The sequence below is a fragment of the Meleagris gallopavo genome, chromosome 1, assembly GCF_000146605.3.
Source record: "Meleagris gallopavo isolate NT-WF06-2002-E0010 breed Aviagen turkey brand Nicholas breeding stock chromosome 1, Turkey_5.1, whole genome shotgun sequence".
Taxonomy (NCBI): Eukaryota; Metazoa; Chordata; class Aves; order Galliformes; family Phasianidae; genus Meleagris; species Meleagris gallopavo.
In genome coordinates, this window is record NC_015011.2 from 168,973,529 (window position 1) to 169,032,942 (window position 59,414).

Consider the following 59,414-nt stretch of genomic DNA (forward strand, 5'->3'; position numbering starts at 1 on the left):
TTTTTGGTACGAATACATATCTATTACAGGTACCTCCATTTCCCTGACTAATGTAATGTGTTGAGAGCTGGAACTGCAGGGAAAGCTTGTGCCTGGAGGATGTAACAAGCCTTGCTCCAGATCCATTTTTCACTCGTCACTCAGCACTCATCAAATGCCCCTGGTCCCTGGCTGTGGAAGGTATTTATGCCCACCTGGCTTTCAAAGAACATGGCCTTCCTTTTGGGGATGCAATAACAGAGTGTGGAGGGTCAGCTGGTAGGAATACCTGGGTTAAGCTGGATCACCTAAACTGTCAGGTAAGACCAACAGGACTTCTGTGATTTCATGAAAGCTGAGCCATGTGCTGCTGAGAGCTACTGAGTTGAAAGCAATACTAGAGTTCCTTTTAGATTATCAGCTGAGCAATTCAAAAGCAAGCTGTGCCTCAGTGTTTTGATCAGAAATCCTAAACCAGAGCAGTGTTTTCAAAGTCCAACCATCTTAGCATGGAGAATTTCATGTCATACATCTATCATTTATTTTTCAACAGCTTGATTTTGTTGCTTTAGTTATTGTGATTTCTAAGATACAGTCAGTGCGCGGTATGGGAACAGGTAAAAATGCTGAAGATTATGGAATTTAAACAAATCCTGACAGCACTAATAAACCATTCCAAGGCAAGCCAAAGTTTATCATCATCAGTTAATCAATTAGACCTTGTTCCAGTCAGAAATGCAATATTACTTTTAATCATTAAGACACCAACGGAATGTTAAAAACCCACGGCAATATGCCCTATACCACAATGCAGAGAAGGATGAAATGGCAGCACCAAACCCAAGCCAGTTTTATAGCTTCCGTATTAAAAAAAATAGCACGAGCCCTTCCATATTTGAATATTAATAATCAATAAACACCAACTTCCCATTTATTTGCTATTTCAGACAAATACAGATATATCTATCTCCTGGGTACTGTTTCTTTTGCAAGTGCAAAACGCTTAGTTTCCAAACAGAGCTGGTAACTACTTCAAACCTGGACTCTTTTTTTGATAGTGTGAAGACATAATCTGCAATTACATTTAAATGGCTGCTGTCTGAGCAGCTGTGAGTATCAACTGTGCTGGAGGGAAATATTCCCAAGCCAGCATGGAATCCTTTGTGGCTAAATCTCACAAATAGTTCAGTAAACACATTTCAAGAGTAATTTCCTCAGAGATGAACATACAGATGAAAACATTATATTACAAGCGTGGCCAAGCTGGAATTGTGAGGCACAGACTTCTCTGAACTCATCTGTCTGAGTTGTGATGCTTTAAAAGATTGCCAAGTAACAGGATACTTTCTCCTGGAACCATGGAATCGTATAACATCCTGTGCTGGAAGGGATCCATGGGGGATCATTAAGCCCAACTCGTAGCTCCGTACAGGACCATCAACAATTCAAACCTTATTTCGTTTGTGTGCAGAGCTGTGACCGTGCCCACCGCCCTCTGGTGCAGACCCTTTCCCTCACCCCCAGCTGCCCTCCTCTGACGCAGCTCCATGCCGTTCCCTCGGGCCCTGTCGCTGTCACACAGAGCAGAGCTCAGCGCTGCCCCTCCGCTCCCTGTGAGGAGCTGCAGCCGCCATCAGGCCTCCCCTCAGCCTGCTCTGCTCCGGGCTGAGCACACCAGGGGCCTCAGCCTCTCCTCACACACCTTGCCCTCCTGACCCTTCTCCATCTTTGTAGCCCCCAGTAGTGACTGGCTGATGTAACTCCATTTACTATACCACTCTGAGCTCAACCCATCAGCCAGTTGCTCACCCACATTATGTTTTTGTCTAGCTGTATGCTGGACATTTTGTCAAGGATACTGTACAAAACAGCATTGAGAGCTCTACAGAAATCCCAAAAGATTAAATTAACTGGCTTCCTGAGATCAACTGGTTGGGTTGTCATAAAGTGAGATTAAGTTTGTTAAACAGGACTCCCACTGGACACCCCAGGTAGCAGGGTGGCTTAGTTCGCTACTTATTTATTTCTATCAGCTACAATAAAAAGAGAACAGCTAAAACTCAGAAAACTTTCCTACTGTTGCTTTTGGTGCACTTTCCTCTTTGAGGATCTTTTTCCGCTGCTGAACTGGTGAACTGCAGCTCTGATCCATTTTTGGGATATTAAGTCAGATTTTCTTTTCCATTTTGGAGACCCAAAACATACCTTCAAGAGACAATGTAAATGCACCCAAAGCAGAACAGGCAGTAACAAGAGCTTTGAAAGTCAGCACAGGATGAATGACCTGCACTAATCTGCCTTTCACGCAACTGGCAATTAGCCCTTTCCTGCTCCAGCAGCCCTTTCACCTGAAATGAATATAATCATTACAGAAGGAGAAAAATAATATGACTTTCTCATTCTAATCTACAAGTACAATTTCTAAAGTAACCACATATGCAGAGAGAAAACCTTATCTAGCCATTACTAGGTATCCTCAGACTGCTTTGCCCCAGTTTCCTTTAATAGCACATAAGCTAGATATACTCTCTTCTAATACTAATTAATCACTACACAAAGGAAATGACTAAATAAATGCTAGGTGACGAACTGCAAACACTTTTAGAAAAGAGTAAAGACAGAGAGGCAGTTTTGTAAGTTGGAGCACCTGGGATTTCTGCTAATTGGATTTTCAGCCAAGTGTGGACAAGCCTCATTCAGTTACAAAAATGACAGTGAGGGCCATCAGCATTGTGGTTTCGTCTCTTTAATGTGTCTGTTGAAGAAGTATGAATGCATTCTCTGTTTTGGAATACACTTTTTCTCGCTTTGCATTGCAAAATACAAACACCTAAACATAAGAAAGATCACTGAAAGCATATGTAACTTGGATGATTAAACATAAACAGAGGAATAGGAGGAACATTTCTGTCAGAATACATCATCTTCAATGAACCTGGCAGAACTCTATGAAGTCATAAAGTTACTAAGCAACAGATTTACTTGATTTTACCTAAGACTGCTGGTAAAGCCACCCATGGGAGAATATTAACGGTAGTCTGCAACTGTATCAGGAAATGCAAGAGTTTTTAAAAAAGAGAAAAAAAGCAAAAAAGAAGAGTAAAGAGTTTTTTGGTTTTTTTTGTGCCAAGCTGAACACGTAGAGGTGCCCTCAATATCTGTGCAGCTCAACAATTTCAGTTATAATATAGAGGAGGAAGCAATATGCAAGGTGGCGAATTTGCTGAGGGTACAGAAATATTTAGGTTACAGAAAATGTCTGAAAATGGAGAGGAATTCCAGGAGGATTTAATCAAAGTGGATGATTAGGGAACACGATAGTAGATAAATTTTAATGAAGCTAGGCACGAGGCACAGCTTAGTAGGTAAAACTGTTCATTTCAACTATTTATACTGACTGACTTGCCAGAACATATAGAGGAAATATACTAGCAATGATGGAAGTATTCTCTATCTGCTTTTCATAGTATGATAAGGAAAGGTCAATGAAGAAATTGTTTTTCTGTGTCTTTTTTATTTTTCTCCCCATCCCAGTGTGTACTGTCAAATTGTTTAGTTTCTATAATTGTTGTGAAACATGGTAGTTCAGCTTTTGATGAGGAGAGCAGAGAAGAATAAAACTCTGGAGAATGTTAAAAAATAATTAAGATATCTCTTTTTCCAGCTGAATTGCTCTCTGTCATCTTAGAAAGTTTCTGGAGAATGGGAAAGGTTCCTGAAAACTGGAGGATAGCCAATGTCACACCACTCTTCAAAAAGGGCCAGAAGGATGATCCAGGCAACTAAAAGCCACCTGGAAATGTGATGAAACAGTTTGTTCTAGATGTCATCTCCAAGCAATTAGAAGAGGGTATCAGGAGTTGTCAGCGTGGATTCAGTATGGGGAAATCACACTTGAATAACCTGGTAGCCTTCTATGATGTCATCGCTGGCTTGGGTACATGAGGAGCAAACAGTGGATGTTGTGTACTTAGACTTCTGCAAGTCGTTTGACACCATTTCCCACAAATTTATTGTAATGTAGCTTAGAAAGTGTGGGATAGGTGAGTGCACAGCGAGGTGGATTGATAACTGGCAGACTGACAGAGCTCAAGGAGTTGTGATTAGTGGCACAGAGTCTAGTTGGAGGCCTGTAGCTAACAGTGTTCCCAGGGGTATGCTATCAAATATTAACTATTTCCATTAATCAGGGCTTGGGAACATTAGAAAAGGAAAAGAAAGCAGATTAAATAAGGAATCACAGAGACCTGCATAGACGAAAGTGCAACTATGATAAAGCTACTGTGTCATACAGTCTAAAATCTGACCTGGTACTGCATTATACTCAAACTATGGAATCTTAATGTAAAATCCTGTATTCTTTCGCAGACAGAGCTTCAAATGATCTTCAGTGGTGAGAGATTAACCTGAGAATTCTGTTTCATTGATTTTCTTGTGCTTTAGGGTCTGCACCTTATAGAAGCTCTGTGGACTGGGAAGTTGCATTCAGTAAAATAATGTTTTTATACTGCAAAGGCATAAATGAGAAACATTATGATCTGCATTCTTTGTGCCTAGAAAGCATAGTAACTCCTCAGTAGAAAAACCTGTACCTGAAGGCATTCATATAGAAAAGCCTAAATAAAGAGGCTACGTATAACTGCACTACAGCCAACGAAATTTTGAAGAAAATATATGGGAGGAAAATAGTAAAACTTTTAAACATGTCTGTTTCTTAATACATATTACATTACTTACATTTCCTCTGCTGAAATTTCTTGCTGTCTTTGCAAACATTTTCAACCACTGATGGAAGTAAAGACACAGTATGAAATACAACAAATAGCAGAATCTTGAGGATTTCATGCATAAAAAATCCATCCCAGGGAGCAGCAGTAATCATTATTTTAGTCCCTTATTTACAGTTTCCTTACTTAAAAAATACCATGCTGCTATCTGGCACCTCTGAACTCTGTGTTACCATTTTCATTCTTGTTAAATATGCAACTAGGAAGTAATCTGCTTAGCAACCAGCACAAACATATTGCACACGGAGAGAAGAAAGGTTACTTGACAAGCAAACTTGGCTAGAAGCCAGCTGAGACCCAAAGGCACCAAAGCAAAATGCCTGCGCTTTTTGAATAAACTATATTTGAGTATATTTACTTGAATAAGAGGAACAGCGGAGAGAGTCTAAGTCACTAGTAACTTCCAAGCACACCCATGCTGGTGAGCCCTTGTCTGTGGATGCTGTTATTCTGTAAATTGACAGAATAAACTAGAAATAGTTGATTCTTCATGCAGATTTTCCATCTTGCAGCTTGTGCATGGGGGGAATTCTGTGAGATAGACAAAACATCTCCCCAGCAAGCAGCTGCCTGGAGCCAAGCATGCCCTTTAGCCTAATGGAGCATGCTGTTAAGCAAGGAGCTATGGTTCTTTGCAGGTTTTCTCACTAGATCCAGGGCCAAGATCTCTGAAGAAATGATCATTTTCTAGTGCCCATTTTCCAGGGAAGAAGGAAGGAGGCAGCAGAAGAAAACCCATAGAACCTTTCACTGCAGTAGGATGAGCTGAGGTGAGAACCTCTTCTAACCACTCCTCAGGGCAGTTTCTGACAACAGTCTCAAGATTTTATTTGCACTATGTCTGCAGAACAAGAGCCAAGTGTGGAACCACTTTGAGTCATAAATCCATGAAAAATTTCCAGACAATGGACAAGATACACACTCATTCTCCAAAACAGAGCTAGAAATTTAAATAGGTTGGAATACTTCATGTTCAAAAATCACTGGTAATGACACAGCATACTTGGAATGGAAGAGATCTTGGATTCCGTTCTATCGAAAGGTCAAGACGTAATGAACCTAACAAGGGAGAAACATCCAGGAATCCACTGAGATAGACTTTGAGTGGATCAATGGCATGTGAGGCAGACCATGTGCCCTGCTAGAATAAAAGCATACACTGTAAAGTACAAATGACTCATGAAGACCTGGGTAAGTGGGATAAACTGGGTGCAGAAGTGCGGGATGCTGCTACTACAGGCAACTCTCTGGGGAGAGATTGCAGCCCAGTATCATCATCTGTACACGGAAAAAGAAGAGGGCAAAAAATAACAGATGGCAGAATTGCAATCCAGCTTCTGCATATTGCAAAAGAGAAAATGCTGTATTCCAGGAACATTTCATATTCACAGAAACAATTTTTCCATCAATCTGCACTTGATTACAGTGACTGCTTTCACAGTAAGAATAGTGAATTTGGAAGAGTACACTCATCATTCATGATGACAAAAATATAGTTACCATATCCAGACAGTGGCGGAGTGGCATGCATCCAGATCTAAAGCAATCAATGACCATAGCTCATCTCATAGCTCAAGATAAGAAATGGCTTCAGAACAGAGACCACTACCAGGAAAGATTTTCACATATTAACACATATGGAAACAGACACACAGATTTTTTTGCAGACAATTCCTTTTTCAGATGATCCTCACCAAAATGTCACAGTCACCAGTTACCAATGGTTAACTCAATCTGTTGTATCAAAGAGCAGAACTCAGAAATAGGGCAGATTCATGTGGCTCCCCTGGATCTGATGTACATGAACTCACAGTAGATCCACATGATCCTGCCACAGAGTCTGGCAGCTGAGACCTCAAACTTAGCTTCTTCCTTGTGCTTCACCCAAGCACTCTACTTCACTGTGTGTTCAATACAACACATCTCAGTTGTGATAGGAATCTTTCTTTTGGCAGAAAACCAACAACCCTGCAAAATCTCAAGTGCGACAATGACAGCATACATTTATCTGCAGATGGAAGAGGGAATTATTATTGTTATCGTTACTAAACTATCCCATAGCAAAGTCCATCGTGTCCAAACAAGTTTCTTCTCAACCAGGTCTTTTCAGAAAATATTTAGATAGCCCTGGGCAGGTGGCTGAGTGTGCTGTAATTTCTATTTTCATGTTATTGGTGAAACACATTGCTTTAATGCCTCTGACAAGGTGCATGAGCAGAACTCTGTCCCTGGCACTTAGGGGCAGAGCTCCAAGGCACTTGTGGGTTCATGGCCCTGATTTTTGTTTATGGTACTTTTAAGGACACAGCTTGGTGCTACAGATGTGCTGTATATATTTCTGTTGGTTTGGAGGCCAAGATGCAACATGGGGTTTCCGAATGCTCCTTGTGCTGGAACAAGCTGCCCAAAGCTCAGGGTCTGTCCTTGCTCTTGTTCTGACCACATTATGATTGACTTCAAAAGTATATGGAGAGACCTGTCTCCTTTCCATAATTAATTATACCTGAGCTGGCCCAGTTAACCATGAGCACCTTGCTCTAACTGTGGTTTCAGAGTCAGATCTGGTAAAAAGCTATAGACTATCTGTATGTACATATTCTCACTGATCCAGCATTTTTTTCCCCATAAACCACAATTCTCCTTCCTATAGTGCAGATTATTTGCAAACTAGATTAAAGGGATCGTTCGCTGCCAAAGCCTACTTATATGCGATGAAAAAGGTGTGCTTGCCCTTGACAAAAGAAATATATTTAATGTTCGATTGCAGGGCAGTGATGTGGCAAGAGGATGATGGGATGTATCTTCTGAGGAGGAAGTATGTGGGTGCAATATATCTGGGGCTTCTATACCCTTCTATACAGCTGCACCCTCTATCCTATGACAAACATAGGTCATGTGGGCTTTCCAAGGCCTGCCTGCAGTGCCAAGAACCAGTATTTGTTTGATACGGCCACCAGCACTGGATGCCTGCAAAAAAGCATATGTGTTTTTTCGCATTAACTGTCAGAGGTCCCATATGGAATACAAAGAATGAATGCTTAATGTGAACAGTCTCTCCTAAAAGAAACCACTTTAGAGGCAGTACATTAAAATATTGACAGTTGTTGATAAATATATACATATTGATGTTGATAAATACTGTACATATTTTTGCCAGTACCATAATTTTTAACAGCTTAATATAGTGGTTTCTACAATGACCAAGACTGGTGCATTTATCCCAGTAAATATATCTCTATTGCTTCAGAAGAGATAACTGCTAAGCATTATATCATTTTGTATACAATCATCACTTCCTCCCTCTGTGAAACAGAAAGAATTTGTAGGTAAGAGTTATACAACTGGGTTATACAAGGAGGTCCTAGCTAGTGTTACATGATAAAGCATTTAGAGACTGTAACAATTCTGAAAAGCTGTTTAAATCATATTAAAACCATCACTGTACCTCAAAGGAAGCAAAAATATTTGCTTTGTTCGTAACTATTGAGAAGATTTACATTTGAAGAAACAATTGTTTGAGTACAAAACCTCCAGGCTGCTTTTCGCCACAGCATCTATTATCAGTGAAACATTCAGTTACTCTGACACATTTCAAAGAACTTTTAAGGGTTGAGCCGACATACCAGTTTGGCAGTTTGCAAGGCAGGGAAGTTGGGTCACACCTCTGCAAAATGAATGCCACGTGCAACACGGGGCCATGCACCCACCATGGAGAATACTGCTTCACTGCATCACAAGCAATGCAAGTCTTGAGTGCATTTACAGGGTTCAAAAGTTATTTGGTTGAATAAAATTGAGAGTAGCCCTTGAGAGCAGCCCTGAGTAGAAGGACTTGGGGGTCCTGGTGGAAAAGAAGCTAGACATGAGCCAGCAGTGTGTGCTTGCAGCCTGGAAGGCCAACTGTGTTCTGGGCTGCATTAAAAAAAGGGGTGGCCAGCAGGGAGAAGGAGGTGATTGTCCCCCTCTACTCGGCTCTTGTGAGGCCCCATCTGCAGTACTGCATCCAGGCCTTGGGCTCCCAGGCAGGAAGGACATGGAGCTGTTGGAGCGAATCCAGAGGAGGGCACTAAGATGATCAGAGGGCTGGAGCACCTCTCCTATGAGGAAAGGTTGAGGGAACTGGGCTTGTTTAGCTTGGAGAAGAGAAGGCTCCAGGGAGACCTCATTGTGGCCTTCCACTACTTGAAGGGAGCATATAAAGGAAGGGGAAGGGCTGTTTACAAGGGCGGATAGTGATTGGACAAGGGGGAATGGTTTTAAACTGAGACAGGGGAGGTTTAGGTTAGATATTAGGAGGAAGTTTTTCACACAGAGGATGGTGACGCACTGGAACAGGTTGCCCAAGGAGGTTGTGGATGCCCCATCCCTGGAGGCATTCAAGGCCAGGCTGGATGTGGCTCTGGGCAGCCTGGTCTGGTGGTTGGTGACCCTGCACATGGCAGGAGGTTGAAACTAGATCTTTTTGGAAAGGAAAGATGGTCCTTTTCAACTCAGGCAGTTCTATTAACAACTGGGTCATCATATCTCCAATGTCTGGATCCTTAAATCACAGTAAGTGCATGTTTAAGAGATTCAGTTGCACTCTCTGAGGATCTGGAAGGATTTCCAATGCTGAAATATTTGTCAGGTCAAATACATACATCAGTCATTTTCAGTTAACCACATGTAAAATCTTTTACCTTGTGCAGCTTCAACTACAGGCAAAAATGAGGCAGTCTAACAAATGTATTTAGGACAATGGAAAAAAAAATCCTTTTTGCTGCATGGAAATGGGACCAAAGGCTTTATTCAGGATCCTTTGAAGAAATGCCTCCTGTGTTTTTTAATCAGCAGTGTGCTGGTTCAAGTGCTGCATGTTCACAAAGCTGTATCCGTATGCCCTTCCTTGCACTGGGGTCCCCCTGGCATTGGATAGGTTAAGCAATTGTCGGTATTAAATTAGCACACTGATTTCCAGTAGTAAGAAAATTCCTGGGTTTTAAGCTGTAAGCTATTCCAGCAGAACTGAGGAGAAAACAAACAAATGAACTTGGGGAGAAAAAAAAAGACAAAAATAACGTAAATATGTCCAAACAATTGCAATATGATGTATAGATCAACTGAATAATTATTAGTATATTTTTAAATCATATGGATAAGTCTGTGCTTACTCAGTGTAGCTGAGCTGAGCTGACTGTTTCAGTGCAGACCATAAAACTAAGGAAAAGGCCCAACACTTTAATGTACCCACTACTGCCGAACAGTTAAGGAGAAAAATAATTGCTGCAATTGCAGTTCACGCTAGGCAACTTCTCCAACAGCTTCATTTTAGAGCTATTTGTATTTTCACTTGATTGGTCTGTTAAAGTGAGCTTGGTTGGAACAAGAATGTGCCAGCTCTTTTTTTTTTTTAAGTGCTCTGGTTTTCTTCACTAATCCATCAATAAAAGACACAAACAAATTTACTCCGAACAAAGCTTAAAGAGATCCTGGATGCTCACCTCCATCTATAGAAAGTTTTGAAGGCGAAAGAGGAGAGGATAAAACACACTTAGAAGTGTCATTTCCTCAGTCTTCGAGAGAGCAGAGCCTGTGGAGTTCAAATGAGTTAAAGCTGTTCCAAGAGCAGCCAGCATATAAATACAGGAGGCAGTACTACATCTCACCTTTCTTGGTAAGAAAAAGGAACTTTCTGGGGGCAGCACAGATGTTTTAGTGATGATAGGTAGTGCATTTCATTAGTAAAATATACATAACTAGCTTATTTTTGGAGAAACACACTCAGAGCACAAAAAGTCCAAAGATGAGGAACAGAAAATCATCAGAGGTCTCTGAAAGTATGGTCTAGGGTAAAACCTGAAGCACTTGGATTGGTTCAATTCTGTGGAAGGGAACTGAGATGAGACATGACAACAGTCTTCAAATATGTATTAGGCAGATAGAAACAGTAACTCTGCATCCTTTGTACACAGTGCCAGAGAAACTGCTCTTAACTCTTAACTCCTGCTAGAGGAACATAGACATCGACAACAGTTTTCAAAAAATGAGAAGAGAAATAGGTTTTACAAACAAGCTCAGGATCCTCCATCATTTAAACATGTTACAAACAAGAAAAAATCTGCACCAAATCATTTAAGCAAAGCTGCTCATACTTTGCAACAAGGGCATCTCGTGGTCCTGCCCTATTTTTAAAGACCTTACGTCTCTGATCTCTCTGAAAAAGCTTTGTGAAATGTTTTATACATTCATTTTAATTTCCTAGTTGAAAAAGGTAACTGTTACCAAATATGGTCCCTTCTGACTGTACAGACTCACACTTGTGCACCAGTATTTCATACACATTTCTACTTCTGTTTCATGGTCCATAAGAAAGCGCCTTCGATGTCTGACTTCTCTCTTTGCTGTTCTTAGTTTAGCTTGCTCTAATTGCAGTTCACATGACACACTTCTCTCTTTTCCCTACACAACGTTAACAGGGAGGCAACTCAGCTGCCAGTTTTTATAACAGTCACCCATAGGACTCATAGAGCTCCAACAAACTGCCTCATAAATTTGAATACTTTTATATGGTAAGTGCCAAAGTCAACTTTACAGAGATAAAGGACTATATGTATTTCACTGCTGAGATGCTTCCATGCAAGTTCTCCTCAGTTCAGGAAGCCTGGAGGGGACAAGACTGCATTTCACAGAGGCACAAATGTTCCTAAAACTTTCCCCAAGGACACAGAGCTTCCTTCCACTGGGGATGAGAGGAAATGGATAAATACGATGCTTGTGTTGAAACACTTCAAACATTGTTCTGCTGTGTTCATGCCTCCCCCAGTATGGTTTAGGTAAACCATCTCTTCTAGAGGACCATTCCCACAGCTGATGGTTGGTTTGCCTCCAGGAAACACCCCTGCAGGTCTCTGGGAACAACCGCACTGGGACAAAGGGCTGGAGGCACGAGGGCTCCCAGTGTCTCATGTATATCTTCTTCCACTATGCTCTGAGATGGCTTGCATGAGAAACATGGCACATTCACACGTTGTTCACTTTTCCTTTCAACAAAGCAGCATGATAATAACATTTGCCTGTCACCCAGCAATTTTCTGAAAGGAAGCCAGCAGATGTATACAATATTCACCAAAACTTTTCAACAGGAACTGCTTTATAAGTCTCAACATGTTAATCTGCACATACTGCCAATAAACTAACCCAAGATTGCCTACTGAACATAAAGAGTTCTGTATCTAGCCACATTATGTGGCAGCAAAGATGGAATCTGTCACCATACTTCATCACTCCAACTAACAACATAGTGCAAGGCAACTTCCACAGAATCAATGGTGCTGGCACTAAGAACACTATGGGGAGATGCTCTCCATATTTCAGATAATCAGTGTTCTATATGTATCTGTAACAAAAGTTACTTCAAGTAGCTAGCAATCTACTGTGTAATGTTTTTGTAGAATTGTAGAATAATCCAGAGTTGGAAGTGGCCCACAAGGACCCCTGGAGTGGAATGGGTGCTGAGGCCACCCCAGATGAGCCATCCCTGCCCATCTCTCAGCACTCCCATGTTGCGATTAAACTTCTAATACCCTTTTATCCACTTTTTTGAATCACTATATGAAAAACCACTTAATCACCAGCACAATACTGCAAAGATAGAAGCAGAGCATAATACTGAAACCCACTGGCTCTCAACACATGAACAATAAGTTCTATAAGATGATTTGTTACTGCATCTTTGCTAAAATGTTGCCATCCTTAATAGTTTGAAATACAATAAACAGAATTTAGCTTGCTGAGAAACAGAAGTCCAGCGTCAATTGTGACATGTTTATCTCTCCCCAGCCCAAGTCTGCAAGCTAAGGCTAAAGAAAAGTTGAATTTTAATAAGTTTATTCTAAACATAACAAAAATACTGCAAATAAAATATCACTCAATAGTCAGGAATACACACTACATAATGCAAAACATAAAATACACTAAGTGCTGTACCATCCAAGCTGTCAGGATTTTATTTGACTCTGCTGTACTTCTGCATCTTAGCATTTATTCTCGAGGCACATTTGTATTAGTATTATCAGGTCTAACACCAGGCCAAGGGCATTGACTGAGAAAAAGGAGACTATTTGGTCACAGCCTCATCCTGCTCACACCTCTGAGCACTGCAGCTGCATGAGATGAGACACCAGCAGACAGCAGCACCCTGTGTGCTCCTCACTCTACATCAGGCAGAGGAAGCATGTCTGTGGCATCAGCAGCTTGTTAGCCACAGGCAAAATTTATGCACACTCAATCTGTGGGGCTAATTTGATCAGGCACATTATCTGCTGCAATCAGTTTGCTCAGCCCCAGCTACGAACATGAGCATCCAGCCTTGCTCCAAGGTAAGTCTGGACATGGCTGTGAGCAATAGGAGGACTTTCCCATGGAGGCAGATGCGGCAAAAAGGTTCAGAAGGCCGCGTCTGGAGACAGCCTTGATGTCTTTACAATTCATCTGGGGAAAAATGTCTCAAACTCCAGTGGAGCTTCCTTCCCCTAGAAATGTCCCTCCAAAACACCCTTACAATGCAGTAAACATTCCAGTAAGCAGGCAGTAGTTTCCAGGCACTGTTATCAAAGTTAATCACATACACATTCCATTTGTTAATTACAAACTGCAGATGAGCAGGGTAAAGCTTTGCTTCTGCTGCAGTGAAGACAAATGTTGTCACAACTCTACTTTAGCTCCAGTCTTCCTAACCAGATGCACCACCAGGAACGTGCACAGCAGCTGATGAGCAGGACACCAACAGGACAGTCCCTTGTCTAATAGCATGAGGCAAAGCAGCAGAACAGAGTAACCAAGATGTTGAAGGAGGGAACATGGTGTATTTTAGGAGACCAATTAATCCAAATATACGACCGTGTAGTAAGGTCATAGAATCATAGAATCATAGAATCATAGAATCATAGAGTGGCCTGGGTTGAAAAAGACCTCAAAGATCATCTAGCTTCAACTTCCCTGCCATGTGCAGGGTCACCAACCACCAGACCAGGCTGCCCAGAGCCACATCCAGCCTGGGCTTGAATGCCTCCAGGAATGGGACATCCCCAACCCCATATAATGCAAGGTAGTTGTGTTACTTCCACGATCAGACACCTCCACAACATATATACTCCATATGGGAAAGCACAGAGCTAATGATGAACAGGGCACAGGGCTCTGAATTGGTCTTAACAGATTTGTTCAGGGTGTATGTAGATTCTGGAGAATATACTAGGGTCACTACTGTTAACAGAAAGGAAAAGAGGATGATGGAGAGGTTCTCTGCAGACATGTATCAGTCCAAGTGAAGGCAATGCCAGTCATTCTTCTGATAAAGAAATATATTTCATCTATTGTCCAAATTAGAAGTGTATAAACACAGACGAGGGGTATTTACATAATTACTGCATGGCTCCTGTATCATAAAGCTGTTGGAGGAAGCTTTGCCCTCCCCCAGGCCAAGAACCTGTGACATTCTGCCCTCACTCCTGCCAGGGCTGGGCACGAGCATGGCACTTTGCTTCCTCTAGGCCACACAGAGCCCACAGCTCAGAGCAGGAGCTGACTGGTGACAGCTGGCAGGACACCAGTTAGGAATGGTTTCCCAGCCATTTTAACCAATCTAAAAGAAAATAAAAAGGACATGATTACAAATCTGAGAACACTCTGACCGTAGGCCTCATGAAAACGCCTGTCTGTTTTAAGACGTATCAATCTTTGATGTTTTTGTCGAGGTTTAATGGTTTTTTTAACACGATAGCTGGCATGCCCTGAAGTGGGGAATAGCAAATTAATCCCAGCTGCAAATTGTTCAGCCTGACAGTCAATAGTTTGATCCTCCAGCTGTGACTGATAGCAAGCTTACATGACTTAGCAAGCTGCTTTGGGACTTTGCTCAATTAATCTGATTTTTTTATCTGCATCTATTTTTAATTCATACAACATGTAGAGCACAGTTCAGGAACGCAGACCATCCCCAGCGCTTCCCGCCACCACTGCTGAGCTCCAGCATCCCTCCTCCACAGGGTCACTTGTAAAACATAGAACTCAACATGTTTCTGAGAGCAGATTAACAAAGGAGTGGAACTGACCCATGCGCCTGAGAGTTTCTTAGCATCAGCTATCCTTTATTTTATTTTATTTTTCACATTCTCTCATGCATCTTACGTGCAAGTTTAAGCTTTTTCAAACTACATATTACACGCGTTCAGAACTTACCAGCTCTTGCTGCCTTTGGATGGCATACAGAGACTATGATGTTACCTCTCATTCTTCCTACTTTCCCACACAGCTTGACAGTGCACAGGCCTGTTCTGTATCTAAAATTACGAGCTGTGACAAGTGATAAATACCCTAATTCTAAAAAGCTATTGTGTACCTCTGAGACAATTAAAATTCCTTAGATACCTAGCTGCAGTACATAATACGTTTAGTCAACATTAGAACATGTCAAAGAAGGAATGTTTTATCCCAGCACCTATCTAAAAATAGGCCCTCAGTTTAAATAAATGATTGCAATAAATGTTCACTGGGAAATCCCCTTTCCTCAGATTACAAAAGTAATATTAGTTCACTAGATCACCTCATGTTCTGCAGCAAGAACTGAGCTGAAGCTTATAAAAAAGTGCCAAATAAATTACATATTCTTTTTAAGAAGTAAATACTGGTTAAAAAACACTAATTCCTTGGTTTACTGTATTGCTTCTCTTTTTTTTCAGAGAGATGACTACCAATTCTTTGCCAATTAGAAACGATTTTCTGTCTTTGTTGCTAGTTTAATTACAGAGTACCACAAAGATTGTCTTTGAGAAGGCTGCTGTAAAAAAGAAAACAAAAAGAGAAGACCAACACCACATTGAGCTGGAGAAAGGCCCGCAGCATGCAAGAACTATCTGGCCTGGGCTCATTCGAGGCTGCGCAGAGAAGCTGTGGGTGCCCCATCCCCGGCGGTGTTTTAAAGCTAGGTTGGATGGGGCTGTGCTGCCACTTTTCAGTCTCATGTCTAAGGGTCTGAACGTTTGCTAGCCACTGGTGGCTAACGTTTTCTGATAACTGCCACCCAGGAGTAAAACTCTGGGCAATTGCTTCCATTTTATTCAGCTTCACGTTCTTTGTTGGAGGGTGACAGTTTACTGTCTTCTTTTCTGCCAGTGCTGATTTTACTGATGTCAGACCTCAGTCAACTTTCTTCTAGCATTTATCTTAACTTAGGAAGTCCTAAATGGAAAACCTGTGGTCTTGCACCTGTAGCAATGTCTGTAGCTGTTTCCAGCCTCATGTACTCTTACACAGGCCTCTAGGGATTGCCACGAAGCAAGCCAGAAGGGAATGCTATTTAAGCTGGAATTTTTAAGTTCTTGGATCACAACTTAACTGACTTGTGGCAATAGTGAAAGCTGCAAAAGATGCTACTTCTTTTTATTGCAGGTATTTTCAAGAGCACCTGTAAGGCTTACATCAATGACCTCGATTTTAATCTGTTTGGACTAGATTAGTGTGATGGAAAAAGTGACATGGGTGAGACTCCAGCCCAACATCTAGATGGGAAAAGGTCTTGGTCTATAAATAGCACTGTGTTCTCCTGGCTGTAACACTTCTCTCGCTACTAAATTAGAATTCACAAGTATTCTGCAGGACTCATAATGGGATCAAAGATTAGAAACTTCTTTGAAGTTTGTCTTCCTTTGCTCCACTATTAATGCATACCTGTGCTAATCCATCATGGTTCTCCTAAGCTAATCAGTTACTCTTGATCCCCAAAAGGGACAAGTGTACACACCTTTTTTCACATCCTTATTTATTTGTACTCGTTATCCATACTTCATTTTGCAAGGGCATAATATTATGTTAATTGATTTTTCATACACTGTGAAGAGGCCAGCTCTGTCTTCTGAAACCATTTGGGTTAAATGTGATTAGCTGGTAATATTTGCAGTATTTTTCACTTTTGTCCTGTTTACTGAAAGTCAGGCACACCGTGGACTGAACTGATGATTTCATAATATTTCACTTTGGACAACAGCTATTCAAATATGAATGCAGTGAGACCACCTCAGCACCACTTGTTTGATTTGACCCTTCTTGAAAGAGACCAAAGACTCACTCAACCTCAGGGTTTTTTGCTCCTTGTTTAGGAAAATAAAGATGGGTGATGGAACAGTCTCACTGATACTAAGGAAAAATCATACACAGAATCATAGTATCATAGAGGGGCTGAAAAGGACCACAATGATCATCGAGTTCCAACCCCCCTGCTATGTGCAGGGTCACCAACCACCAGAGCAGGCTGCCCAAGGGCCTGGCCTTGAATGCCTCCAGGGATGGGGCATCCATAACCTCCTTGGGCAACCTGTTCCAGTGCCTCACCACCCTCTGTGTGAAAAACTTCCTCCTAATATCTAACCTAAACCTCCACTGTCTCAGTTTAAAACCATTCCTCCTTGTCCTGTCACTATCCACCCTCGTAGACAGCCGTTCCCCCTCCTGTTTATATGCTCCCTTCAAGTACTGGAAGGCCACAAGGAGGTCTCCCTGGAGCCTTCTCTTCTCCAAGCTAAACAGCCCAGTTCCCTCAGCCTTTCCTCATAGGAGAGGTGCTCCAGCCCTCTGATCATACTATTGAAATTATATTTGAAATGCTATTTCAAAAATCATTTTAAAAAATCCCATAATTCCAAATTGTGACATATGTATTTCTTTGTCACACTATTACTCAGAACTGTTTCATAATTACTATTACTACATCAAACTCGCATCTCTAAATCAATGCTTATTTCCTAATTCTCTTAAAAAAAAAAAAAAAAAGTGTACCATCAAGAAGTTTATAATGATTTTTGTCACTGAAAGTAATTAGTTCAATTGGGCACTGATTTGACTCGTGCATTTTAAAGTCAGTCTCCCACTGTGCTCAGTGCCCCTGATCTCATGGACAATGCAAAAGGCAGAATTCAACCAGATGCGCTGCTTTTTGGTGAAGCATCTTTTCAGATTTGAATGTATCTAGATTTCCACAGTCTTGAATTTCAAAGAGCACAAAAACTGAAGATGAAGTGTATGAAATACGTGGGTGAGAGCTGCCTCCAGGAACAAGCCCCAGTAGTTAGATAACCTGAATTAACCCTACCTGAGTATTGATTTATACAATGTAATCATAATACGTGAGAGAGGCAGGCTGAAAAACAAATGCTTTTCAATAGTCCTGGCAAAGAATTACTTCATTAGTAGGAGACTATAAAGATTTTTAACTGTGATTCCATTAGAAGAAAGATCAGTGTAGAAAGGAAAAATTAGGAAGAAGAAATTGAAGAGCTCTCACTTCTTCAAAACTGCATTCCTTCATTTTTCTTAGGGATGAAATAGGAGATTAATCCATTCCAATAAATGTCCACTAGGTCCACTTCTAAAAGACCATTTCCCCCCCTCATCAGATAGAATAAGAAGATTAGAATATGGAAAGGAGACGATTAATTGTGAGTTTTCTGGTCTTCAGAGGCGTTTTAATTTGGAAGTGACAGATACGTTCCAGCTGCTGCCTTTGTATTTTCAAAAGCTCATTTTCAGTGCTTCTGCAGCCAGTGCTGTTGCTCCCCAGCAGGACATGTGCTGTGCCTGTCCCTGCTGCGGGTTCTGAGCTTCTCCCCATACCAGAAAGTGGTGCTCATCGGCAGCTCCCTTACAACACTGGCTGCAGAGGGCAGTGGTCTCCTGTCCCCCCAGCATCACTCTCAGAGGGCACTGCCTTCCTGCTTTCTGAATATCAGGTGTTTTAGAAAATCAGATTTGGATACTGAAAAATATCTATTTTAGACGTGACACTAATTTCTTTGTATCCCTCTATTAACTGAATGAAGTTCAAGAAGGAAAACAGTGAGGACTTCCTACTAACCGAAGCATCACAGGAACAACCACAGGACAACTTTCAGATTAAGAAAGGGCTGATAAACAGTATAGGAGTACCTAAACAGGCTGTCTCTGCATTCAAGAGATCAACTAACAAACCAAGCTCAACAATCCTTTGGGATCCCTTTAAACTCAGGATATTCTATGATTCTAAGCTGCCAGCAATCCCCAAAGAGACAAACGAAGGAGGTTTGGGTGCCTGTGACAGAAATAACCTACCCATGAGGTGATGCGCTTCCCTCTCCAGGGAAACTGGTGCCCAGCAGCCCGGGTATGGTGCCTTGAACTGCTTTTTGCCCTCTGGAGCTTAAACACTAAGAGTCACAGTGACTAAATTAGGTTGTTGTAATCAGTCAAATAATCCTGCGTGGAAGTGGGCCAGGAAAGAGGATTTGTCACTACCCTCTTCCTTGTCACTCCATTATCCAATACCTGTGTAACCATTTGCAGCCTCCCACCCCTTTTTACTGTCGGGAAAAGTGAGGCGGATACTTTAAGTCACTTTTTAAAAGCCAGCCAGAGATAAGTGCCAAACACTGGAACTAGAACTGCCAACTCTGAACCAGGACAATTTTAGCACACGAGCATCTCAAGAAGGGTGTTCTTCTAAAAACGCAGATTTCGTATGGGATAACAAACATCATGATTAAGCACTCTGCTGAGCTGGCAGCAGAGGTTGGCAAAACGATTCAACTGTTTCTTACTCATAAAAAAACAAACTTTGCAGAACTGAATATCATGGTTCTTTGGGGGGGCTGACAAATTTTTCAGCTCAGAAAAGGAGTATATGCAGCCTTCCCCAAATGTTTCATTTGCTGTCTACATCTAAAAGCAGTTCTGCATTTTCAAGGCAGCCCAATCTTCCTGCCTCTACTGCTGCACTGTAGTGGGAAGAGTGGTGCAGATTCCAACCCTGTGGTACTGCTTTCCTCACTCAGACTGCGGTGAAAGAGGTAAGGATGTAAACAGGAAAACCATTATCTAAACAATTTAAGTATTATCACACTTAAAGTACTTTCAGAGTCACCACTGAAATTAATGGACAATTTATACTTCATCACTGTCATTTGCATCTCTGCAAACACAGGGAAACTATTAAGCCTACGCTTCCACAGCCTCTGTTGAAGGCTTTTTTCACAGCTGTAACAACAAAAGTATGAAAAGTAAATGCTGGAATTCTGGAAGGCAGCTAAAATGTCTTTTCAGCCCTTTCTCTTCCTGGCTGACATAGTGCACTTTTCCAGATGCTTTGCTCACAAAGCTGAAAATCCCAACTCAATACTGTCCTATTTTAGTTCCATTCAGTGTGCAGCGATGGTATAAAGTGATCTTCCATAAAAATGGTAATATCAGAACAAGATCAGAAGAAAAAAAAAATGAATTTGCTGTGAAGAAAAATGAACATAAAATCAGTCATAGAAATGTCATTGGAACGTGTTTTCACAGAGGAAAATATTCGTATTTACTCACTTGTGCTTTTAAGAAAAATTTGTACATCTATCCACCACGTCATCGTTGTGAAGGTTGTACCTTTTCAGAGGCAATTAGCCATCTATTCCAGACTTATCTGCTCACTTCAATTTCCTCATTTCTCCACCCACCTGAATCCAACATACTTTGACATTTTCTCTTATTAGAATGCAAACTCATGCATTTAGAAAAGCCAAACAATGGAAGGCCCCAAACCAGCCTGAAATCCGTTTGTTAAACAACGGACTGCGGAAGTTTACTCAAAACACAGCTTTTTATTTCCATAATTTTAAACAAAAAAATAGCTGTCATGAGATACTAATTCAAATTTTTAAATATTCATCACCATTTTCCTGTTCTATCTGAAAAGAAATTGCTTTAGCGCTCAGAACGGTGGCAAGATATTGAGCAGCGTTATGGCTTTTAGCCTCCCATTTTGCCAGAGAGAAATTGTCTCTTACAACACACTATTATTCTATTTTAAGAACCTTAAGCAACGTGGCTTTCATCACTTGAGTTGGAAGGTTATTTAACACACTGCTAGACCTTATGACTAAGAAGTATTTCCTGATATTATAGCTACATCTTTCCATTTCCAAAACTCATAGCAGTTATCATACTTCAACTCATTCTAAGTAATCCTTCTTTCATCCAGTGCTCCACAAATGAAAATGTTCCATGGTGCTTAATGAGGTGTTTCCCATGTGATGCCTGCAGCACCTAACAGTCTATTCTGCTGTATATAAAAGTAATTATGTGGGAGACCACTGATGAGTGGTGTTCCTCAGGGGTCTGTATTGGCACCAGTATTATTTAACAGCTTCATCGGTGATACGGGCAGTGAAATTGAGTGCACCTGCAGTAAGTCTGCAGGTGACAGCAAGCTGAGTGGTACAACTGACACGCTGGAGGGAAGGGATGCCATACAGAAGTATCTGGACACATGTGGGCCTGTGTGAAACTCATGTAATTCAACAAGGCCAAGGGCAAGGTGCTGCAGTTGATTTGGAGCAATCCCAAGTGTGAATAAAGGCTGAGTGAGGAGTGGATTGAGATCAGCCCTGCAGAGGACTTGGCGGTATTGGGGGTATTAGAAGAAAAACTGAAGGTGAGTTGGCAATATGTGCCCTCAACACAGAATGTCAACAGTCCCTTGGGCTGCATCAGAACAGGGGTGGCCAGCAGGGCAAGGAAGGGAATTGACCCCCTGATGAGGCCCCATTGGGAATACTGTGTCCAGCCTGGGACCTCCAGCACAAAAAAGATGCATATCTTTTGGAAAGGGTCCAGAGGAGGGCCACAAAGATGCTCTGAGGGCTGAAGCATCTCTCCTATGAAGACAGACTGAGGGAGCTGGGCTGCAGACTCTGTCTGCCTTGCGTGTGCAGCATGTAAGCACTTGAAAGTGGATTTTAAATGACCGAATGGAGCAGTGACCCTGGACTGCAGGTCAGCTTCCTGAGCCAGAAGCAGGCTGGATGGCTGCTGGTGGCAGGCTGGATGGGCTGGATGTCAGAGATGACCCTGCAGTTCACAGTCCATGGCACAGGATCTCCTAGGAGCAGAGCCCCATTACAGCTCGTGGCATGGCTGTTGAAGTCGGTGTGTTATCAGTGAGCATCAGCTCTGCTTATACCCATACCCCAGGGTAAGAGTACAAGAAAGAGCAGAAAGCAAGCAGGCAAGTGTTGCACAGCCTGCCCTGTCCCTACCACGGGAAAAAAGCACAGTCCTGCCACTGCAAATCTGTTTAACTGAGTCAGTAAGAACATGCAAGCTATTGCCAGGAAGAAGCAGCTGAAGAGCAAAGCACAGGCTCTGCTTTATCTGTCCTTTCTACTCTTAGAGTGGTCAGGGTAAGAGGAGAAATCTGGTTAGGAAGAAAGCTGCTGTACCATAGTGCCATTAACAAATTTCCCCACAGCACAGATATCACATCTTACTCTAAACAAATGCAGTTTTACACTCTTGATGGCATTTCATCAGTATTAGTATGCCAAAATGAGATGCTGCTTCGGATTTCTGAAAAGAAATGTAACTGTCACGAGTTTGGGAAGAGCTAACACCATGAGACATCAGGCAGAGGAGAGAAAAGTAAGCACAGGACCTCTTCAAGAACCATTCCCATGAAACACTCTGCCCCCAGAACAAACCTATGTTTTCCTCCCACCCAGTAAAAGCCATCTGCTTTCCAGAAACCTACAGTAGATAGTGATTATTTTTACAGCATATATAAGACCTTGAGGTGAGCCCCATCATTTTCAAGTGGCAGGCCCTCCATTTATAGCATATGAAGGTCTGTAAGATATTTTCAATTATTTCTGTCTCACTGACACACAGAGATGCTGCTATAATAGGAAATTGTGTTATCACAGATCTTTGAAGATTTCTGAAGTTGGATCATTTTGCATTTTCTACCCTACTGAGCAAGGAAATTAACAGTAAAACTTTACCTGCCCTCTACTAAGCCTGATTTAGCCAAAGACAGGATCTCAGGTAGTAACTACAGATTCAGCTGTTTATTTAATTGAAATGAAACCATTCTTCCAGCAGACAGAGAAGGGAAGAAATAATATGTTATGCCAGATTCCTGAGTCAATGCTTCTCCCTACATTCATTCTTCAGCTACTTTCTCAGTGTGCTGAAGTGCATGTTGATCTGTGTTAATACACTGCAGTAGAATGGAAGGCAATGATTTGGTGCTCCTTGGGTGCTGGGCACCTAATTTAACTCTTGTTGGCTCATAAACCTCCTGAGGAAAGGAAGGAAAAAAGATGATACAGTTTCACACTGATAACTAATTCAGCAGTAAGGAAACATTTTTTTCTATCGTATGTGAAAGAAAACTGTTCTAACAGCAGTGATTAGTGGGAGTTGATTTGCCTTTAATATAAAGAAAATGGTTTGATGGATTTTTGTACAATGACTCACCCAAGGGCAAATGTTCTGAATACAGGATCCCCTTGGAAAAAAACTTTTTTCCCTCTCTCAGCCCCAACCAAGAGGAAGCACTATCCATTGGAGTTAAAGACAAATTATCCACTTGTAATTAAAGACAAAATCGTTGTGAAATCTGTGCCAGGAAGGAGTGGACGTCACAAACCAGATTAGAGAGATGACCCTATGGAGGTGCTCATTCTCTTACTCTCCCGTGGAATGGAGAGAAATTGGACAACTGTTCAGATGAGCTACACAACTTGTGTGCCAAAGTAGAAATGACAGGTCCCAGTTTTCATCAGGTGACAAGCTGAGCTTGTTTCTGCATGAATTTGTACAAGCAGAACATTTCCTCTGGGTAATTTTCATATCTTTTCAGAAATGTTCTTGCACAAGTTGGTCACAGACTCCTAATCTTAATGAACAAGATGGTTATCATCCTCAACTGGATGTGGATGAAATAAAACATATGCATCAAATGCTTCCACATCCTTTCTAGATTCAGATTTTAAGGGTTTCATGTACAAAAACAGAATATATACCAGAACATACAAATGAAATCAACTTCTTTTAAGATGAATAAAGAGTCAAACGTAGCTTTCTGGGTCTCAGCTTCTTTCACAGTTTTTGAACTGAAAACAAATGACTGATTCCACAGATGAGAGCATTTTCCTTTTACAGAATTCTCAAATGAGTGAACCTGCATACATCAACTGTGTTCAAGGACAGTGTTATGACTACATGCGGTGCTTTTTTAAGTTTCACACCAGAAATTGGTAGACATCAACATTTCTTCCACAGATACCACTTAGATCTATCAGAAATTAGGTAATTCTATCCTTAACAATGTCTTGGTGTAATTAAAGACACACAGTGTACCATCAGCTAAGAAGAAATGCTTTCCAAGGACCTAAACGTTGGGTGAAAATGCAAAGCAAAAGAGATTGACTGCTCTCTAAGTACAGCTCATCAGGAAATAAATGGAAATGAGCAACCAGTCCAACAGTTAAAAAGGATATAATTGTATGTTTGGGAACACTGAAAAAGTCAGAGCTCCCTGGACACATCAGTATAAGAGAGAAAAGAGGAAATCCTTGGGGTGTTCTCATTTTACTTATTGTCATTCATTTCAAATTAATACAAACATGGAAAGATTGGAAAGATTTTGGAGCCGGCAGCATCTTGTCTCTTGTGGCATGTGATGTCACCTGCTCCTCTGTCTGCACTCCTCCCAGGCTGATAACACTTGCTTTGATATTGACACAGTTCAGGCTCAATCTGGTCTTCAAAGACAGAAAAGGGGCATGCAAATCCCTCAGTCTCCCTTTCTCCAAGCCCAAGCCCAAGCCCAAGCTCCAAGCCCAAGGCACGCAAACACTTTGCAAGGACTGCACACTCCAGTGGGCATTACTTTCTACTTAACAAAATTAATGGTTGTTACAGAAAATAGGATTTGAAAAGACATTCCAGCCATAGGATCTTTCCAAGTCTGGAAACGAGACAATAACCACGATAACACTGTTGATCCCATTTTATACCTCCAGTGTTATACCATCAATTTTGTAAACCAAGTTTATTACTCTGCATGTTAAGGAACAGAAAGAAGTGGATGAGGACGATTGTCGTTCATTTTAGATGCTCGGTATTCAAAGCTGTTCATGGCTGCAATGTGCTTAGCAAATACAGTTTGCTGCGATTATTTACTTGTTTTAGTTGTACAAAGTGATAAAAAACACACACAAACCAAATAGAAATATGCTTCATGCTCACCCTTAAAGCAATTTTCTCTCATACAGGGAAACCAACTCCTATGTTAATGTACAACCCAGTGGCACAGAAATGATTAGTGGGTACTGTGGAGATTAAATAAATCCTTGTATGCAAACTCCAGTCTGGGCAATCCTTTTTATACGCCCCAAAAAGAAGGCCAATTTATAGACTTACGGTTGGCTGTCCTGCTTTGATCACTCTGAGCGCTGTCATTTGACTGGTTGCTGGAGACAGAGGATACACTTGAGCTCCTGACGAAACCAAATGCTGCCAGCTTGGCTGCTGGCAAGCGCGAGTAACCTGGAGGGCGAAGTGCAGACGGACACGGCTTGGGGAGATTTGACTTTGCAGCATTTGGACACGGGACCTTCTTAAGATCAACTGAAAGAAGGAGAAAGAACTTTTATCAAACAAGCTCATTTGGGACATACTAAATATTGCCAAGTAAAACTTGGTATGAAGATTGAATAGAAGTTTTAAGGGCGGCTCAAAAACTGCATTGGTGTCTTACGCTTTGCTCTACTAAAAAGTAATTCTCTGAAGCAATTACAGGTTGCAATAATTTTTAAAATGAGAAGTGCAGCAAGTACCCATGAAAGTCGAAATTCCAGCAAAGTAATGTAGTTCAAGTCCGCTACTTAAAAATATTTTCTTTTATGCTGTATCACTTTCTACCTTTACATTTCTTATGTGTCAATTAAAAGAAAGTCACACTCAGACAAACACTCTATACTTATCCTCAGTTTTGGAAGCTATTGCAGAATGCCAATGAATCTCCTCAAGGACACAGGACTTCTTTGCATTTCATCAAAGAAAATACTTCTTTGAAGTCTTTCTTTCAAATTTTACTGAAAGAAAATGCCCTCCTCTTGCACCAAGCCCAAAAACAAGGACATGCCCTGGGAAGTTTACTTTTTTAACACACCACTAGCCATTTCCTCTGATAGTGTCCAATTCACTGTAAAATGCCAGCTATGGGAATGACATATCCCAAATCTCAGACAACTGCCAATAGAGGGCTTACAGAGGATGGAGTTAGTCAACAACAACAGTTTGGCTACCAGGTCTGCTCTGGTAATGACAACAGGGTACCTCTCTCTGTTTTGTGTCCTCTTAAACCTAATCCTGCTGTTCTTGCTTAGGCAAACTTTTCTAGGCAAATCCAGAAGATGGGTCCGAAAGGTCCCATGCTGTCCTCATGAAAGGACTAAAGATTGAGTTTGGCTGGTTGAGTGTGTTAGAAGAGAAGGCACCATTACAGCTGTCAACATACTTGGCCAGAAAAGTCCACAAAGTCAACTTTCTGTTCCCATTTGGTGAACACTATTCATGTATCATCCTGATGTATACTTCAAAGGATGCAGCAAACATCAATTATATAAAGGAAAAGTAGAAATTAACCACACAGTAAGAATATAGTCTTCACATTATTACACTATTTAATTCTTTTGTAAACTATGTAGGTCAAAGCCTTATTAATTTTAATGAAGCATTACACTTTGATGAGAGTTTACAGAAAACAAGACTAACTCCTTTGAGTAGAAAAGTGTTATGGGGATTTTGAAAGATAGTTATGTGCCTCATGACAGTAACAACATTTTTATTTTTTTTTTCAACAGAACTAACCCTTTTCTTTTGAAATTACAATGGATGTAACATCAAGAAAAAAAAAAAGTTTGGTTTTCCTATAAAACATAGTCCTATAAAAGACATTAGAAAATGCTTCTTGATCAACAAATGAAATAATTTCTATACATACGCTGCTCTGAAAGTAATGCATTCTGTTTAATTCCACAGAAACAAAAACAGATACAAAAAGGCCATTAGCACTACTTGAGAGAGTAAATTCTCAGCTACAAAACGCTACAACATAGTCACCACCACTAGCTACACATCAACCACACAAAGGTTGTGGATGCAGTCTACCCAGCTTTTAATAAAGTCTATGACCGTCTCCTACAGCACCCTCCTGGAGAAGCTGGCAGCCCGTGGTTTCGATGGGTGTACGCTTCCTGGCTGGATGGCTGGGCCCACAGAGTGCTGGTGATGGGCTGACAGTTGGACTAGATGATCTCACTGGTCTTTTCCAACCTTGATGATTCTAGGATTTGATTCTATTTGAGAGTCTTCATACTATGTGGGATTGAGATCAGTTCATGCCAATGTTGCACTGGTGGTAAACCCCTGATGTGAAGCAAACAGGAGGATCCATGGCAAACCTTGCATCTCTGCCTATGGAAGAGAGTGCTGGATCTTAACTGTGGAGACAACTGCACCGAGTCCCCAGGCTGTCCCCTCTCTGCACTGCTGTGTGACCACGTGCCTACAGCCAGTGCTGTGCTGAGCACTGCAGGACAGGTGTGGAAGCACAGGCACCATCACTGAAGAAGAATTGCTTAAAACTAGTCTGAGAGCTGGGGCTATTCACCTGGAGAGGAGAAGGCTGTGGGGAGACCTCAAAGTGGCCTTTCAGTATCTAAAGGGGGGCTGTAAGAAAGAAGGGGAAGACTCTTTAGCAGGGTCTGTTGTGATAGGACAAAGGGAAATGGTTTCAAAATAAAAGAGGAGAACTTTAGATTGGATGTAAGGAGGAAGTTATTTACAATAAGAGTGGTAAGGCACTGGCACAGGTTGCCCAGAGAGGTGGATGCTCCGTCCCTGGAGACACTCAAGGTCAGGCTGGACGGGGCTCTGAGCACCTGATGGAGCTGTAGGTGTTCTTGTTCATCACAGGGAGTTGGACTAGGTGGCCTTTAAAGGTGCCTTTCAACTCAAACAATTCTACAATTCTAGGCATTTAGTGACAATCTCAGCACCTTGCAGCACCAGAAAATGCCCACTCATCTCCACCTTTTCTTTGAATCCATTCTCTTAGATCTTCACAGATGATCTGGTAGTGTTACTCACACCTCTGTGCTTATGGACTTCTCAGCTTGTGACTTCAACTGAAATTTCCCCTGAACTAACCATATTTTGTGTCTTGAACTCATAATCAACTTTAAGTTATTTTTCACTCCTCTTCTTTGTTATACAGCTCTTCTGTACCACAAGGACCTGGGGGCAGAACATTATCCTTACCAGAGATGCACTCAAATCCTTAAAGCTAAGTCAGTTTGTGTCTTTTTACTCACTAAAATACACAAGGTATCAGCCTCGTGCACCCATTTTCTTTCTAAATACCATCAAGTTTTAAGGTGAGGATTCTTTCTGTCTCTTAGAAGTATAAAAGCACACCTGCAAACATGGTCTGAAAGTTCAAAACAAAAGTGATATTAATGAGAAGTTCTCATTTTAATAAAAATCTGCCAAAATAAGCTAAAAAAAATGGCAAAAATCTTTCCAGCTGCCTCACTGCCTGAAGCTAATTATGGAATTAAGTGCTGTTGTCTGTGTGGCACAGAAGTGATTTTCTGTGACACTTCAAACTGTTCCCATCTAGGAACATGAAAGCACTTTGAGGCAGAAACTGACTGGCACAAAGCAGATGCGTCTGTGAGCCTTAAGAAGAGGCTGAGCGAGACTTCTGCATCTGCACTGTACGCAGATCACATCTCCATGCACATGTACAGCTAATGAGCAACTTTAATGTGACTTCTCCGTGAAAGCTGAAATAGCTTTTAGCTGAAACAAATGAAAAGTTATAGGAATGGATTACGGAGATGTGTTCATATGAGGAAAAGTAGTAGTTCAAGAGTTCGGCTCCACTTGTGATCTATGTTAAGCCTTTGCTTTCTTGGTGGGGTTTGTTGCTGTTGTTTTTCTCTTCTCTTTTTTTTTTTTTTTATATGAACATTTCCCTAAGAACTTCAGTCATTAGACGCAATTTGCTCTCAGGGAGCATATCTTCTTTTAGATGGTGCTCTGATCTTTATCCTCAGTTCTTATCAGAGAATCCAGGGCAAGGAAGCTACCTGCAGTTTTGCTTAACTCATCAGAGATTAACACAAACAGTTTTTCAAGGTACCTCAGAGTTAATTCAATCTTTGATATCATCAGAGATTAAAACCAAATCTTCCAAATCAGAAGCAGATTCTGTTCCCAGCATCCTTGTGGTTTCCCGGTTATTGACAAATGATTTTTCTATGAAAAACAATGAAGAAAGAGGCCTCAAAACGGATTCATTATCTACACCTTAAAACAGAGGTTTTACACCAGGGTGCAGATGGTGCATGGCTCTCCTGATGCTCCCTTATCTAAATGTCACCAAGCCTGGGACAGTCCAAAAGCAAAAGAGTTGTCACTGCTGAACACCGGAGAAATCCTGATCAGCCAGGGCACTGTTACATGGCAAGAAATGCTCAGCATCTCCAGCTTCAGATTCAAACACCCCTAAAAGCTACTCTGTGCCTACTGCGGGGTGTGAAGAGGTGGCACGTGGCACATGATGATGCCCTTAGCAAGATGCTGACGAAGAGCTGTGTGTTTCCCTTTGAGCACGTAACTGTACAATTGGACTGCACACCCAATGAAGCAGAGTGCCAGCTGAAACTGCTGTGGATTAGCAGAAGCCAGAGAATATTTTCGCTTCTGAATTCTCCCCTTGTCACCTCTCTTCTTCACAAATTAAGTTTGCCAGCTCCAATTGAAGTATTTATTTTATAAGTACTGCAAACCTATAAAATAAGCATTCAGCTGGAGCAGCAGCAGTGGAATAATTCAGGAAGTAACCTGATAACTCCTTTCCTATCACCAAACCTCACATACTTGTTCAGGTATTAGGTATTCCTGAGATTCGACACAAAATCAAAACTGAAATCCTAGCAGGAAAAAGCTGTAGACACATCAGCTCATTACCAATGAAATCCATGATACATATTTGCAAATACACAAATAAACACATATATTTGTGTGTGCCTGAGTAAATCAAAAACACTGCTGTCCTGATGCATACATAAAATGAATCTTTAACAAGAGTTGACTTATTTAGAAATGAAAGGAACTGCTAGACCCTCAGGACTGGCAAATTTAATACAGGGAGAGGTAATAAGGAAACAAGATTTCATTAACTTGCTCTTTGAAAAAGAATTACCATAAGTACTACTGAAAAAAATGTAGTAAAGTTTTAATGATGAGATCTCTGTTGTACTTTTCAAAATTAGACATTAATGCCATTAAAATAATCAGCTAATGAATGTAAATCCTGACAGGCTTGCTCCGAGTCTTCATAACCAAGGAAAACATATGCATAATTTATAAGTTATAGACACAGTATCCTTCAATGCTTGTTTTGAATGACAATTTTCCCATAGAAAGAGCAGAGTCAATATAAAATAAACAAATGTTCAGCTTTCAGACACCTAATATACCCTTAAATATGCCCCAGTTCCTATCTTACCTACAGTATACAATGCTTTTTCTTACAAGTCAGACTGCTTGCTGGATCCATCCGACATAAAGAGCAGCACTGGTCAGTGATGAACCCACAGCCCCTGGCAGTGTTTATTGCCCAGTGTCCTACAGATGAAGAACGACCACTGCCCCACTCACATTTTAGGCATTACACTTGGAGAACTGTAGGATCATTTATTATTATTTTACTTCTTACCTGGCATGTCTTAAAAGTAGCAAAACCCTTTGAGGCAGTACCTGCAGTCTACCACAGCTGCTCAGGGATTGAATTTATCAATTAGAGTCAGCTTTATGAATGTTAGTATTACACGCAGGCCAAACCACTCAGCTTATCAGTGCTGCTTAAGCAGACTGCTACATTACAAAACACATGACAGAGGGGATTAAAATCCTCATTATGAGGCACAGGCTCTGTTCTCAATACTGTGCTATGGCAATTTTCGTTTAAAGAGCCCCAGTGGTACCTTGCACTTTGTCACTAGATGGCAAATGGCTAGATCCCTGTTTCCATTACCTCAAGGTAGGCCTGAAATCACTGGGATTAAAAACTGGATTAAAAGCTCAGGATTGAACTGCAAGAGATGCTGATTAGCATTCTTGAAGATAGGGCTGGTATCCTTGAGAGAAAAATACATGCTGGTCTCCAGCTGCTTTCAGCTGTCCACTCAGCCCTCACACTCCACAGTATCTATACAACCAAGGGTCTCACCAGCACCACTACCATTGCATTTCTTTTCCTTATATTTGTAAATATGACTATACCTAATCTACATTTAATCCTGTTTCTGAAAAATAGCATCAAAAACAATATATCAGATTAAAGTTTAATACCACAATGAACTGCCAAATTAGAGGAATTAGAGGAAAGTGGTTGATAAAAAGCTGAAGATGGTGTTGAACACATTAACATCACTCGTTAGACATGACCCATATGGTTTGTGTAGGTATGAGCATGCTTTGCTGATGCTACAGATTAATGCTGTTAACACCAGCCCTGTTCTGAGCCCCTCTGCACAGCCCTTGCTGGCTTTGGGGCTGCCCTCCCACCCAGCCCCTCTCTCCTTCTCCTATTTCAGTTCCATCTGCTGTCACGGGCAGTTGGTTCTTCTTAAATTATTAAATTATTAAAGATAAAAAGACGGATATGCTGGTTTAAAAAGTTAGATGCTGATGAAAGATTAAGTCATTTGAGATGTACATGTCAAAAGGATTTGAACAAAGGCAAGGTGATTAGAAGATAATCTCCAGTTTGTAAGTGGGAAATAACATGCCAAAACTAAAATAATGTAACATAACTGATAAAAGGAATCAGAAATACAAGAAAGATCAATATGGGAGGCAATGAATCATCACAAAGCAATGCAAAGTGCTTTGCAACAGAACGAGATGCTGCAGAAAAAATGAGACATGCTTTTCATCTCACAGGGAAAACAGAAAGTGAGATGCCAGAAATGAAAAAATACGTGTCCTGGGGTGGACAGTGAAAAACTGGAGACATTAGCAGCCTCTCCAGAACAAGTTTTGGGTAATTTAAAATCAATAAAAGCAGTCAGAGTCCACAGACCAGATGAAGCAAACTTTGGGATACTGAAGGACATGGCAGACAAATTACTGACTACTATGAGTTATCTTTAATAGTTTTTTTGAAACAGTGAGGTATCAATAGGCTGGAGCAAAACAAACAAAATAACAGTTGTAGGAAGAAAACTGCAGAGAGCTATGGACTAAATTTGACCTCCAGAGGAGGCAAGGTCCAAGAAATAGGTTCAACACGGCAAAGTGCAAGGTTTTGCACTTGGGCTGGAGGAATCCCAGGCATCCATAAAGACTGGAAGGAGCGGTCTTTGAGAGCAGCCCTGCAGAGAAGGACCTGGGGGTCTTGATAGATGAAAAGCTTAACATGAGCCAGCAGTGTGCCCTTGCGGCTCGGAAGGCAAATGGTATCCTGGGCTCCATCAGAAGAGGGGTGGCCAACAGGGACAGGGAGGTGATTGTCCCCCTCTACTCTGCTCTTGTGAGGCCCCATCTGGAGTACTGTGTCCAGGTCTGCTGGAGCTGTTGGAGAGGGTCCAGAGGAGAGCCACAAAGACAATCAGGGGACTGAAGCACCTCCCCTACAAAGACAGGCTGAGGAAGCTGGGCTTGTTCAGCCTGGAGAAAAGAAGGCTGCAGGGTGACCTCATTGCAGCCTTTCAATACCTAAAGGGAGCCTACAAACAGGAGGGGAATCAACTCTTTGAAAGGGTTGATAACTGCAGGACAAAGGGAAATAGTTTGAAGTTGAGGGAGGGAAGATTTAGGTTGGATGTCAGGGGGAAGTTCTTTACAGAGAGAGTGGTGAGGCGCTGGAGCAGGCTGCCCAGAGAGGTTGTAGATGCCCCGTTTCCGGAGGTGTTCAAGGCCAGATTGGATGAGGCCCTGGGCAGCCTGGTCTAGTATTAAAGGTGGAAGTTGGTGGCCCGGCATGTGGCAGGGGGGCTGGAGATTCATGATCCTTGAGATCCCTTCCAACCCTGGGCATTCTGTTATTCTTTGATTCTGCAGAATAATCAGCGATAAGATTCCAAAATACCCCAGCTATTGAGAAGTAGGAAAACTTCAGGAAACGGGAACTGCAATGGAATAGGAATGGTACTTTCAGCTACTGCAATTTCCTATATGCTTCTCTGGAATTTTTAAAGATGGGATTACAGATGATAAATAGGACAGATAGGCTGACAGAACTTAGATTTCTGAATGTCAGTATAGGAAGACAGTAAATTAATACACATATACAGTGCTCTATAGATTAAAAATGGCTAGAGAAAGTTATGCCTGCAATCATCAATGATAATTACAATGGATGAATGAAAATCAGGGCAATATTCATTTCTGAAGAGCAGAAAACTGACTGTATTTGTTAGTAGGACCTACTAACGAATGATAAATGAGAGTATATTCCTCTCATTTCTACCAAACTTCCTCCTCTTATGCAAGAGCTCATCTGAGTTGTATTCTAAACTAGCAGTCTGTTGCATTTCCAGTTCAATGGAAACTGTCATCCAGTTGTTCTCTGCATCTGTATTCCTGCGTTCCATGCTGACTGCACTCAACTTAGAGGGCTAAAATGATATCTACTACTTAGTGCATAATCTTGTAGCATCTCAGAAGTCACACAGCAGAGCTTGATCAGCTTCTGTTAAGAGTGGATACAAAGATACAAAGTCAGATAGTAAAGAACAGTGGCAAGGCCTTGTGTTACAGAGAACCTTGATTGGCTGATAAATGCTGAATCCTGGTAGTCTGTACTGAGGCTCACTCTCTCTTCTCCGGTTAAGTCAAGATACCCTGACATACTTCCATTCTATATCTAAATCTCTTATGAAGTTTTAGTACAGAGAAATAGACATTGGGGAGAGAAACAATTTCCAGATAGCTGCGAAGCGGAAGAGACCCATGTGAACTCCACATAGGAGAGGAAGTAAATAGCAACAAAAATTAGGCAAAATACTAAGGAAACCTTGTAACTCGAATGCAGTGTTGCACTGGTGCAGCCTTCCTTCAGAGGCTGCAAAATCACTTACAAATTCACAAAATCAATTATAAATTGCTTTTCATGAATAGGTTAAATAAGCATTTTTCAAAAGAAATTCAGTCCTGGGGCAAGAGGAGGGACTGTACAACCTCAAGCCATTGTTCAAAGTAATCTTTTTTGACTATTATCTAAAAATCTCTGCAGAGCTGTAGGCTGCTAACAGCAGCTATATTTCACTTGCAATGCCTGATTTTCAGTTGTTCATGAACTTGCTGCTGCTTAAATGTGTGTCGTTAAAACCTCCAAGCTTTTCCAGGAAACCAAGGAGTATACTGCAGAGGTGATTATTCTCTGTCTCACGGTGTTGTACACTTCTCCTTCTGACTTTTCCCTTTCCCTCCCCTGTAATTCTCCCCAGGGTCATGCTGTGCCCTGCACAGTAGCTGGGAAGCAAAAGGTTTTAAAAAATGTTGTCTCCAAAGTGGTGTATACAGGGTTTCAGAGAATCAAGGTCTCTCCCTCTGAACACTATCAATGTTTCCAGAGCAACACGATGGCCAGTGTCACAGTCAGACTGAAAAATGGGGTCTTCATGATAGAGGAAAATGTTCCCTTACCTTCCACGTGACAAAAGCAAAGATTTTTCAGGCACTTACAAGGAGGAAGAAGATGAAAAAGAGCATACTGAGAATTATTACTGAAATTGATCTTTCTCCTTCAGCAATACCTGCTTAACAACTTCTGTGAAAGACCCAGACTCCATAGCCAGACGTGCCTGAGGATAAAAAGATACTCCTCAAAGAGTGCTACTGGAGCTTTGTGGTACTCGGTCAAGATATTGCTCACTTTGTGCTATTTCTATCTGAAATATATATATATATATCTTATCGGTGACTATATTTAAAAGAAAGAAAGATCATTCTGTACCTGAAGCATCAGGATGATAGAGGCTGGGAGCACTCGCTATTTCTCCTTGCTGATGAAGACAGGTGCCTGAGGATCTTTGACTTGCAATGAGAATCCTGCTTTTGGCAGACGGTAACCTGGAGACTGCACCCAGTCCTAACTGTGGCTTAAGTATCATGGCAGACCGATAAAAACTTGGTGGGACCTCGTAGTGAGTATACGGTGGAGGACAAAATTCGTCTTTTGCAGGCCTTTCCCCAACCTAAGGAAAAATCATGAACACAGATATTATGCAATATCAATATGTAAACAGCATATGGATCTCTAAATTGCTCATAAAAGCTATTTTTCCCTCCCTGTCAATCTAGGCGTCAGACCCCTGTAGAGTGCTGGTCAATTTTAAGAGGAATGGCCTAACAATATGAACCCCTCTGACAAGTAGAATCATGGTGTCACAGAATCATTTGTGTAGGAAGGGCCCCTTAAAGGTTTCCCTGCAGTGAACAGGGACACCTACAGCTAGATCAGGTGCTCAGAGCTCCATTCAGCCCAACCCTGAATATCTTCAGGGATGGGGCATCCACCCCTCTCTGGGCAACCTGTGCCAGTGCTTCATACAACATGTTCTACACATGTTCCAAGAACTAAATCCAACCAAACCCAAATAAAGAATTGATAGCTACCCAAAAAGCAAATAGACAAACAAAAATAACTTCAGTTAGAGAAAATGAAGCTATTGTCAAATCCTGACAGGTGATGTTATTTAAATAGGTGGATACACGAAGAGTGTGCAAGTGGAATTATTATTAGAAGTTACTTAAAATATGCTTACTGAGATACACGTACTTTTAAAGGGAATCAGTTTTTAACTTAAATAGTTCACATAAAGCTGAAGCTACTTTAAGTTCTTTTTATGGGAGAAATGGGATTATCGAATTGTTTGCCCATGAGGAAATCTCTACATATCCTTACGTCCTTACTGCAAAATTGCAGCATAATCTGCACCTCTTGAGTTCCTGAAGAGACCCACATGCAGAGGTGTACATGTTTCTGTACGCTGTATTTTCAGAGGGCTGACAGAATATTCCAAACGAGAGCTATAAAACACAGCTGCCTATTTGGCAGCATTGAATGCCCATTCTGAGCTGCATTAAAAAGGGTGCCATCAGGGAGAGGGAGGTGATTGTCTCTTCTGCTCGGCTCTTGTGAGGCCCCATCTGCAGTACTGCGTCCAGGCCTGGGGCCTCCAGTGCAGGAAGGACGTGGAGCTCTTGGAGTGGATCCAGAGGAGGGCACTAAGATGATCAGAGGGCTGGAGCACCTCTCCTATGAGGAAAGGTTGAGGGAACTGGGCTTGTTTAGCTTGGAGAAGAGAAGGCTCCAGGGAGACCTCCTTGTGGCCTTCCACTACTTGAAGGGAGCATATAAACGGGAAGGGGAAGGGCTGTTTACATGGGTGGATAGTGACAGGACAAGGGGGAATGATTTTAAACTGAGACAGGGGAGGTTTAGGTCAGATATTAGGAGGAAGTTTTTCACACAGAGGGTGGTGACGCACTGGAACAGGTTGCCCAAGGAGATTGTGGATGCCCCATCCCTGGAGGCATTCAAGGCCAGGCTGGCTGTCAGCAGAGAACTTGTGGCTGAGCGAAGACCTGGTTCCTTGGTTGAGCCCTTGCATCCACGACTAGACCCTCACCTCTGTGCAATGCTTTCCCAGACTCAGGACTAGAGCATAAAACAATGCCAGAAGCCCTCTGGGCTTTCATCTCTCTTGTTCACAAAGAACTGAGTAAAGATCAACTTCTCCTGCATTTCCTTATAAAATGTAAAATCCTCATAATCTAGAAAGAACCCATAAATATTTCTTCAGAGTACTTTATTTAGGCCAGAGGGGAAAAAAAAAAAAGGCTTAGGAAATAGGAATTCTGAACTAAATTTGCTTAAAAATTAATTTTAAAAAAAGTGCCATAGGCTACCTAGGAAGAAAAGTAACTTGCAATTAATTAACTCTGCTGCAAGTTATGATGCATATAATATGCCAAATCAATTTCTATTTAGCAATTATAAGCATTTAGAATATGCACTTTAACATTGGCTATAAAAGCTTTGATCTGAGCTGCTTCAAGAGCTTTAATACTAATTTGGCAAATCTTTAATTTGCTAAAAGAGACAAGATAGGCCTTAAACCTATGGAATCTTTGAGGTCTCTGCACAGGAACTAGGTGGACATAGGCAACCAACACTGAGTGTTACATTTTTGATCTATATTTTTTCTTTGTTTGTAGTACTATTTCCTGCCATGAGATATGTCAGTTTCCCTTTTGCCCTGACCTACTTGTACAAGCTGGGATGCAGGTTTTCACTGTACCGATGATTCTCTGTGCCTGGACTTAGCTGCTTATGTTCGGTTTCTACATACAAGCCTGTTATTTTTTTTTTTCTGGGTAAGATTCCATTACTTTTTCTCCTCAATCACAGAATCACAGAATGGCTTGGGATGAAAGGGACCTCAAGGATCATCAAGCTCCAACCTCCCTGCTGCAAACAGGGCCACCAACTTCCACATTTAATATTAGGCCAGGCTGCCAAGGGCCCCATCCAACCTGGCCTTGAACACCTCCAGGGACAGGGCATCCACAACCTCTCAATTCTCTGATGAATTTATTTCAATCAGATTTCACTATACTCTTCTTATCCTCTCATACTGACTGCCAATAAATAAATCAAGCGTATTTATGCCAAATATTTCAGTATGAGGAACTGGGAAAATCCTTAAATACAGAATGCAGGCAATTCTGATAAAATGGATCAGCTTAATGAAACCTCCAGTTCATCTTTATTGACAGCATGCTACAGGTAACAAAGATATGCACACATAACAATTGCAAGGATAAAACATTTTCTCAAGCTGAGAGAAGTAAGAAGGATTTACCCAACTATCTCTCAGGAAATAGATTTGTTTCTGAGCTCATAGAGAGACATAAACTTGTTAATAAGACACATTCCTTTTTCTTTTGTATTAAACAGTGAATTCCTCAAGTGCAGAATTTAACTGGTCCCCGTAGAATCATATGAAACTATTGATTATAAGGCCATTACAGAGCTGCTAAAACAGATTTGGATTAGTACAGCCCATCCACTAACAAGACGCCCAGCTCAGAACTGTACTGTGCATTCTGCACTCCTCCCATTTAATGAACTTGTGAAAAAGAGTTGGGAAGTCTGCAAGCAAACACATGAGCCATTTGGGAATTTCCGCAGCCTGGGTAACTCTGAGCAGAGCTGGCAACCCTGCCAGCAGTGAGGTTGCTCAACATCTTCCTTCATGTTGCTTTGTTTATAATGCTGTCAAACATTAAAGCCTCAGAGACAGCCCTCGAGCCTTCCTCAGACAGGTAGTGCCCAAGACAGGCACCTCTCTGTCACTTCCACTCATGGCACCCAAGGAGGCATTTAATTGTGCCTACTGCTTAGACAGCTGAAGGCTGCTTAGCGATTATAGGTCTGACTGATAGCAGCTATTAACACCCCCATCACAGCTATGTAAAGAGCTATAAAATGCTGATCAAAGCCCAAATTGGATATGTGAAATAGGGCAGTCTGGGAATGTTTCCCTCACAAAGTTAATGTAGAGTGGTCATCTTGCTCCAGCATATCCTCGTCTACAAAAGCTCTGAGTCTTCAGCATGCCAATTTGCCAGGGTGATTCTGATCTACCTGAACCCATTCTAATTGCTTTCCTTTTACTTGAAAGACCCACTCAGTCATATTTATAGGGGGATAAGATGTTTTGGGCTCTCTCCAGAAAATAAATGTCATCCTGCTAACTCTACTCTAGAGTAAACCACACTGCATACCTGCCACAACCTGAGTCCTTTTCATGCTAAGAACAGTCCTCCAGTTACCAAAAATTGGTCCTTTGTTTCCAGCTGTGTTAGCTAATGTTGCCTGATTTTCCAAATACCAACTGTATGGACTGTAGAAACCTACTGTCTAGAGAATCATAGAAACATAGAATGGCCTGGGTTGAAAAGAACCACAAAGATCATCTAGTTCCAACCCCCTGCTATGTGCAGGGTCACCAACCACCAGACCAGGCTGCCCAGAGCCACATCCAGCCTGGCCTTGAATGCCTCCAGGGATGGGGCATCCACAACCTCCTTGGGCAACCTGTTCCAGTGCGTCACTACCCTCTGTGTGAAAAACTTCCTCCTAATATCTAACCTATATCTCCTCTGAGCTTAAAACCATTCTCCCTTGTCCTATCACTATCAATCCATACAAGCAGTCATTCCCCCTCCTGTTTATATGCTCCCTTCAAGTACTGAAAGGCCACAATGAGGTACCTCCGGAGCCTTCTCTTCTCCAAGCTAAAGAAGGTCATGTCACTCTATATACAGCCAGATAGCTGCACAGCCTGCATTACACTGGTTTTAATTTCACTTAAATGGTAATAATCCAGCAATTTTCTCTCACTTTACAGGGAGATTGTGAAGATACCATAGTAGTGGCTCGCAAAGACAAGCTAACAATGACTTCAGTAATCTGTTCTATGAATGCAAAATGTGAGGCATGGACTATGGAATCTGAATGGGAAAGGGCAGCAAGCACTTTGCTTGAGATGAGATAATACTCTTACAAAAACCTATACTCCAAGATCACTTCAACAGTTGTCTGTTAACATGGAAGAAGGGCCCATCGATACTCACACATGAGATTTTAATGTGGGTATTTGCTGGCTTATGATTGTCAACTCTGTCACCAAATGTGTTATTTCAAAGCTGTTATATTGGATAAATATTGCATATAGAAGGAGGTAGGTATATAAAATGAGTAATTTTTAATTTTTTTTAATTTTAGGATTGGTTCAAATTAAATACAGTTGTGGGAACATTTACATAGAAAGCTTGTCTGTTGAGCTAACTACCACAGGTCCAAAGCAGTAGACGCAAGGGCATATCGCAGACCTAAATATAACCCCCTTTTCCCTGTCCTTTCACTATCTACCAAGCAACATCAACCACTGTCTCACCTCCCAGCAGGGATTGCAGGGAGCCAGCACTCCTGCCTGGCTTACAGGGCTGTGGAAACACAACCAGATTTAAGGGCTCAGAACTGGGCAGAGGGACTTCCATTACCTTTTGGCTGCTGAGGAAGAACTTCCAAGGAAAGGAGTTTTCTTTTTTTAAGATGTTAGGCAATAGAGCACGCTGCTTAAGATGAGTCAAAAGGAAATCTTTTCCCACATGAAGTATATATTCTAATGAAATCTGACAGTTCCTGTTTTTCTGTGTAGCTTAACAGAAGAGAATGCATATGGACTGCTAGTTCTCTGACTGCAAAAAACCTGCCAAGATTCCCATTAAGGAGGAAAACTCTCTGTGGGCAAATTACATTAATTTCCCAAAGATGTTCTTTGGAAAAAAACAGAAGTTCCATTTAAGGATAAATTCAAACAGCATGCCTTTTCCTATCTAAACATCTCTATTTATACACTAGCAGGTCACTGGTATGCTGGGAAATGCTGGAGGAACACGGTGACAACTTCCAGTCACAGATCAGACAGCACATCAAGGTCAGTGCCAGAAAATGTTACGTTTATTTCTAATCATCACATACTGCTTTGCTTTAGGATTTACTTCTTTAAGGTTGGAGAACTAACGTCTGGCAGCAACAAGTAAGCAAACACTCACCACCTGATATACAAAAGTGTCAAAGCCACCTGCTTACCTCCTGCAGAAACTTCTCACCCATTGGACCAAAGTGATGACCTGGGGGCCTAATTCCTGACACCACCAGTCCAGAACTGAAGAGCCTTGGCTTCTGGAGGTCAGGTTTAAATTTGTCATACAGGATGCTGGGGGCTTTGCCCTCCCCTCCGCTGGATGCCTTCTGCTCTGTGGAGATGGGCACTGGGCATGCTGTGGTACCGTACGGCAGCCCTGCTGGTGCAAATGAAGGGTCAAGCTGCTCCATTGAACGAGGGTTTCTTCTGATGTATGTGATTATTTTAGGTCTCACAGGTTTGGGCTTGGGTATGGCAGGTTTCACCTCCATGCTTTCTTCCAGTTTCTCACTGCAGTCACTGTCCACATCCACCTTATCTGCAAGGGAGCCCTTGGAGTGGACCAGGATAGGTTTGGGGATTGCGCTGCTGCTGGCAGTCTTTATAGGCACTTTGGGGGATATGTTCAACTGTGTACTGTCAACAGGAGGTAGGACTGAGGAGGGTGACAATTTGTCAATGGGAAGTGCATAAATGTCCTTCAAATTACTGTTTGATACCGTGGGCTGACTATTAACATCCAGCACTGCCACCGGGCGCATATGAGTTGGAACACATAAAAAGGTGTCAGCCTTTGCTGAAACCTTAAAGCTCTCCAGTGCTTCTTCTGGAGGATGTTTCTGTGCAGGAGCTGTCTTTTTACCTGGAACTGAGAAGGTTTCTATATCACTGATGTGGTTGTCAGGCTGTTGGTTTGACACTGTCTCTCCACTGCACACTCTGTCTTGTTCAGAGAGATCAGAAGCAGGCACGGCAGCATCCTCAGTGCTTCCTTTGGCCAGCATCAGTTTATTCTCATTAACTTGCAAGGGTTTGCTGTCAGGTAGATTCATGTTATGTGTAAGAGATACTTGTTCACCAACTGTTCCAGCACAACCTGCATCAGCTTCATGTAAATTTTCATTTTTTCTAGGTGGCACTTTGCTACTGGAATTACCATTGCAGGTGAGTGGGAATATTGTTTCCACTTCTCTGTCTTTCTCACTAACCTGGGTCACTGCCCCATTCTCACTGTCATGGCCTCCTCTTCCTTCCCCATGGATGGTGAAGTTATCACTTTGTAATTTGTCGTCAGAAGAGGTTACAGCCTGATTGGACAAGGGATCCTCTGCTTTATCACAGATGTCTTCCAAATGGGATGCTTGAAATGTTGATGTGTCAGATCCAGACTCTTTCTGTTCTTTCACTGTTCTACTTCCATCTTTTTTACATCCCAGAAACTCTATCACCATAATTCTCTCAATCTTTTGTTGACATGTGTTTTTAGATTGTAGGGATGGCACAGCCTTAAGCTCCAGTTTCTTACTTTTATCACCCTGACTTAATTGTGCTTCTGATTTACTAGCAATCTCACTGGGCTTAACGGCTGAATGATGATTGGTATGAGAAGTATGCAGTGTGCTTTCAGTGTTAACATTTGGTACATTTTCTGGTTTACTTATTTTCTTGTTCCCTGAGGTAGATGGTTTAGAATAAAAGACAGTATTTTCCTCTGAGGTATTGTCGAGTGGACGAAACACCATCCCAAGAAAATGATCTGTGGAAGTTTTTTGTGATTTCTCTGTATTTCCAATCAAATGGTGTGACCTGTCAATGGAATCCAATGATGCGGAAAGCAGACGTTTACAAGACACGCGGCCAACACATTCTTTCGTAAGTGTTTCAGATTGAGGAGAAAATTTACTGGATCTGCCCAAAGACAGTCTTTTTATTCTTTCCATCTCCACAGTCTTGGACATTTTACCCTTAGGAAAATTCTGGGTGAAGTCAGCATCACCTTTCGAAATTATCTCCAGGTTAGCATCATTTGTGCTGCTTTTTAAATTGGACAGACTTTGTCCTCGGCTAATCCTGATATGCCTTGCCATATCCTTAGCTTCGCTGGTCCTGCTGTCCTTCCCTATCTCCCTGCTTGTGGTTGAGGGCAGCTTACTTTCCTGTACACTGGTATTACAAGTCCGAGAGTCTTTGAACACCAGTTTATTCTGTTCCACATCCAGACGAGTAACTCTCTCTGATCCTCCAGAGTGTACATTTCCACCCTCATCTATCAAACCCTGTTTCTTGATATCTCCTTCCGTGGTTCTAACTTGTGTCACGATTTGGTTGGCATTGCTATCCCCCACGCTCACTGTGCTTTCATTATTATTTTTTATTTCACTGCGGTTGTCCTGAAGCTGGGAGTAACATGACTTGTTTGGGATTAATGGAGCACTCATTCTGAAGCTTCCAGTGACTGCCTTTTTGGCAGCTGCAAGTAATGAGAAAGCCTTTGTCCCCTATCAGATTAACTAACTATTGTACATGCTTCAGTTATAGGCTTAAATTACAAGCTGATCAGTAAGAAATTCCTCAGCAGAAAGCTCAGAGTCTCTTGTCAAAGTCACATTTTTGTGCTGCTCAGTTGCCTTCAGTGCAACTTCTGGATCCAGGAAATCCTTACGACGTGCAGTAGAGAGGTTCAACGAAAGCAAAATAGGTCTGTCAAGTTTCCTCTGAATGACAGCCAGTTAATCCAGCCAACCTATGAGAAGACAAAAAAAAACAGACAACATTACATCAATATCATGAGTTATACTAACAAAAAATAAAGTTAAAATCTGTAAACTTCCTGAATGGAGTGCTTTCAAACAGTTCAGATTCTCTTTCAGCCACAGCTTTGCCCCTAGCAAAGTTTCCTGATGTAGCCCAGATCTCTGACTAGAGAAGATGTTGTTAAAAGTGTCCTGGTTAGAAGAGCAGTTGGTACTGCTTTTAAGACATATGGATTTAAAACTGTTGATAGCTGTAAACAGCTAAGTGAAGACAGAACCCCACATCAAGGCTCTGAGCAATTTCATACTGCAATAACAATTCCTTTATTGCACCAAGATTTGCTACTGAAGCATTTAAAGCACTACTGTAGAGATAAGAAATAAGTATTAAAATTCCGGATCTATTAGGGGACATTTGTGAGTTTCTTCCTTTGCCTTGCACAAATCACTGCTCTGCTTGTGCTCCATCTCATGCTGAGCTGCTGTCACCTGCACCTCCATGTCCCTTCTGTTGAGCTGCTCTCCAGCCAGGGATTCAACAGCATCTCCCAGTTTAGTGCCATCAGCAAGCTTGCTAAGGATACATCCAGATCACTGATGAAGATGTTGAGCAGAACTTGCCCTGGAAGTGAGTCTGGGAAGCATCTCTAGTGGCAGCTTCCAGCCAGATGCAGCTCCATTCATTGCAGCCCATCTCTCAGCATAACACGAACCTGTTCATCTCACAGCTGGACACTCTGTCCAGAAGGATGCTGTGAGAAAGAGTATCAAAGCCTTACTAAAATCCAGAAAGGTTACATCCATGATGTAATCAGATCCCCTTCATCCACTAAGCAGTGATGTTATAGTACACAGAAGGAACCAAATTACCAAATACCAGGCATAGTCAGCGTGGGCTTAATGAGAAAGTCCTGCCTTAGTAATTTGACAGGCCTATAGTTTTCTGGGTCTTTTCTCACGCCCTTCATGAAGATGGGTATGATGGCAGCTAGCAGCCAGATGGCAGGGACCTCCCAAGACTCCTAAGATCCTTGGTACTTTGTTGTGAGGAGTCCAGCTGTAACATCTGCTGACTCCTTCAGTATCCTAGGGTGAATCCATCAGGCCTCATGGACTTGTGAACGATAAGCTGATACTTACAATTTTGGTGAATGGAAAGTCTTTGTTCCCACAGTCATGATTCTTCAACTCAGTGACTGGGTAGCATTAATATTACAAACTAAGACAAAAAAAGCATTAAATGCTTCTGTCTTTTCCTCATCCCCACTCATTAGGTGACTGTCTTCATCTTCTGTCCATGCTGTGCCTCAGATATCTCAGATCTGAGGTACTCTCAGATATTTCTTGAGGACTTTTTTCAACTGAAGTATGGACAATGGAAATCAGAATGTGTTCACAGTACACAGAATTCAAAGCACCTACAACACTCCCAGCTGGGTTTCTAATCAAGCACTCACAGGGACTCTAATTAGAAGTGCTGATTAAGTCCCCTGCTCTGTGTATAGAGTCTAGGTGGAAGGCTGAGATCATGTTTCTAACACCTGTTATGAGTGGGTCCTCCCAGCCTGTGCAGCCATTCAGCTCTCTCATAATGACTGCCTTTGAGCTCAGACCTGATTTCTCTACATGATGCACACAAACATTTTGTATGAGTCTGGATTCCGGGCTCCTGGCATAGCTCCATCTCTTTGGCAAACAATAGCTAATTAAATGAATACATGAAACAGAACACAGTAGTAAGGATTTCACTTCAGCACTACAGAATTGTATTACAGATCTTATCCTCAAAACATTTTAAAATAGGACTTTTAAGCTACATCTTCGTTCTGTCCTTTTTCCCACATTAAAAGCAAACAAACAAAAAAGTATTTATTAAATTAAATATATGCATTGATTTATGGGGGGGTTTGGGGGATTTGTGCATGTGTGTGTGTGCTTCTTTTTTTTTTTTTTTTTACCTAAAATGAAAATAACAGAATTTCCATATTCAGTGTGAAAGCTGAGCTCTTGCTGCTCTTCACTGGTCAGAGCATGTCCATTTCAGTCTTTCTGGTTAGGTAGGAAGGGGCACTGATAGGCTTGAAAGGAAGCTGAGGGCAATCAGCTCATATTTCTCCCCTCCTTTAGGGGACATTTAGATTGAATATAAGAAAAAAACAATTTACAACAAGGGTGATGAGGTACTGGCATAGGTTGCCTGGAAAGGTGGATGCCCCGTCCCTGGAAACATTCAAGGTGAGGCTGGATGGGGCTCTGAGCAACTGATGGAGCTATAGGTATTCCCAGTCATTGCAGAGGACTTGGACCAGATGACCTTCAAAGGTTCTCAGGTCTCCCCTGAGCCTCCTCTTCTCCATACTGAACAATCCCAGTTCCCTTAGCCACTCCTCTTGAGACTTGTGCTCCAGACTTTGTTGCCCTTCTCTGGACACACTCCAGGGCCTCAATGTCTTTCTTGTAGTGAAGGGCTCAAAACTGAACACAGCACTTGGTACTTGGTCTTGCTGAACCTCAACCCATCAGCCTCATCCCAGTATTCCAGCCTGTTCAAATCCCTCTGTAGGTCCTTCCTACCCCCAAGCAGATCGGCACTTCCAGCCAACTTGGTGTCATCTGCAGATGTACTGAGGGTGCACTCAATGCCCTCATCCAGGTCATCAGTAAAGACACTGAAGAAGACAGGCTCCAGCACCAACCCCTGGGGAACACCACTCATGACTGGTTGCCAGCTGGATTTAGCTCCATTCACCACCACTCTCTGGGCCTGGCCCTCCAGCCAGTTTTTTACCGAGCAGAGTGTACCTGTCCGAGCCATGAGCTGCCAGCATCTCATGTGGGAGACAGTGTTGAAGGCTTTGCTGACATCTATCTAGATTAAGTCAAGAGTCTATTTCCCTGTGCAAGTTTCTGCAGTTTCTGCCATATGTTCTGCTCCATCTCAAGCCACATTTAGCCCACAGGTCCCACCCCACCCTCTGGAGACACCAAGGAGAAGAGGAAGCTGAGCTGGTTGGTGTCTGCCCCATGACATGAACTGGAGCAGTAGAGCTCGGGATGGTAAAACAGCTGGCTGGAAAGCGAAAGCAACAACCTACTTCTAAATAGTAACAGTAGATATTCTGTTTTGTTTTGTTAAAATGAGGAATGTAAGGATAATGCTGAAGATGTTATCCTCAGTAGGCACTGAATAAAAGAAAATAATGGTAAAGCATTACCATTCTATTGACTGGTTGTATTGTTTTGATTTGCCACAGAAACAGAGCAGTAATAATTATGAGAATAATTATGAGATACGCAAAAGAATTATCAGAACATGCAGAAAAGTAGAACTGGAGTGAAATAAATAAAATGCAAAATGTGTTGAGAAGTCTGGCTCTTGTAGAAACATTTCCTGGTGCAGACTGTCACAGCTGCTTATACATTCCGGTACTGAAAATTAAACCAGAATATTTACAGCAAGATACGTGGAAAACATATAGTTGTACAACTAACATCGTGAACAGCTTAGCCTGATTGCTCTGTCTGATTTCTAGAACTAAAAAGTGTACGAGAAACACCTGAATTCCTTATTAACCATCTGCCACTGAATCTGTGCCTCTGCATACTCGTTTCCACCTACCTGAAAAAATAACACAATTGTTTTGTACCAGCTAGGGGGAGACCAGCAGCCACCCATCAGCCACCTGCTCCTGCAGGGGAAATCCTCTCCAGCCATTGGGGAAGAAGACTGATGGAATACATTTGTATAAGGTGTGAAAGAGATGCAGTTACTACAGAAAAGTGGCATGAACAACAATGTCCTGAAATGTAGAATTGTCTCCTGAGAAATCTGCCGTGAACACTGATGGCATTCTACGTGGAGACTTCTCCAGAAGAGATACAACCTCACCTCAAGCCAGGGCTGCAAGAACTGAGCCCCACAGAAGGGGCAAACAGAATGAGAGAATCACAGAATCATTAAAGTTGGAAAAGACCACTAAGATCACCAAGTACAAACATCAACCCATCCCCACCATGCCCAGTAACCACATCCCTCCCTGCCACATCTCCATGGTTCTCAAACTCTTCCAGGGATGGTGACTCCACCACCTCCCTGGGCAGCTGGTTCCAGTGCCTCAACACTCTTTCTGAGATGAAATTCTTCCTAATATCCAATCTGAAATACAGTGCTGGAAGGGAAGGAGGTGTGGATGCCTTCCTGAGAAGTCCAAATCGTTACGAACAACTTCCTCCAATGGCTAAAGAAGTTGAAATCCGACACAAGGACACACACACAAAAAAAAAAAGCCAACAAACTCCTTGGAGTGGGTAACATACAACTGGAATTAATTAAAAGTGGTGAAGAAGCATTCACCTGAGCATGTGGTAATTTTGCTAATGAGATTTGAAAGGCTGAGAACTAATATTTGGATACCCTTCCCAATGGTTCCTACTCACAGAATCATAGGATCACTAAGGTTGGAAAAGACCTCTAAGAACATCTAGTCCAAGTGCTGATGTAAAGGTTGGTGTGTATTGTGAAGAAAACTGTTCAGTAGACAACATCCTGCTTGAAGAGCAGTTCAGACTGAGGCGAAGAAGAGAAACAGTGAATCAAATGCTAGGTTTTACACACTGGAAAATGATGGGAAGGTAATTCTTATTCTCTTGTAAAACTGAAGTGATCTGTAAAGATGAGTGGCTTTTGTAGAGTGTGGTTCTGCTACAATTCAGAATTTCAAAGTTTTAGTGGTTTTAATGCCTCTACAGCCAATAAATTTTAGTCTTTTCATTATTTACAAAATGGCCTATGTTTTATCTGTATAAATGTAGATATAAAAACTAGATATAAAATAACTAATGGAAAGGAATAACGGGTTTCACATGCAAAAGCAAAGCTTTTTGGTTATGTTTCACTTTTGACTAAAATACAGGTTTTTTCTTTCACAGTTTAAAATAATATTTCAAGATCAAATTTATTTTAAAGTTTTAAAAAGGGAAGTGTGAAAGCAGTGTACTGTCACTCTGGATGAGGCTGTCCTGTACAAAATACAAACATCCCATCTACACATTTTTTTCCTCAATACCTGTATGATAACAAACACAGTGGAGCGCTCGGCTTCTTGCTTTCACTAAGCCTATGAGGACATGTTTCTTTTTCAGCTTTTTTCCTGTGTCAGTATTTTGATTTTCCTGCCTATTTTCACATCACATGAAGCACACTGCACACACCAAATATGCCAGCTATGGCAAACGTGTGGGTACTGTCCCTTGCCAACCTCCTGAGCTCTGGAAAGCTCAGCCCACACAAACAAGATGGTGACACCACTGAAAACTGCTGAGAAGGGCTCAGATGGGTCCTTCCCACCACCAGAATCAACTACTAAATGCCCAGCACTAATTTTGTTGTCCTTGGAAATGCAAAGACATAAATCTTTGTACGTCTCCTTAACTTATCTCCACTTACACTCTGGGGCTCAGTACATCTTAACTGTAAAGAGACCAAAAATCTTACCAAGAAACGTACATAAATTATTTCCTTTTCGTAAGAAACTTGTAAATGCATGTTTCTTTTGTTAAAACCATTTTGTAATATAAGCATGAGGAGCTACCCTAATAATTTATTACCTGTGAGGACTAAATTCCCAGAACATTTTGTATGGAGAGGATCCTGCTTACTGCTATTTCAAAGGAGTAAGGGATTTGGGATTAAAGATTCTCATTATCAAAACCAACAAATTATTTTAATTATTAACATCAATCAAGTCTCCACAAGGCATAAACCTTAATAGCTGTGGTTTTTCAAGACTTCTGGTTTTTTACATTTCCATTTGCTTTTTAATGTTCACTGCTGGATAAGACAACAAACTCCGATCTCAGCAATATTGCCAATCAGACCCCCCCCAGAAGGCAGAAGTTTGACTTAGCAATGGCAATCATGAAACTGATTGATAACCACAGCAGCTAAACTCCAGCAAATGTTTGGTTTTATTTTCATTTTATATAACTGCACTTGGTTAAAGGCACAGGTACAGCTCCTGCTATCTGAGGCACAATGCCATTCAATTCAGGACTTCAAAGGAGAACAAACTGTAGGACCTCAGGGAAAACCACTGTGAAGAGAGATGGTGTTGGATGCAGGCATGCTTGCTGGTTTAGTTGTAAAGCTGGTAAATCAGGCAAGGAAAGCCCTCATTGAAAGCTGCTGTCCACACAGATCCATAATGCCACAGTCACAAGCAAAGCACAAGCAGTACAAGAAAGGCTTGAACAAAGGGCCACAGGGAAAAATGTATCACTGCAGAGCAAATGAAAACAGCAAGAAAGAAAACAGTGAATAAGTTTTCTTGGAGGGTAGTGTAGTCAAGACAAAAACTGATTCCTCCCAAACAAGTGGAGACAAACGTCAGCAGAAAGACCAAGTCTGTGGTGCCACAGCTTGGCCCACTCTGCACACAGCCCTGGGGCTGAGCCCAGACATGAGGAGACAACTCTGAACTCTTCCTTTTGCCCCTGGAGGTTGGCAGAGCCTCTGTGGATGCATCTCCTTGCCTCTGGGCAGTACCGTTAGCAGCAAAGCATGAAGTGCTGCTAATGCAAACAGGGAACAATGGCAGAGGTGGCAGACACACCCCTGCCTCTTCTTCTCCATCAGATGAGATGGGAAGGAGCAGCAAAGAGATCTGCTTGTCCTCTCCGAGCACTGTCACCCCGAAGCCCCAGCCAGCAGCATTCAACATCCTCCTCCATCCAAAACCGCACACTGCAGCTTATCGTGAGATCTGCAGCAGCTGGACGGTGGATGTGCTGGGCCCCACAGCACCACTTACTTTATTTCTGTACGGCACAACATCTTGACACAGAAAGGGGGATTGTGAAATGTTTCCAAAACGATCGTTGTTTTTTTGTTTTGTTTTGTTTTGATTTTTTTTTATTTTTTTTGCTAAGACTGTTAAATCTTTCCTGCTTTCCAAAAAACATCTGGGAGACAGAAAAAATATATTTAGTTATAACAAACACCAAAAAAAGTTCATAAATTTGCTTCCTATTGAGCAAAAACCAGAAACTCAGAAGCTTTGTCTACTCCAGCAGATTTACCCACTGCTGATAAAGCAGTTACAACTGGTGCTGAGCTCAGTTTAACTTCAAGTGTAGCCAAGGGTAAGCTGCCTTTCCCCATCATTTTCTGAGTTCTTCTGAATCTAATGGTAAGTAAATGCAGCAACTCTTGATTGAACACCTAAAGATGAATTCAGGACCCTAATTTTAGTTTGCCAGGTTTGCACATTGAAGTTTGAACCACCACTAGCTCTGTCATGCTGTTAAACTTTCAAAAGCATTACTGCAGATATACTAAGGCAACCCACCAGTAAAAACTAAAGGAAATGAAAAGGATTCTCAGAAAGGCTGTGCACGCTCTTAAACTCTGGTAAAAAACATTTGTCTATAATTAGTTTGATCTACATTTCCAGAATATTTTTCCTTGTAATTTGAGAGCCAATGTAAAAAGCAGTGCCAACCTGTTTTAAAGAAGCAGTTACAAAACCAAAACTGTGGTAAAACCTAGACCGGCCTTGCACTAAAGGGCCCCCATTACACCAATTAAAACCACCTACTCAACAGTGTAATTCTCAGCACGATTTTACTGTCATACCATCCAAGCAGGCTCTGTAAAGCTCACACAGCAGATTTCTAGGAGTAATCCCAGCTGCCAGGAAGGCAGAAGGAATGTCTGTAATTATGCCACTCAAGGCACTGACTGACCTAGAAGCTGCCCCACAAATCCAGGAGCAGGAGCCTCATGCTGCACCCCATGCACCTCGTGTCCGCAGTGGCTGGGGCTCAGCAAGGACAGACTGGCAAGGAAGTTCCCATTTCAGAGCACAGGAGGCAAAAAGCAAAATCTGATTATTTGGAAAGGTCAAGCACAACTAATGCATTACCTTCCCGCTGCTACTGATCCTGAATGGGTAATACAAGTACATCTCAGCGACCATGGCTCCGTAAACAATTACATTTGTTCTGCTTAGTATATCTATTGCTCATAAACACTTGGAACAATTCTTCTGTCAAAAGACTGCAGCCTCATTTTCATAAATCAGCACAAATCTGACTCAGCTTCAGCATTCTATCACCTTTCTATTTACCAGTCTATCACCATGCACTCCTTACACGTATAAATAAAATGAGAAATATTTCCATTGTTTGCTTTGGGAATTTTTCCCACATTATTCGACAGAAAAGATATGTAAAACAATGATAGGATTTAAGATCTTTATACTCATGTTTATTTTTTTTTATTTAGTTGAATAATAGCACTTGCAGTTGTGCATCAGGCATCTTTTGACTGTATCAGATATAAACTAGCAAGCATACCAGAAACACTGAATGAAAATTAGCAAGCACCCAGCGGCTCAGCCTAAGGAAAAAAGGATATTTGCTCTAAACTGCATACCTCACCTTATTGTAGTCTCACTTTCTACTTACCCAAACAGAACAATCTTCTTCCCTCCTTCAGAAGCTGGGAAGAGGCTGAAGAGCAGACAGGCTTCTGGGCAAGGTAAAGCAATGAACTCCAAAGAATGGGATCCTGTAAAGGAAGCATCTGCAAGTTCCCTTCCTCCTTGCCCCGGTCTGCCTGTGTCTACAAACTGAAGGAAGAGGGATGTAGTCTCCCAAGGGACTGCTCAGGACTTTCCAGCTTTGCTGGTGGAGCTGGTTGGAGGACAAGTGCTGGTGGAGGACACTGAACATGAGTCAGTGGTGTGTCCTTGCAGCGAAGGCTAAATATGTACGGGGCTGCATTAGCAAGGGTGTACCCAGCAGGTCAAGGAAGCAATCCTTCCCTCTGCTTGGCATGAATGAGACATATAGAGCACCATGTCCAGGTTTGGGGCCTCAGCACAATTCTGGAGAGGATTCGGAGGAAGGCCACTAAGATATTACAGATCTGGATTACATCATTCATAGATGATGCATTAAAACAGGCTGAGACCTAACTTGGCTCAGTCTAGAAGAGACAAGTCTGAGGGGAACCTAATGGCTATCTCCAACTACTGAATAAGGGGAATAATAGGGAAAATGGAGCCAGACTCCTCTCCTAAGTGCACAGCTAAGGAAAAGAAGCAGAAGTCAGAAGTTCCAATAAGGAACATTTAAACTGAATATGCGGAAAAAACTCTTTTTAATGACAGGAGTGAAGCACAGGTGCAACTCAACAAGAGGGGTCATACTATCTCCGTTCTCGGAGATCATCAAAATTTGATTCAGTAAGGCCCCAATAAACCTGACCCAATGGTAAAGCTGGTCCAGCTTTCAGAGAATTACAGAATCATTAAGGTTGAAGAAGACTAGAACCACCTAGTTGAACTGTTGACCCACCACCACTGTGACCACTAAACCATACCCCTCAGCGCTACATCTCCACATTTCTTGAACACCTCCAGGGACAGTGACTCCACCACCTCCCAGAGCAGCCTGTTCTAATGCTTTACCACTCATTCTAAGAAATTTTTCCTAATATTCAACCTGTGCAGAGCTTGGGCTAGATGACCTCCACAAGTTCCTTCTCACCAAGCTTCTTCATGATTCTAATAGCAACAGTGTTACAGAAAGAGGAACCATAGATCATTTCATGACACACTGCTGGAAACTCCACTGAATGAGACACAATGCAAGCTTGCGTGCCTGCAATAACTACTTGTATCTCCCACACAGTGCACTTAGTTCAAAACAGCACCCAGAGACTGTAGCAGCCATCATTTGCTCAGCCCTCCAGAAATGGAGCCAGCACCACCTGACGTGTAAAGCTACTTTGTGGTTAGGAGCCAAGCTGTAGGGTTAGGAGCTGTAATAAAGCTGGAGGCATAATGATGTGGTAGAGGCATGTTACCTACATTTAACAGCGTGTTACGCCAGTTCAGGCACGTGCCATCAGCAAAAGGAATGATACAGTCCTCTTGGGTCTCTGCCCATGCTATTTATTTTCAACTCCACTGAGTTTTAGGCAGTCTCTGTCCTGGTTGGAGCACTTACTACTGTGTCTATGGTTATGTAACAAAAAGGACAGAGAAAGAATGGGAACTCTGTAGAAATCCATTTAGTACAGATAAATCAGTGCCACACTGTTAGTGAGAGAATGTGTCGTAACTGAAAAGACCAATCCAAGTATTCATCATGTACTAAAATAAGTACTTATTGTAAAAGCTTTCATCAGTGGCTAGAAATCATATGATTTTGCTAACATGCATTCCAAAAACTTAAAGGTAAAACTGTCTCCTTATTCTAAATATCCTGCTGAACCCGTTATGTGATTTCTACAGTGAGATCTACAAATAAAAGGTCTAATGACAGCTGGCTTCCTTCTATCTCATGATCCACAGTGCACCAGTAGCCCTGTCATCACTGATAAACACTCATCATGACCTTAGCTAGAAAGGAATTGTAGATGACTGGAAACAGTCAGAGAAAGAAATGGCAGTGGAAAACAGCAAACATCGAGTCGTGTATGTGCTCTCACAGAACTAAAGAAGAAATGCATATGGACTACCTGATATTTTGTATGAACTTTTGTACTTAAAAAATGTATTTTTTGCATGCATTTTGAGTATTTTTAAAATACATAAATGTTGTTTCGAGCATCGGGCAGATTGCCGTAACTGTTGGAAGTAGAAATGCTACACAAACAGGAAGATGAAACTTTTGCTTGAAACTGGAGAGATCTGCAACAGCCATAAAGTTCTGAGCATGCTATTGTTCAGAAGCTTAGTAAGAAATCAGAGAACAGCAAGAAAAAAAAGGCAAGAAAAATGCTTAATAGCATAGCAGTGTTCCATTTTTAATCACTTTACAAAGCTAAGGTAGTTAATCATGCTTAGATTTCATAAGGACATATGGAACTGTACGTTTTAAAGAACATTCTAGACAAGCCTCTTAGAAATGATGAAATTCTACATTTTCATGCCACGAGGAAGAGGAATTAATAAAGTGATCTCCTTTCCATTCTTGTTTTCCAACTAGCCTATGAAACTTGAGAAAAAAATAGACATAAAAGGAATTAATATCAGTACCATGGGCAAATAATGACTATGTGAACTATAAGCTCCTGTCCAGCAAAAGCTTCCATCATGCTGAACTTTACTGTCTTAACTCATCTTACAGATCTCAAGGGGGTGTTTCTGAACAGTAAAATTATGTATAGGGCAGAGTGTTTGCATTCCAACTGCCATAACTCTCACTTCTGTACAGCATGAAGAAAGACAGCTGTTCACACTTGTATGCTGCTTGTATGAGACCCTTCAAATAAAAATAATTAGTGTCTGGAAAGGCTTGGCTAGTAAAGAGTTAGTTTGTACAAGAAACATTTGTAGGACTTTGGACACAGAAAAAGTAATGTGGCTATGAATCACAAGTGTTGCAATGTTTCTGTAATTTTGCTTGGAGTGAATGGAGATGCAGTAGTAAGGATGTCTTAGTGTCAGTCAGGATGTCTTGACATCAAACATTTTAGGACACTGGCAAATATTCTTACCAAGATCTCCACAGAGACCTTGATGTTGTCCGCCTCAAAGTGAAGTGGGGTAACCTTCATGAATATTACAGGATATCTTCATGTTTTAAAAAATGGAACAGTCAATGTGATAAATTGGGGGTGTCAATACAACAGTTTACATTCTTTATTCTAGGGTTCTTTCCCAAGATAAGACTTCTGAGAGCTGTCATCTTAAGCCGAGCAGAGACAATACATGTGAGAACAGGCTGCTATGATTTTTCAGGAATGCCTACACAAAAGGAGCAATAAAGACTGTTAGGTCACACCTGGTTTGTTCCTAATGGACTAATATGCATTATGACCACTAACAGCTTTAATAACTTTCATATAATTGCTTAGATGATTGAATCTGAAAAAGAAATAGCAGTTCAATTGGTCTGTCTAACAGACAATAGTCCTAAAGTAACATTATTAGTGGTAACAGAATGAAAATGAGAAAAAGGGAAAAGATCTACGTGAGCATTTCTCCTGCCTTGACTCAGTTCTGCACCACAGGCATCATGTGGGCATTGTTCATGCCCTGAACAGAGCAGGATCACGTCTGGTGCTTTAATCATTAAAAATCGGTTATGAAAGAGCACTGGAAAATTAACATTAGGAAACTATTGCCCTCATGCTACAGAATGGTTGGTATGGAAAAATCAGTGACTTGTTCATCTAGTTTCATTGTTTACTTGCAGTAAACTATTGGAGGCAATCAGAGAACATAAATACCCAAAAGCATAATGGAAGGAAGAAAACAGCCCCTTGCCAGGAGCAACAACCTAAGCAGAGTGCCTCTTGGGTCTTCTATCCCGCTGAAAATGAATTATCTTTCAAAAAAGTTTCCACTAGTTGATTGCCACCAATGGCAGTAAATACAGTGCAAAAACTTCCAAGGGTGCATTTTTAATAACACTGTGGTTTGTCTTCTTGTATTTGGCAAACTATCTAAATATCACTGTAGCACTATATTAAACCATCTCATCGGACTCAAACAGCTAATTATTACTGCTGGGCTTGAAAAAACATCAGGAAGGCCTATTTATAAATAGCTCCTCTGTGCTCAGTGTATTAATAATTTTTTTTCTTCCTGCAGAGGCTGTTGCCAGAAAGTGTACACCAGTATCTTTTGGAAGACTTTTTGTAGCCTTATCTGATCTGCAGAGACATTAAATCTGTACTGTAATTACATATTAAAACTTATAATGTGCAATCTATTGTCTGTTGCACAAATACATATACAGCTGCTGCTAAGACATTCTGTAACAGCTACGAGGGAGACACTTCTCCATGCAACTAAGACAGATGCAGCCAACATCTAAGAAAGAAAGGGACAGACTCTTTAGCAGGGTGTGTTGTGATAGGGCAAGGGGAATAGTTTCAAACCAAAAGGAAGGAGATATAGACTGGATATGAAGAAGTTGTTTTTTCACAAGAGAAGTGAGGCACTGGCACAGGCTGCCCAGAGAGAGGATGGATGCCTCGAGACTTTCAAGGTCAGGCTGGATGGGGCTCTGAGCACCCGATGGAGCATTAGGTGTCCCTGTTCACTTCAGGAGAGTTGACTAGATGGCCTTAAAGGGTCCTTTCCAACTCAAATGGTTCTATGATTCAACAGTAAAAGGAAGGCTAGGACAAATGTGGGTCCCCTACTAAATGAGGTATCTTGGTAACAAGAGACGCTGAGAAGGTGAAGATTCTGAATACCTTCTTTGCTTCAGTCTTCAATGCTAAGACTAGCCCTCAGGAATCCCAGACCCTGGAGGTAAGAGAAAGAGTCTGGGTAAAGGAGGACTTCCTGGTAGTTAAGGAGGATGTGGTCAGAGAGCTTCTAGCAAAAAACAGCACACAAATCCATGGGTCCCAATGGGATGTAACCAAGTGTGTTTAAAGAACTGGCAGAGGTGACTGCTGAACCACTCTCTAGCATCTTTGAAAGGTCTTGCCAATGTCACTCTAGTCTTCAAAAAAGGGCAAGGATGATCCAGGAAACTACAGGCCAATCAACCTCAGCTTTGTCCTTGGAAAGGTGATGGAACAATTTGCTATGGATAGCCTTTCCAAGCAATTGGTTATCAGGAGTACTCAACATGGATTCACCAAGGGGAAGTCATGATTGACCAACATGGCAGCTTTCTATGATGTTATCACTGGCTGGGAGGAGATCGGTGGACATTGTGTACATTGACTTGTGGAAGAACTTCTATACAGTAAGGGTGACGGAGCACTGGAACATGCTACCCAGAGAGGTTGTTTAGTCCCCTTCTATGGAAATATTCAAGACTCGTCTGGAGGCCTTCCCGTGTGACCTATTGTAGGATACCTGCTTTAGCAGGGGTGTTGGACTTGATGATCTCTTGAGGTCCTTTCCAACCTACAGTCCAATTCTATGATCTTCCTAGTGAAAAGCCTTGGAAAGCCTTCTGCCCTTGCTGACAGAAGCCACTGCACACAATCGTTAGCTATGCTGCCATTTGGAAATACCTTTTCACCCCTTTTCTTTCACTGGTCTCAAAAGCTGCATCTTGCACTGGCTAAAGACAACACTGAAAAAGTGGATGCTTATGCAGGAGTTGGAGCAGGTGAAGTGATACACATGATAACATGAGAACTGGGGAACAGCTCCGTGAAAGATTTTCCTCTCTTCTTCGTACATAATGTTAAGTTTAAATAGCCAAAATGATTGCTCTTTTGGGCAAAATTTATTTCCTGGAACAACACACTATATGACAAATTTCAGCCTGGAGTTCATTTTTGTGAACGATTACAAAACGTTTACAGAATATTATTTAAAATGACAAATAGAGATCGATCCTTCACTGTAGAATGGTAGTGGACTTTGCTATAATGCAAAAGCAGAATTTTACAAGCTGCGGGGACACCTGCAGATCTTAAATCTTTGCAAAACCTAACAAAGCCCTAATTGCTTCCTCTGTAATACACATATACAAAATAATGTTTCAACTTTCATCTTCTCCCTTCCCTTTCCCATAGTCCTGACATCTAATGTTCTATTCAAAGCACACAGGCAGAATTCTTTTATCTTATCCCTGGGGAAAGTGCAAAGCATTAACCAGAGGTAACGAAGTCCTTTCAGCATCCTCCTTATTAATTGAGAAATAACATCTATTTTGCAGGAGTAGCCAAAAAAAGTGGTGTGAGTGCATAAGGAATCAGAAGGTGTCTCTGATCTGTTACCTGATAGGATGCCCATGCCACTTCTCAGACATAAAAGCAAATGCTATGCAGTCACACTGGCAGCACATGAAGTGTAATCAGTTTTCTGCATTACAGTTGTGCTGTACATACTTAAATTTTTGAGATGTTCTTTATAGGATTATGATTAAGTAAGAACCTTCTTCTGTTAAAACACAAGGCTCAGTTTAAATCAGTCTGCAACGACCAACTACAAGGTACAGATTTCAGCACTGACAGGGTTTGTGTGCTAGGGCATACTTGATTGGGACTCTTTGAATCGACTGTAAGGACAAAGGGAATATTAGATCACAGAGCCCATAGTACTTGATTATACAGTCCAGTCTCATCTGTATGAAATACACAGAGAATATTTCCAAGAATATGGACACATTAAAGCACTTTGGTCCCTGAGAAACTGTGCAGAGATACGTGAGATTTCAGGATTAGAATGCCTGAGGTCTGTTCAACAGCAGGGAAATGATGTGCTGCTGCTCAGCGATCGCAGTGATCCTGGCAGGCAATGGTGCTCCCCGATGCAGAGACAATGAGATCAATTCTCTGGTCTTTGCTTATCTGATCTTGCTAATCTCTACTCTGTCTAAAATTTGGACAGGCTTTGTAAGCTGAGCATCTGAACAAAGGCTTATAAGCAAAGTAATTAAGAACTATGATCGTTTCCTCTTGTCTCTGTCTCTCTTGTCCCATCTCCACCAATGTTTCATTTCTGATTCTTCAGAGAATGCCAAAAAAACACACAAGTTAGAGTAAGGCTGAACTCCTCCCTCCACTCCAATCTCAGATACAAATAAATCCAGAAAATATTTGGTAAATTGCACGCTGGGGGAAAAGTACCACCAGATCAATGAAGTCTATTAGCAGAAGTGTTATATCATAATTATTTCAAAGGAATTAAGCTAAGCTATTCTATTCCTGTACTTGTGCGTTGCTGCTTGGGAAGACGTAGCAATCTCAGTACTCAGAGATCATTTGGAATTGTTATCTCTCTCTGACCTTAAATATTGCAGTGAGGATGGTGGAACAGGCCACCGTGTGAGCAGCCTTGACATGAACAGGGCAGCTTGAAGCCCTGGGTACAACAGAGCTCACATGAAGTTCAATCTGCCTTGTTCAGACCCTGTGTACTGAAGAGCATTTAATGAGCATTTCTGTGAGGATCTGCAGACAAAAACGCATCCAAATCAAGCAATGAAATAACTTCAAATGACAGATGAATTCGTACAAAGCGAAGCCTCTTTGGGGATACTTTGGGGAGAAAATGCCTACATTTATTAACCAGATTAGTTGTTAAACTTGAATGGCCACACTGCACTCCTAGGGATGGCACATGTGAGTTCCTCTGTACAATCTCTCTTATCATCCGAAATGGTATCTCTAGATCAGGCTTTGCACATAAACAGAAATTATCTGTGAAAATTACTGTGTGTACCGGGTTACTTTGTTTACACAGGAAGTCCCATTTATTATTTTTATAATGAATGGTATTTCGGATTCATCATGTCGGATAAAGATACGACAGTTATACCCTTCAGTTGCAATTACTGCTATTTGTACGAAAGGCTTCCACCAACTGATTTTAATTGTATTGTTTAACAAGTTATGCTGGCAAGAATTTTTCCAAACAACAAAAATGCCCCTTGACACGCAGCTTTTCATGAGATACACTAATTTATGTTCTCATAGCATTGCAATCTCAGTAAAACTACATACTTTGATTCAAAAAGAAAATTAAGCAAAAGAAAAAAAGAAGAGA

At 41.6% G+C, this 59,414-nt stretch overlaps 1 protein-coding gene across 1 annotated transcript; it reads right to left on the reverse strand.

The window, feature by feature from the left end:
• Positions 1–24,963: 24,963 nt before the first annotated feature.
• Positions 24,964–42,939, reverse strand: LOC104917578 (microtubule-associated tumor suppressor candidate 2-like). The gene is made up of 3 exons (XM_031552048.1): positions 40,345–42,939; positions 34,633–34,873; positions 24,964–25,223 (listed from the first exon to the last, which is right to left on the reverse strand). The coding sequence occupies exons 1-3, from the start codon at positions 42,616–42,618 to the stop codon at positions 24,979–24,981; spliced, it is 2,760 nt and encodes a 919-aa protein (XP_031407908.1). The 5' UTR covers positions 42,619–42,939; the 3' UTR covers positions 24,964–24,978.
• Positions 42,940–59,414: the final 16,475 nt, after the last annotated feature.

What these genes read in the sequence shown, in the direction of transcription:
- LOC104917578 (XM_031552048.1), bottom strand. Translation starts at nt 42,618, where the DNA reads ATGAGTGCTCCATTAATCCCAAACAAGTCATGTTACTCCCAGCTTCAG. An exon ending in GTGAGAAGTTTCTGCAGGAG is followed by an intron (nt 34,874 to 40,344) that starts GTAAGCAGGTGG and finishes ATTTTTCCTTAG; the next exon opens with GTTGGGGAAAGGCCTGCAAA. An exon ending in CTATCATCCTGATGCTTCAG is followed by an intron (nt 25,224 to 34,632) that starts GTACAGAATGAT and finishes TCCTTCTTTCAG; the next exon opens with TTGATCTTAAGAAGGTCCCG.